A 72,089-nucleotide genomic window follows, 5' to 3' on the forward strand; every position below is an offset into this window, starting at 1 on the left:
TGGACCATGATTCCTTGATATGATTGGGTAGGTACCATGGGAGAACATTGGGATGTACTACTCCCCTCGGGATGGACACTAGGTTTAGCCCCAATGTGGCACTATAGGTTTTGGGACAATTGCGGTGCCCTTGTTGAAGGCTGTTACGATTCTAACGTGCCCGTTGGCAAGGTGTATGCATTGCAAGTTCTAGTCTACATTGCAATGAACTTTTTTTTTTAATGCTTGTCCTAGTAGTGTCTCCTTACTAGTACCTTGCTTGTTGGGTAGCACATAGAAAACGATAGGTAGACTCTTAGTCTTGATAGAAACCATCATCTTGCATTTCCCTAGAGTGGGTAGGATTTTCTCCCCAAAGGGGCTCAATTCTACATTCGTTGGTTAGAATTGGAGTTGAGCCAAGATCCAAGGTGGTCCAATGTTTATGCCTTAAGATATTGGCATTTGCTCCCTCTTCAATTAGTGCATCAAGGGTGTATACCTTTTGGGAGGTTATAGTGATCTGCAAGTAGGCTGGTGCTACTGCTTCCTCATCCACATCCTCAAGTTTTGTGATGGTCACAACCCTCACATTATCAACAGTAGTTCTATCATCAGAGGTTCATGAAGTGGATGTGACAAGGGATAGTACTTTCTAATACAACTTCAATTGAAAAAACCTATACCCTGTCCTTCTAGGGTTTCTAGTTCTATATTCCACGTTCTACTGACATTGCAAACCTAAAGGGTCCCAATCCCATAAACTTCATTTTTTGATTGTGGTCTTTGACAGAGTATATCAATATTAAATATCCTTGCCCAAAGTCTCGCTGCTTGACATATTTGTCAAACCAACTCTTGCGGCATGCATTTCTGCATATTAAAGCATGGTTTGCAATGAAATGGGTCTCAAATAGGCGTTCTAGCTCCACTAAATGATTTGTCTAGGATTTTTGGCCCTCCCACCTCTATTGGCCTGCTATTCTCAAGTTGGGAATAAAAAATTCCATTGGCAAAATAGCTTTGGTTCCATAGGTCAACCTGAATGGGATTTGTCCTGTGGTTGTTTTGTAGACTATTCTATATGCCCATAAATCTACCATAAGTTTGTTGTCCCAATCACTACGCAAGGCAAAGACAACTTTTGTTAGAATACCTACCAAGACCTTATTTGTGGATTTGGCTTGACCATTGGCTTGTGGATAGTATGGACAGGACTTCCTTTGGATTATTAAGAAGGTGGATAACAAGTGAGCGATCACTTCGTTGATAAAGTGTGTGCATTGTCACTAATCACTCTATGGGGCAGTTAAACTATGGGATTACTTCCTCCCAAAGAAACTTGGCTATGGTCCATGTGTCATTTTTGCGAGTTCCTCGAGCTTCTACCCACTCGGTGAGATAGTCTCTAGCAACAATGATGTATTTGGCTTGGGAGTATTGAGTTGCACATGACTGATTGGGCAGCCAATGAAATCAATTCCCTACTTCTCGAAGGGTTGGCACACGATTACTAGGGTCAACTCCATTTTGTCCTTACGAGTAGGGACTTTAGTATGTTGGCACTCATCATAATGTTTTACAAACTTGTTTGCATTGTGGAATGCCACCACGATTGGGACTAGAGCACCTTGTGTGCGATGGTGTCCCCATTGAAGTGCCCCCCAACTATCCCTCCATGTGCTTCTTTGAGCACATCATACATTTCATGTTCGCAATCACATCTCCTTAAAAGGCCATCCTATCCTACCCGATTCAATGAGAGACCGTATTGCCAACACTGTTCAAAGACTATTCGTAGCTTTTCCAAGTTCTTGTCCTAGTTGGTGTGGATGCATAAGTCATTGACAAAGACTTCCAACCATTGCACAATCATGTCCTTGAAGATGGTACACTTGAGGCACTAGAAGGTGGGGGGGCATTAGTTAGTGAAAATGGCATGACTATGTAGGCAAACACCCCCATTCGGTGGCAAATGCCATTTTGTGCTTGTCATCCGGAGGATGGACTTGCACTTGGTTATAGCTTGAGAAGCCATCCAGGAAGCTATAGACTCCCTTTCCTACTACTCTCTCTACCATATGCTCCATGCATGGTAGCACATAGTTGTCTCTCTTGGTGGCCGTGTTAACCTTCTTATAGTTTATGCATACTCATATCTTCCCATTTTTTTCATGACTGTGACTATGGATGACACCCAATCTGTATGCTCAATCTCATAAATGAATACAACCTTCAATAGATTATTAATCTCCTCCTTTACGGCGTGTGCATGCTTAAGATTCATCACGTATCGTCGTTTCTTGACTAGTGTTGCATTAGGGATCGTGGGGATGTTGTGAGTCACGATACTCGAATCTATTCTCTTCATGTCATCTAAGGACCATGTAAACACATCATCAAACTCCCTTAGGAGATTTATGAGATCATGCTCCTCCTCTTCAGCTAGGTCATCTGCTATGTACACGGGTCAAGGTTTGTCCTTCTCCCCTGCCAAGTTGACCTCCTTAACCTTGGCTAGGTTCACTTGCTTGCCCTTTCCATTTGGCCCCTACTAACACCACTATTCTATCACCCCTTTTGTACTTCGTGAAATGCTTAGGCAAGTCCTCGGGTCTCTTTTTCCCTCTAGCTTCTAAAGACTTTGATCGTTTCCTTTTCTCCTCTCTTAACATCCTGCATCTCAAGTGGACTGGGAGGTCCTCCATGGTGCATCAAGTCCCAGATCAGAGCTTGCCTCTGACTCAGAATTATACTTGCCCTCCTCACTAGGAGAAGTTGTCTCCCTTGGTGCTCGCAACATTGAAGCTCCAAATGTGGGGTGTACGGATGAGATAGTCTTACTTGCTCGTGATCTACCACCTCAAGACATTCTAGCCAAGCTCGATCACAATCTACCTTGGCAACTCCTTTGCTCACTCAAAACATGTTTATCTCTCGAGATTTAGTGTTTACTCTAATCTGCTTGATTATTCTTCCTTCCGTATCATATTCTATGGTCTGTACTTTCTCCTTGCTCTACTCACTATGGTGGAACAACAGACCTTATACTCATCATTAGAATTTTCAAACTAGGATAGTAGGTCACTTGCATGGTTTCTACTTTCAAACGCTGCCTCATTTGTCGTGAGAGCCCAATTATACAACAAATCTAGGGCATGCATCTTGGTCCATTGCCACTCTTTGCTTTCCATAAGATCCTTGAGAGGCTTAAGTTGTGGTTGGCTTACCCACAAGCTGACTTGACAAGCGCTCAAGGATTTCTTGAAGTTTAAGTCTGTTTTTTGGGACATGATAGGTTGATGTTGATTGGCCCATGGGGCTTTCGGCCATCATGCACATAGGTACTGTGGGAACGTTAGAAGTGATGGAGCTCTTAAGGTTGCTAGCGGAGTCTATAGCTTTCTTGTATTCATTCTTTTCCTCTAAGAATGGGAGATCAATGGTTTCCAATACGTGCATCCAATCGTGCTCATCCTCAGGGCAAGGAATGTACCTTGTTAGAGGCCCATAATCACTTCTAGATTTAGAGTCACCCTTCAATAGGGTAAAGATGGCGTCCAAGTCCATTGGTGAGGTTTTACAAGTTTCCATCTCTATTTGGATTGCTTTTGATCTATTGCCCAAGAATATTAGGGCATTACCCCAGTCCTCTATTACTCTAGTGTTTCTAATCCATGGCCTATCTCTAGCAGGATATCGTAATCCACTCCCTTCACAACTATGAAGTTCATTGAGAATTGGATTCCCACTATCTTTAGTGGCAAGTCCTTTAGGACTCCAAAGGGTCTAACCTTCATCCCATTTGTTAGAGTGACATTGAACCTTGTGGTCTCCACTGGTGGGTTTTCCCAAGCTTGTAGGAGATTGAGTGACCAAGTACACTAACCCCTGCTTCCGTGTCCACTATCCCCTTCCATGTAGTGTCTCCTAAGGCAATGACAGGTAAGACTATGTGCATCTCGATGCCCTTTCAAAGTGTATTGACTTGTGGGGACTTAAATATGGGATTCAGTATTAGGCTTGGTATGTGTGTCACGGCATCATGGTCTAGAAAGTCTTACTGCTACTTATGGTCATTATTGTGTTCTACTCATTGCTTTAATTCTTGCCAAATTGCGGGGTTTTGTCTAAGCAGTTCTCCCAATGACAATGTCACATTAGTTATTATGAGTGTGATTAGCAAGTTGCCATCCCTCTTTCCCTCCTCATCTTCATGGGCTCCTTGCCATTATCCTTCAATTGTTTGTGTATTCATGGCCCCCTCATTCTGCCCGTGCAATTGTTCACGTGGTGGCATTGTCTCTCATGCACTCAAATATGTGGGTGAGACTGGTGGGCTCATGGTTGAGAGTTCCTCAACCTCTTCCTTAGCTATAGGTTCAGTATCTTGAAGGTGAGCATGTGATTCTTTTATTCACTCATTGACCTTATTTGCAACCTTCAGCTGTTGGTTGGGGTCAAGATATTCTCCGACCTTAACACTTCCCTTCTCTCTCATCTTAGGAGCAAATGTTTTTGCTTTGGCATCCATGACTTTCTTTCCTTTGGTTAATGTGGTCTCACTCTCAGTCTTTCACATCGGTTCTCTTTTTCCTTGTCATGGACTCCTTGTTCCTATGGAGGATGCATCCAGGTTACTAGGCCCAGGTAGTGAGATACTAGCCTGCTTTGCTTGCACTCATGTCATGACATTTAAGGGAATAGGTGTAGCATCATTGTCATGCAACTCATCAACACAAAAGAGTCCAAGTGGCACAAATGATATGAATATTGAGCTAGTGGAGGGCTTCCACCTAGGGCAATCGGCAAACAAATGTGTGACCCTGCATTCGGGGCACCTCAAGTCAACCTTCTCTCTATTTGCTTGCTCCTTTTGAGGGCAGTGAGATGAGATGTGCCCTGGATAACCACATGTCCAACATGTTGTGGGTTCCTAGTTCTGTACTCCTCCTAGGCCTCTACCTCTTCCTCTGCCTAATTCCATGATCGGCACGATCTATGGTCCATCAATATGGGATCGCCTTCATCATCATAAGAGACATAAGGGTTGAAATAGGAATCTTCCTCTAGGGGTTCCTCCAAAAGTGCACTAGAGCTTCACTTGATGGGGTAACAATAGGTGCTAGAGGTCTAGGGATTCCTGTAGGGTTGATATCTATCTTTGGGGTGACTAGTTTTGAATCATTGGGTGCAGGGAGGGCCAAAAGGGCTCCCCTTCTGAAATATGGTTGTTTAACCCCTGGATAGTATGGCTGTATGTAAGGCTGTTGGTAAGGCAATCATCTTGCAAACTGAATGTGCATGGCATCATGCCCAAATCTTCCACAATTGGTACAAGGCCTTGATCTGGGATCGGGGCATTTAGAGGGTAGGTGATTCCCTCCACAGTGTACACACTGCACATTTGTGGGGTTGCACTGGTCTTCGTATTGACTCTTGCAATCTAGCCAACTTTTCTCTTAGGTCGGCTATAGCTTGGGTGCCATCAACATCCTTCCCTTTTTCCTATTCATTGGAGACTGCTCGTTCACTAGTTGCTACAGCTCTCTCAATTGTTCCTAATTTCATCACTACTTTGATGCACTGTCTGAGAGCTTCTCTCCCTAAGCAAGTCGTTTACTTGTATGGCTTCTTCAAAGACTCTCGCAAGCACGTCCTTTTGCATATTCGAGTTTCTTGCAAGTGCCTTATAGAGTTCTTCAGTGCAAATCCTATTAATGAGCACAATAGAGACTGCTCTCTCATTCACTCACTCAGCTATAGGTATCCTCTTATAGAGGCTTCTTATGTGGGTGACGTAGTCTCATATGTCCTCTTTGTCTTAGTAGCTAACATTCATCAGCTTAACAATGAGGTTATCGGAGTATCCTGCCTCTAAGGATCTCTTGATGAGAGAACCTTCAACTGCATGAAGTTATTACAATCAACATTATCTAGACTAGTGAACCAAGTCCATTTCTTGTCTCCCAAGCAAAGACCAAATGCATGTGCTTGCTAAGCAAGGTCCATGAGGTTATTAGCCTCACATACTTACTCAAACTACTCGAAGAGGCTATAAGGATTATTCTTTGCCTGATATTTATCGAGTTGCTTTGCAACTATGAGTATTTTTGTTTGGCTCTTGGCATTTGGGGTAGCTGCCAGCCTGGCTAGCAGTGATGCTACCAAGGTTCCTTCACTCTGTTCAGTGCTAGTAGTATCTAGCAATCTTTTGGTAAGTAGCTCGCTTAGTGTGAGATTAGCTTCTACAACTCTCTCCCTATCCGCAGTGCCTCCCATTCTATTCCTACCCCATATGGCTAGGATCTTGTGAACCTCATTGAACTCTCTCTCATGACACAGCCTTTGAGCCCGTTGCTCCTGACTATAACTTGCCATGCATTGCAATGCCATCCTAGCCAATCTCCTCTCTTCCTTACGGTCAGCTATAATATCTATCATTGATCTTCCATGGTGCAGTATCCTCACCTATTGCTGTATTGTGTGACAAGTTGTCACACACACAAAACAAAAAAAGAGAAATAAATTGAAAATTTTTTGAAAAAGGAAAAAACCTTATCTTAGAGCCTTAGAAGCCTTAAATGGGGTCAATCCCTTGGGGGAGGGGGCTGCCATCGACAGCTTCTTGAGCCCCTCCTAAAGTCAATAGGGAGCCCTACCTATCACACGATGTGCTGGTGATTACCCCTCCCTACTTGCAACCCCCCTCTTGCTCCCCGCCCTTTTTATTGTTAAACCCCCCCCCCCCCCCCCCCTTCAAATTTTCAACTCACAATGATGAGGAGACCACCTTTGAGAGAGAGAGAGAGAGAGACTATGTGTGCGTGTGTGTGAGTCAACAAAGATCATTTTATGAGAGGTGAGAAATTACTATTAAAAAGGCGTTAGCAACGAGGATTCACTCATAAGCATCCTATCCAAATCCCTTCTTTTCTATCACTTTTTGCTATGCATTAGGGCCCCGTGCAAGTGTATAGATGTGGTGGGACCATCAGCTAGGCATGATACTAAGAATGTGGCCATAAATATGGTCAAGATATACTATTTTATTTCCATAGTGAATTTATGTTATTTGAATTTTGTTCATAGAAATTGGCTTAGATAATAAATTAAACCATACTTTGTATTTCAAAAATATAGCCAAAATAATGTTAATTTTTAAAGAAATTAACATATCATAGTTAAAAATATAGTAAATTATCTTACAAATTATGATCAATTTTATATTTACAATCAAATGAGGCTTAGAAAAACTATATTTAGATTAATAATTATGAATTTGCCTATAATTAAGAAATGGTTATAATTCTTAGAGTTATAATATAAATTTATATTTTTATACAAAAGGATTATTAAAATAACTCTTAAAAATTTTATTAAACTTCTAGGTAGTTTAATTCATTTAAGACATTAGATAGTGAATGCAAAAAATATCATATTATTATAGCTTGAAAATTATATCTTGAAAGATGTTATTTTTGTAGATGACGCTATTATTTTTATAATGAGTGAAAAGAAAAAATGCACAAAATTTTATTTTTTATAGTTTTTGTGAAAAGAATTAGCTTAATTTTCTTGTTATCCTATTAAACTGTGTTTTCATTCGTGAAATATTAAAGTATGCTCTTGCATACGAAAACAAAATATCAAGGTGTATTCATACGCATGGTGTGTCAAAGCACCTTCATGTGCATGAAGTTAAACTTCAATTTTGAATTGGAATTTTAGCAATGAATGGAAAGTTTCTAGATAAAATTTTCATTCAAAGGTTTGATTTACTAGAAATTTTAGTTGATCCTTGTTTTGAAAGGAATGATTGTTTGAAATGTAAATATTTCTTGTGATTGCATTGAAGAATGAAAAAATTATACTCATTATATTTATGCCTTCAAGAGTTGATCACAACTTGGATACATTTGGTCTCCCATATAGGAAGATTCTCCCTTAGAGTAGGCAAAAACCAGTGGTGTTTTAGTCTGGGATTGTAGTCTTTATCCCATTTATAAGATAGGGAGGAGGGAAACCTATACAAGCCCAACATGATTGTGTTAGAGAGCCCAAGATGAACAAGGCAAGGGTGGCAATTATGGAAAATCAGAGTTTGCAGCAAGAAGAATGTGCACAAGAGGGAGAAGAGAACTCAAAGTACAAGAACAAAATCTTGCTTACTAAGTTGCTTAGAGTACAACTTGGGTACACTCTCTCACACTTGCTAGTGACCCATAGGCTATTTATATAGCCTCTACCAAGCTAGGATTAGGGTTTTCCCTACCCCTTAAGGTCATTCACATTCATCTACCCTCATAGACCCTTGCTTAGGGTGAATTCCCATGCCTATATTCTAACAACCCCCCCAATGCCAGGGTGCCATTGCATCACAAGACATGTTAAAGTTCCCCCCCTCAATCAAATGGGATGCCTTTATAAATCAAGCTACAAGGATATTCATAGGCAGAGGACTTACAAGACTCAAAAGAGTCGCGGTCATACGTGGATTGGAAGGCAAAGTTGGCCTCCAATTCCTTAGGTACTTGTGGAACACTGGGACACTTACTGGTGATTTGCCTGGTCTTTTTGCATTTATTACACTTCATTTTTTCAGGATATTTCTTCGAGCAATCGCTTACAATATGCCCTTTTTTGTGACAGAAGGAGTACTTAGTGGAAGCAGTATGGACTAACACTTGCTCACGGGAAATAAATGCTGAAGTTCCTTCAGTATAGCTTCTCTTATCTTCATCCATGCAAGACTGGATGGTACTTGCCAAGGTTGGATTCGGGATATTAGTTAGGGCAGTCACAAGGGTTAGAAAAACCTTCTTCACAGACTTCAAAAGGATGGCAATGGCATCTTCATCATGGATGGGTGCTTGAATGGAGGCAAGCTATGCCATAAGCCCCTTCATATGTGAAACAAACTTGCTTAGATCTTCTCCCTATTTGTAATCCAGGATAAAAAACTCAATCTTGAGAAATATCTTAGAGTTCTTCCCTGTAGCCCCATAGAGCCTTTCAAGCTCATCCCACTTCTCCTTGGCAGTGGAGAGTTGGTCAATATGATGAATTAAAGATTCATCTAAATGAAGCATGATGATGGCATGAGCCCTTTCATCATCTTCTACATCAAGGGGATTGGATGGGTCAATAACTTTGGTCCCTTTTATGAAGGGCGAGTAGCCTCTTTCCATCATTTTGTATTTTAGTAGGACTTGCCAAGGATGGAAATCTTTTCCATTGAACTTGTGAATTTGAGGCCTTACATCTACATAGGTCATTGTCATTATAGGAAGGTCTTACCTATTGCCTTAAGCAATGGCAGTGTCTAGTCCTTTACAGGTGGCCAAGTACAACCGAATAGCGCACTAATGGCTACCTCTCACATAGTCGATGTACCATCCATATCTATGGGTGTAGTGAGCTTACCTCCATGCCGATCGAGTTGCCTCCTCTCCCGCGCACTCTGGTAGCTCTACAATCCAAGTGCAAGCTTCAAGCACGCTCCATCCTCAAGCTCCACGCTCCAAGCTCCATTGCTGCGAGCAAGACAAGAGAAGAGAAGAGAAGAGAAGAGAAGAAGAGAGGAGAAAATGGAGAGCTTCTCTTCCCCGGTCCCTCACCCTCACACTCTCACACTCCCTCTCTCAAGCACAAGCTCAAGCAAGCAAGAACAAGAAGAAGAAGAAGAAGAGGAGAGCCACTTTTGGCTACACACAAGAATGAGCTTCTCATTCACTTTTCAACTTTATATACAAAACCCTAAAACCCTTTTGGCCGGTCATCCCCTTTTTTACATGGCCGACTGTAGCCTAGGCCCTTTTTCCCATTGTTCTTCTATCTTCCTAGCTTCCTTTCCACCACCCGTCTACATTTACAAATTGCATGGGTGAGAGTCTGGCACTCCTTGAATTAAACCATGATGCGCTTGCGCTCTTTTAATAGTTTGACTTGCGCTTTTCCTCGTGCGCCTTTGTCTTCCGTTTCTCTTTGCCTTGGCCTTTGTCTTTATCTTTTGTTTTAGCTTTCTGGATTTTCCACCGCCTGGCACTCTTTTACAAGATTTCAGGGTGTGCCTTTGTATTTTAAAATGCACCTTTCCCCTTTTGCATTTGCCTTGGACTTTTAAGGTTGCCCTTGCGCTTTTGGCCTTTTCTCCTCTTCTTTCTTCAATCGGGCTACCTTTTTTCCGCCTTTGCCCTGCATCTTTTTCATTTCCTTTTGATTTCTTCATGTTGGGGTTAACATTACCCCCCTCCTAGACGAGTGCCAGTTGTTGAGATATCGAGCTCCACTCGTGATATGCCAGGGTGACCGTTGTGCATTTATGTCACCAACGTGTTAGTTGCAGATGCGGTTGGTACACCGCCCATGAATAATAGCTACATGACAGCTATCCTTATCTACTCTAGTTCATGGCTCAGTTAGTATACCACCTTAGTTAGTTGAGTTTGGTTTGAGACCCATATATAGGATTCTTCTATTTCTTTGTATGAGAGTTCTTTTGGCTTACACAACTAAGAAGAGGAAAACTGTTTTCAGCCTCCACCTTTGTATGTATTCCCCCATCGTGCAAGCAAGAAAGCTACAAGTGAAACTCCTTCCTTCTCTCCCACAATCTTGACATGGTATCAGAGCCTTGTTTGCGGTAAGGAGCTCAAGAAAGCAAGCCAAGCTCGCGGTGTTCTGGTAAGAGGAGCAGTGTTGCTTTCATTTTCTGTTTTTTGGAGCAAGTCTCTGCAGGCAGCACAGTCGAAGAGTGTAGGAGTTCATTGTCTCAGGTTGAGACGCCCTTCGCCGTAAAGTAAGAGGGTAGTATATGCTCCGGGATTAGGCTTTAGCCCTTGGCGACCCTATTTTTTTGATTTGAGGCCATTTCGGGGCCTGTTTTGGAGGCGGAAGTTTTCTGCACGTACTCAGGAAAAGGCCCTGTTTTATGCTGTGCGACCACTGTTCTACAGGTCAGTGAAAAGTTACCACATAAATTGCATCGTATGCTTGTGTGCAGAGACATTAGGAGTTACAGAATCATCCTTGGTTCCTGTTTATGCAAAATCGTCACTAGGAAGTGACTGTGTAGTCAAATACCACTTTCTCCAGTTTTGCAGATTTGCCCTTGTGAAGCTGAAGCTGTGTTTTTTGCAGTGACAGAATTTTTTGTAGTATTCTGTAATGGCGTTTGATTCTCTTTTACAGATTGTAACTGAAAAGCTTGACAAGAACAACTTCCAAGCATGGAAGTTTAGAATGACGAATTTCCTTATGAAAAAAGGATATTGGGAATTTGCTGCAAGAAATGAAAAAGAACCAATTCTTCCTGATGTTCCCAATCATTGCATATTCAGGATGCAAGTACGCCAAAGGAGGCATGGGATACTTTGTCAAAAATGTATAGCACAAATATGCAAGCCAGGAAAATGCAGCTCAAGCAAGAGTTGCATAATGTGCAAAGAGAAAATATGAGCATCAATGACTACCACATGAAGGTGAAGAAGATTGCAGATGCACTTGCTTCTATTGGGTTGCCAGTAGAAGATGATGATTTAGTTTTTGTGACCTTAAATGGTCTAGGAAAGGATTATGCATAGTTCCGAACATCCATTTCCGTCCGTAAAAGATTTCCTAATTTTAAGGAGTTGATTGCTCTTCTAATTTCTGAGGAGCAGAGAAATGGTGGTGCATCTTCTTCAGGAGGAACTTCAAAAGAAGCTGTCTTCTACTCAAATGCTGGAAGAGGTAGAGGCAGAGGTAGAGGGGGCTGATTTGGAGGCCATGGTAGAAATCAGAATATGCAACAAACTCAAGAAAACCAATCCTATGGAGGAGGACGTGGTAACTCTAGAGGCAGGGGGAGCCAAAGAGATCGTGGTGGATGGCAAAGAGGCCAAAATGCAAACAATAATGTTGAATGCTACTACTATGGTAAAATGGATCATATGGCTAAAGACTGCTATAAAAAGCAAAATGACATCATGAATGGGAAATTGCAACAAGGGAATTATGTATCTTCTAGTAGACAGGGTGATGACAGAAATGAGCATTTGTTTATGATGCAGCACATGAACAATTCTGTGACAAGTACAGAAGAAAGCAATGATGTATGGTATGTTGACTCAGGTGCATCAAACCACATGACAGGTCATGCAGAATGGATGGAGGATGCAAGGAAAATGGAAAAACAAGGATTTGTGGAGACTGGTGATGATACTGCACATCCTATTGTGCAAATTGGAAAAATTCATTTGTCTATGCAGGATGGGAAAAAGAAATACCTGTTCGATGTATTTCATGTCCCGAATATCACCAAGAATCTGGTTTCTGTTGGTCAAATGGTTGAGCAGGGCTTGCAGGTCAGATTTAATCCTCATGGATGCTTTGTTGAGGATATGAAAAATAAAGGTCGCTTGATAGCAAAAGGAAAGAAGAAGAGTAGAATGTTTATGTTGGATGCAGACATGTCTAAATTGAGTGCAGCATTGTTTGCACATGGGACCGATGTAGTTGCAGATATTGATATCTGGCATAAACGCATTGGTCATGTTAATGTACAACGACTTAAATCAATGCAAGCCCAAAATATTGTTGCAGGATTGCCTAAATTCAAGGTTGCAGAAATGCATAAGGTATGTGAAGCCTGCCAATTTGGAAAACAGGCAAGGAAACCATTTCCTAGACATGTTCAAGAGAGTGAGAAGCCATTGGAATTAATCCACTCTGATGTGTGGACTACTAAAGCTACATCTCTTGGAGGCTGTCATTATTTTGTCAGTTTTATTGATGACTATAGCAAAAAAGCTTGGGTGTATTTTATGAAAAAGAAAAGTAAAGTTTTTGGGCATTTCAAAACTCTTAAAGCTATGGTTGAAAAAGAAATAGGCCTACAAATAAAATGCCTAAGGTCAGATGGAGGGGGAAAGTACCTCTAAAATGAGTTTGCAAGGTTCTTGCAGGAGCATGGCATAAAGCAGCAATATTCATGCAGTCATACCCCACAACAAAATAGAATTGCAGAAAGGAAAAACGGGCATATCGGAGAGGTATCTCGTGCCATGCTCAACGAAAAAGACTTGCCAGATTTTTACTGGGCTGAAGCAGTTGCTACAGCAGTCTATATAATGAACAGAACTCCCACTGCAGCAATACATGGGATGACTCTAGAGGAGAGGTATACTGGTAGGAAACCAGATATTTCTCATTTGAAAATTTTTGGTTGCACTACCTATGTACATGTGCTAGATGAGTTGAGATCCAAGTTGGATCCAAAAGCTAAGAAGTGCATCTTTATTGGTTACTCTCTGCAGCAAAAAGGGTATAGATGCTATAACCCTTCTACTCGTAAGTTTACAGTGAGTAGAGATGTTGTTTTTTATGAGATGTGCAGCTAGTATAAACCAATAAATGTGATTGATGATGTAGATGCACAAAATGGTAATGCTGCACAGAATTTATAGCAGCAGTCACAAAATATTAGTGGACCTGGAGCGTCCTCTAGTAGTGGTTCACATTCTTTGCCATGGACAGGCAGATTGAGATCAGGAGAATCTTCTCAAAGCAATGCAGATAGTGGTATGCAGATATCACGAAAAGGAAAAGAGAAGGTTGATCAGTCCATGTTTGATGTGAATGCAGGTCACTCTTATGTGGATGGTAAATCCAGTGGCTCAAAACAGAGCATTGATGATGAGTTGGGTATTCCTTCTATTGTTACACCTGGAGTAAGGAAGACCATGGATGTTTTGAGAGCACCTGGGAGTGAGCCTATTTTGCGCAGGTCTATGAGAGCTAGGTATCCTATGGATAGGCTTAAATATGATGGATTTACAGTCATTCACTATGCATATATGGTCAAAGTGATACAGGAACAAGAACCCACTTCTTTTGAGCAAGCCATGGGAAAAGAAAAATGGGAGAAAGCCATGGATAAAGAAATGGATGCCTTGGAAGCAAATGCTACATGGGAATTGGTACCTTTGCCTAAAGGTAAGAATGCAATTGGCTGTAAGTGGGTTTATAAGGTGAAGCACAATGCAGATGGTTCTGTGAATAGATACAAGGCAAGATTAGTAGTCAAGGGGTATGCACAAACATATGGCATTGACTATGAAGAAACATTTAGTCCGGTTACAAGGATGGCAACCGTAAGAGCAGTCATTACTATGGTTGCATCAAAGGGATGGTCTTTACATCAGATGGATGTAAAGAATGCCTTCTTGCATGGTGATTTGCAAAAAGAGGTCTATATGGAGCAGCCGCCTAGTTATGTACATGATGTTCATCCTCAGTTTGTTTGCAGGTTGAAGAAAGCATTGTATGGCTTGAAGCAAGCACCTAGAGCATGGTCTGACAAGATAGGACAGTATCTTGTCACTATTGGCTTTCAGATTTCCAAGGCAGATTTCTCACTTTATGTGAGAAAAACAGAGAAAGGTATTATGCTACTTGTCATTTATGTTGATGATTTGATTATGACAGGTGACAGTGATGAAGATATCCTTCATGTGAAAATGCTATTGAAGCAGAAGTTTGAGATGAAGGATTTGGGAGAGCTGCGTTATTTCTTGGGCATTGAGGTGATTAGATCACCAAGTGGGATACAGCTCTTGCAGAGGCAGTATGGATTGGACATGCTGTCCAAATATGGGATGATAGGCTATAAGCCTATTTCAGTTCCTTTGGAGCAGAATGTGAAGCTGAGCACAGATGCATGTGAGCTTCTAGAAGACGCTACTATGTACATACTCATAGTAGGAAGTTTGATTTATATGACTATTACCAGGCCAGATTTGAGCTATGCTGTTGGATTGGTAAGCCAGTTTATGCAGGCTCTAAGGAAACCACATTTGGATGTGGCTAGGCGCATACTCAGGTATGTGAAGTCCACATTGCCGTATGGACTATTTTATGAGACTGGGATTCAGATACAGCTGCATGGATACACTGATGCTGATTGGCCTGGTAGTATTTCTAATAGACGATCTAGCAATGGATATGTGTTCTCTTTTGGGAGTGCTGCAATCACTTGGAGCAACAAGAAACAGCCTACAGTTGCCTGGTCGAGCACAGAGGCTGAGTACAGGGGTGCAGCAATGGCTACATGTGAGGTAGCTTGGTTGCATAAGCTACTTTATGATATGCATCAGTCTACAGATGGGCCAGTTGTCATTTATTGTGACAACATGAGCAGTATACACTTGGCAAATAACCTAGTCTATCATGCTAGAACAAAGCACATTGAGGTGCATTATCACTATGTGCGGGAGAGGGTTTTACTAGGTCTTATTAATCTAGTTTATGTCTTCACAGAGGATCAGGTAGCTGACATATTCACAAAGGCATTGGGCGCAGAGAAGCTGCGCAAGTTCAGAGACCTGCTTGGTGTGCAGGAATTGGGATTGAGCTCGAGGGGGAGTGTTGAGATATTGAGCTCCACTCGTGATATGCTAGGGTGACCGTTGTGCATTTATGTCACCGACGTGTTAGTTGCAGATGCGGTTGGTACACCGCCCATGAATAATAGCTACATTACAGCTATCCTTATCTACTCTAGTTCGTGGCTCAGTTAGTATACCACCTTAGTTAGTTGAGTTTGGTTTGAGACCCATATATAGGGTTCTTCTATTTCTTTGTATGAGAGTTCTTTTGGCTTACACAACTAAGAAGAGGAAAACTGTTTTCAGCCTCCACCTTTGTGTGTATTCCCCCATTGTGCAAGCAAGAAAGCTACAAGTGAGACTCCTTCCTTCTCTCCCACAATCTTAACACCAGTCCCATGGCACTCACCGTCATAGGTAGCAAGCGTTTAGCATGCACCGAAGACGTGGGTGGCAAGGACGTCTGTGGTTGCCATGGCAGAGTGTTGGTAGTGGTGGGGAGAAAGGTCGTTGGGGGCACGTTGGTGGGTTAAGTGGTAGGTGGTAGGGCAATGGGAGTTGGTGGTAGGGCTGTTCTTTGAGGGGGTTTCACTGATGGAGTACAAGTGGCGGTTTGTTGGGGATTCTGTACATTATGATTCTTGGCAGGCTTACAGGGTGATAAGGATAGGAATTCAAAGTTGAGTGTTGATGAAGAGCGAACGACACCTACGTTGGAGTCTTCAATACCTACAATTGGAAAACCTCTCATGTGGTCTTTTCTTAAGGGGTAGTGCTAGTCTTCTTATCGTGCACAAGACATATTTTGATAAGTTTGGGAGACAAGTCGAACTCTAAGTAAATCAGAGTATTGTCTTGCACTTGAGGACCCAAACCGTGTATAGGTTGCAGTGTGAATATTAAGTGAGTACACGTGAGTATTTAGGTATTACTTAGTGAGAAGACTATCGGTCTGGTTCCTTGTATAGCAATGGGTTAGTGAAGCAAGGGGCTAAGTTGATGGAAAAATTTGTCAATGAAGACGGGGAGTACACTTAAATATTGCTTGAGACATCATTATGGTCTTGACAAGGCAATGTAGCATAATTGAGTTGTTTGATGTCTTAGCTTTTGGTAGCTGGTGGCTACTTGTAGTGCTTGAAAAGTATGGTGTACTTTTCCATTGTCGTTCATGCCTTGCTTACCACTGTTGATTGTAATGGCATTGAGATGGAGTGCAAAAGAATTGTGCAAGTGGTTCAGGGTGACAGGTCGGCGAGCTCCCTAGGTATGTTCTGCCCTTAATGTGCCCTGAATAATTGTGGGGGATGTACAAAGGGCTAGGGAATTAGGGACGGAGCCAGCCGACCAAGGTCACTGGACGTACCTAATTTGAGGACCCCTAGGTGGGTGCTATGATCATGTGTGCTTTTTTTTCTCTCTTTCTTTCTTTCTTTCTTTCTTTCTTTCTTTCTTTCTTTCTTTCTTTCTTTCTTTTTTCTTTTCTTTTTCTCTTTTTTTTTTCTTTCTTTTTTTTGGTGGGAAAAATGAATACAATCAATGCCATACATTGAGACCGTTAGCCTTTCATTTGGATTGAGAAATGTTGGGATTCAAAGGCTATGAAGAATTGATACTACAGAGATGATTGTGTCACCAGCCTTGATGCTAGAGGAACTGTTGTTGAGATGAAGAGATACACTTGAGATTTTGCCATACATTGAGGCCGCTAGCCTTTCATTTGGATTGAGAAATGTTGGGATTCAAAGGCTATGAAGAATTGATACTACAGAGATGTTTGTGTCACCAGCCTTGATGTAGAGGAACTGTTGTTGAGATGAAGAGGTACACTTGAGATTTTGCAAACCTCTTCGTAACATGTGAGACATCGAACAATTGAGGTAGCACTTGGAGTGAGCTGTGCATGGACAAGGGTAGAGCAGCTTGCGAATTGAATCCTGGATGATGAAGAGATGTTCACCCTTGTTGAGAGCGTGGCTCTTGCCCGAACATAGAGTCTAGCCAAGAAGGAGGAGGTAATCAATGATTATGCTTTGGCCATGCTCAGTTGCCATATGTGTTTTTTCTGCAGAGGTGTCCTTGGGTTCTCATCTAGGGGCATTTCCGTCATGACTTTTGTTTCTTGGTATTCCTGTCACTTCCTCCATAATGGTTCTTTGTGGGGTTGATGGTCTTGTGGTGACTTGGATATTAAACGCTTCTAGACCTTGACCTGTGTCATTATGCATCCACTTGTCACTTCGTGAGAGTATATGCTCACTTGCGTTAAGTATATCAAACCAATGCAATCTTGTTAAGACATAATTTTTCAAAATGCTATGATGCCTATCTCATTACTTGTTAAGATTGCATACATTAACGGTAGGTAAAGGAAGTGTGTACAAGTGGGGATCTTGCCCCTTTACTCATCAAGAACAAAAAGTTATGGCATGATGACTTGTCAAGCTTCTTGTACATCATAGTGGCTTAGTCGATAGGTACTAGGCGGGATGAGTCTGGTTGGCTAGGCGACTGGGTCGGTGCTGGCGCGGGGCTCCCGTGAGGTTGGGCAGGAAACATGTCGGCCAGGACATGAATGGTGTAGTCCCGGGTCGCGACCATTTCCAAAATGTCTTTAAACAGTTCATTAAATTCTTCCCTGTCCCGGGCCGCCTTTTCTGCCCTTCAGCATCTGGTGCCCGAGCGTACGTTGGGGGTTTGTGTCACTCGTGTTGCCACATTGTGTGCGCCTCCTTGAGCGTCTGCTACCTTGGCCTGCAGATTCTTCGGCCTTTGTCCGGGGCGGTGTCGCTTGGGGCCGCGTTTCTTGGCGTACCTTTTAAGAGTGGGCACATAACGTACCGGCGAAGTGGCGTGTGCTGCATATTCTCTTGGCTGCAGAGAGCGTCCTTGCAAGCTAGCTGCCCTTGGTTCTCCATGTTTTCCTCGCGGGGGGCCTGTAAGATGCGGATCAAGGATTAGGATTTGTTACATGATAAGACCATTCATATGTAAGGGATTATAGTGCAGGTTATCAAGCACATAGGACGAGAAGGGGAGGGGTGGGGCATGCAGTGCTTGTTGTAGAGGGATGGCCCCCATGATGTTTATTTAGCCTCCTGCCATTAGTAGATCTTGGCTCATGCCGAGTTACATCGGCTGGTGGTCATGAATTTAGGCAATGCTCAACCTTGGAAGGATAGATTGGAAAGGGAAGAAGGTGTATAGAAAAGGGGCTGCACCCTGTCTACCCCATCAGAGTTGTTGGTCAAGGCTTCCTATGGTGGTAATGTGGGTTGCATGCCCTTCACTTGGAGGTGGGGATGGTGACACAGCTTTTAAATGCGTGATGAGAGGAGGACTTGAGGAGCCTAGCCTGTCAGACCCAACTCTTCTCCCTGCACTTGACTATCATTGCTTGTGTGTGTTGATATTGTTTATACACGGTGACACAAAAATCAGTGTTTATTTATATACATATTTATGAATCCATATCAGTTCACGAGGATAAGAACCAATCGTAGAACTCGGGGTTGTACTGGAGCATGGCACACACATCCAGCACTCGTGGTAGCTTACTTAGTACCAATAGATATTTTGCAACATCGAGTAGCATGGACCCTTGTCCGAGTCTACTGGCAACATGTAACTCCTCCTCAGTGAGAACCTTATCAAATAGAGAGTTTTCTTGGCTAGGTTCAGCCAAGTCCATACCCCGAATGGCAATCAACGCCCGAAGAGAAGTTGATGGTGCCACATAGATTGGGTCTCTTTGAGACCGCCATTTGGCCAATCGCTCCTCAAATATTGTCATGATCTGAGCTCCTAGTTCGGCCATTGCAACATGGTTTTCACACCAACGCTGTTCAAATCGACTATGGCCTGCTGACAATAGCTTTAGTTGCTCAATGTTTATGAGATTCGATTGGTAAAGCATTTCATTAAATGTCACGGTTAAGCGTAGTTTGTCAGCCTCCTCGTTAGAGATGAGTCGCATGTGTTCATGTAAGAGCTTGTTATAGTGCTCGTCAAGATGTTCCTACTCTTCCCAGGATAAAGGGAAGGGCAAGTAATCTCCAAGCTGCTCTTTAGGGATTACGCGTATGTCTACCAGGACATAGACACGAGCCAACACCTTGAGCTTAGCATCCAACTCAGTTAAGCATTCTGTGACACTTCTATGTTCGACGAGGGCTTTCTCGGTTGCTATCTCATGCAAGGTTCTAGGAGTTTGCCTAAGCTTTAGCATAGCTGGGGGTTCAGGCCTATATGAGCAAGATTGGTCAACGCTAGGATTGCTCATGCTCTTGGGGTTTCCATGTTTCTCTTGAGACTTCGTTATTGTATCATGGTTCTCCTTGGGTGCAACTAGTGTGAATTCGTCACCTCATCGTGACAGCGTTGTATCCACTCTTGATTGGTCGATATGAGTTCTATTGTCGATGGATTGAGTATTGAAAGTAACTGTTGATGGCAACAACTGCTTTGATTTTTTAGAGCACACGGATGTATCTGAGGTTTCACCGCTATTAGAAGAGACATCAATGGATTCACTAGTGGATGGACTTGATGCTTTGTTCCCCAGCTCTCCAACGCTCTTGGTGTCAATGTTCTTGGGATCCACAACCACCTGTGATTACTATTGTCTTCGTTGTTTTCTCCTCTTTTTCTTGGTCAGAGAAGGAACATAACTCAACGACTCAGGACCCTGGACTAGGTCAACCGTTGATGTGCTTGGTTGGGCCTCAGCATTCTCTTTCTCTAGTGTGTCCTGATGGGCCATGGCCGTGGCCTGCTGAATAGCCTCGCTAGGTTGTGAGAGCACAACTACCTCCCTCTTCGAAGAGTCTAGCTCTTCAGCCAACTCCCTTGTGTTTAACTCCTCTAGCCTAGGCTTTAGGCACTCTGAAAGTGCTGGAGTTGTCGAGGAAGTTGGTTGCAACACCTCCTCCATAGGTAAACTACTAAGGACATGTTCCACACGAGGCATTGTCACGGCCAAGGGCTGTGACTGTTGTGATCCCTAATTGGAAGTAGTAGCAGCTAGTTTAGTGGGCTGGCTACCCTTGGTGGATTGCGGTGTCAGGTCCCTAGGGCGATCGGAAGTGGTCGCATCCTTTGTTGCCCTTTGAGCATTCATCTATGTAGATCGAGCATGAGTTGATCTGGTCACATTGGGTTGCACAGGCATATCCTTGGGCCGAGAGCTACGGGTAGTGTCATGTCCCCCCTCCTGGATATTTGGAAGCCTCGATGGAGATAGAGATTGGGAGTGAGCAGCCGCCATTGACGACCGCTGTTGTGCTTCCTGCGTCCGTTTGGAAAAAGAGGATGTAGGAGATCTAGGACTCTTGGGTGGACTTGGCACTGGCTGAATGATTTGCTCGTGGCTGTTAGATGATTTTGCTATTTGCTCTGTTGAGCATTTACCCTTGCCATGAGCAATGTTATGCCTATGATGCCTGCTATCCTCTTGGGGAATCAAAGGCTCCTTGGGCACTAGTGACTTTTGCATATCCTCAACGATTGCACCTGATGTCTGCTTGTCAAGCACGCTATGATGAGGATCTACCCTCCAATTGGTCCCATTGGGTTTCTTGATTTCGACCATGAGGGGCTCTGTCACTCCACTATTTTTGACTTGAGCCTTGGTTTTTCATTTAGATCTCCTCCTACACTTCTTTGCTCTTGATACGATCTGGCATTCAATCCTCGACAAAGGAGGTTTAACAGGGGGTTTTGGTACCCAAATCCATCGGTTACCTACATAATACCCTTGAACACATAGCAACGCTTTGGATATCCATTGCAGCATTGCATTGACTCTCCATCGATGCCTACGTCTATAAGGCTTGGGCTTCTTTTGGGGTCTTCTATGATATTTGTAAGTCCAAAGCCCGTCCTTGGCATTGTCTCTTAACCTTCTTTTTTCAGGCCTGGCCTCACTCACTGGTTCTTGTTGTTCGACTTATGCTTGTATCAGTTTTTCCAACAAGTCCCTGCTCTCGTTAGTAGGCTTGACTATTACGTCAGCACCTTCCTTACCTTTTTCTTGAGGTTTGATGAGGTCACCCTTGCTAAAGGTTGTGACTATCCTCACACCCGGTAGTGTTAGGTGTATCCTCTGTGCTACATAGTCGGCCTCACACTTGGTCGCCCTTTTGAAGGGTCTTCCTAGGAGGGTTTCTTTCCCGCAGCTAGCACTATTTGGAGGAACATGAAATAGGATAGGCAAGCTTTCCGTTTCAATTGTCGCAAGGATTTTGCACTTCCTTATGAGTGCTTATGGGTGTCCCCCATAAGGGCTAAGAGTTGCAGTCAGTGTGAGCTCTGGTTAGCCTAGTAGGGTCCATGATTCATAGGTTAAGATGTTAAAATCTGCTCCTTCATCAATCAGAGCATCGATAGTATGCTCTCTTTTCACTGTGAGTTTGACCCTAAGATAAGCATGTGGTACTATGTCTTCATCTTCCGGGTCCTGGCTTGTAAGTTTAAGCCTTCTGACAAATGCCTTTGAGTCCCTAACTGCACAGTCAAATGTGGATTCTCTACTGAGGTCTTGGGTCATTTGTGCAGCGCTGCTCAAGGTACATCTATCGTTAGGACTGTCATGTCTAGTCATCCTAAGGTATTGATTATTACAAGCTATGAGATTCAGTAGGAATGATGCTGGAGTGATGGGGAAGAGATCTATATGCCTGGGAATTGTCAATAAACTCCAAAATGCAAATCGGCAAGCGAATCAAATCCCCATGACCTGTTATGACAGCAGAAACCCTGATGCTTGTTTTTCTTCTCTTTTCGTGTTTTTTTCCCTACCCTAATGCATCCAAATCACAAAGTAAATACCTAAAGTACTCCATCTCACAACATAAATCTCAGAAAATCAAAAACCTACTTACCAAGGAGATCAAATACCATCTTCAACCCCCCTCACTTTCTACCTATCTCAAGCACCGATTCGGGGGAAAACCCTTACTTTGATGCTCAATTCGAAGCGCGCAAGTGCTCAAGGCTTGAATCCGTTGGTCCAGGCAACGGAACCAAAATGTGGGAGCTTTCGCTCAACTACCAAGACCCTCGGACCACTTATTGTTTCAAGCTTTCCAAGCCGAGCACTAATGGCTACCTCTCACATAGCCGACGCGCCATCCATATCTATGGGTGTAGTGAGCTTACCTCCATGGCGATCGAGTTACCTCCTCTCCCGCACACTCTGGTAGCTCCACAATCCAAGTGCAAGCTTCAAGCACGCTCCATCCTCAAGCTCCACGCTCCAAGCTCCATTGCCGCGAGCAAGACAAGAGAAGAGAAGAGAAGAGAAAAAGAGAGGAGAAGATGGAGAGCTTCTCCTCCCCGGTCCCTCACCCTCACACTCTCACACTCCCTCTCTCAAGCACAAGCTCAAGCAAGCAAGAACAAGAAGAAGAAGAAGAAGAGGAGAGCCACTTTTGGCTACACACAAGAATGAGCTTCTCATTCACTTTTCAACTTTATATACAAAACCCTAAATCCCTTTTGGGCGGTCATCCCCTTTTTTACATGGCCGACCGTAGCCTAGGCCCCTTTTCCCATTGTCCTTCTATCTTCCTAGCTTCCTTTCCACCACTCGTCTACATTTACAAATTGCACGGGTGAGAGCTTCCCATTGTCCTTCTATCTTCCTAGCTTCCTTTCCACCACCCGTCTACATTTACAAATTGCATGGGTGAGAGCGGTGCTCCTTGAATTAAACCATGATGCGCTTGCGCTCTTTTAATAGTTTGACTTGCGCTTTTCCTCGTGCGCCTTTGTCTTCCGTTTCTCTTTGCCTTGGCCTTTGTCTTTATCTTCTATTTTAGCTTTCTGGATTTTCCACCGCCTGGCATTCTTTTACAAGATTTTAGGGTGCGCCTTTGTATTTTAAAATGCACCTTTCCCCTTTTGCATTTGCCTTGGACTTTTAAGGTTGCCCTTGCGCTTTTGGCCTTTTCTCCTCTTCTTTCTTTAGTCCGGCTACCTTTTTTCCGCCTTTGCCCTGCGTCTTTTTCATTTTCTTTTGCTTTCTTCATGTTGGGGTTAACAATGGAGTTCGCACAAGTTTATATGCATGAAATGATAGCTTTTATACACATAGAATGATAAGGTTTTCACATTATTTTACATAAAATAATAGCTTTTAAACCAGTTCAGTGCATGAATAGTCATTTAGAATTCATGCTTCGCGATCATGACTAAAAGAAACACATGAAATGATAGTTCTCGTTCGTAAGTTGCAATTGCGTCGATGGATAAAAACCTAGACTTTCATATATGCAAGTCACATGTGATCCGGTGCATTAGGAATAAGTATTCGTTGCCAGAGTTAAAGGTCGTTTAGGATGTACAAACATACTAAACGCACCATGTGCATGATGGCTAAGGATGATTAGAAAACTCTGCATAGTACCACACTAAGAGAAATGGAAGGGACGCATGTATCTAGACTGTATTCTGAAGGCCTAAATGAAGAATCCTACGTTGCCTAGCATGTTAACTGAACTTGTTAGAACCGGAAGAACAAAAGACCCTTGGTTGGGTTGCAAATAAGGCATGTCCGTTGCCTTGGTTGACCATTTAATGCTTTGAGTTAGGGTTAAGATACCATAAGGTAAAACCCAAGGGAAAGAGCAAGTCAAAATAAGTTAACTTACCAAGAACATTTGCTTGCATGATCTTGTTTGAGATTATTGGGATTTTGCCAAGTCGTGAACGGTCCAGGATCGGATGCTGGGAGCATCCGGGAAAAAGGAATCACACCTTAGCAGTTGGTCGTACAAAAGGCCTCCGAAATGTTTGTGATTGAACACTTAGGTACATTATTTGATCTCCTTTGCGCAAGGAACTAATTCAAGGAAAAACATTTAATGCTTTAGGTTAAAATCCTGGAGGGAGAGGCAGGAACAATTACCTCCAGCTGTCTGCCTGGCCCTATCCAAGGGGGTTGTAAGCTATGTCGAGAATATGGACCTAACCCACCATGAGAGGTCTCTCAGTGGGTGCTGCTTGGAGCGGGAGGATGCTTGGATGCCAGGGGAGGCTCTGGCTGTAAATTCCTTGCCTCCGGATCCCGCACAAGAGGCCGACGTGACTCGAGATGGGATCTCAAGGCCCGTGTACTGGTCAACGGGCAGAACTTGGAGCAGCAATCCTGTAGATTGTTGGGATAGCCTTTGGGCATGATTTTGGATGTACTCTAGGATTATGATAAATAAATAATAGATATTTGAGAAAAAGGAACTTGCTTGACATTGTTTTTGTGTCAGTGCTTAAGTTACGTGAAGGAACCAGTGATTAAATTGATTAATTAAGAAAGTTACTTTTGCATGTCAAACGCAATGTGGTCGGTAATTAGATAACTAAAGCAAATTGAGGAAAGTGCGGTGGACGTGACTTAGGTCCATCCTACGGAAGGATGGTCCCGGTTAGCTGGGAACTTTTCTCAAAAGACGAGATGACAAGACTATGAAGAAACAGTATTAGTAGATATAGAATCCCGGTTTATGCTATTTTAGGGGGAATGAATGGGACTATGCCTTATGACAGAGAGGTTGAGCTTCGCATCCCTCTTATTTCCCATTCTCCATGAACCAAGTGCAGCATGAATCCGCTTCGACTCTGTTGTTCCTACGCAAGTGGTTCATCATCAGGAGCTCGACACTAACTACTTCCTAGAGACCTTGCTGATAGGAAAGGAACCCTAACCTCAGGTCGATCCTAAGTGGGAATGGCCGGACACTTCCGCTCAGGAAAAACTCGGGAAGACCTAAATCGCAACCCCTGTGTCATTCCTTGCGAGTGCTAGGTGGAGCTTTCTAGACCCTCCTCCCGATGGGCTGCTAGGACGTGTCCCACAAGCAAACGAATGGACACATTACAGTTGGTATCAGAGCGAACCAGCGAGATCCAAAGATTACAAGGGAAATTAATGGAGGAAAATAAAGGGAATAAGGGGATAGTCAGGGGTAGGTGAGTAGAACGGAGCATTGTTTTCTATTGAAAACATTTCTTTATTCACTTATGGATGCTGGGTTGCAGAGTCACGAAGCATGAAGCAAGTTCTTGGTGTTCCAGGTTATGTTCATGACTGCAATGCGTACTTCGGATTATCGTCAGAGGGTAGGCATGATGAATATTCAGGACCGCATCTATAATCCTTCAACCTTGTATGCGGAATGGAGATGGATGGGAGAATCATGAATATACTACATAGCAGCCCACTGACTCGCGTACCTTCAGACCAACTTGAAGAGAATCAAGTGGATGGAGGATTTAAAGATCATGAAGCTGTTCATCTTTGTCAAAGCTCACGCAAACGCAACTTTGCATGTTAGCGGTCGGCAAGCCAAGCAGAACAAGTATGTCTATGAAGAAGTGACCCGGGTGATCTCTGCCGACATGATCAAAGTGTTAGGGCGCTATGAGAAGAACGGGTATCAAAGGAAGGGATACCCAAGCTCCTATGACTTATCGTTTCCTCAAAATCCATGACCCCACTCCATATTATTATTCCATCCTTGTAGCTGATTGTAACACAATCCTATTTTCCCCAAACTGATGTATCAATCAGTTGTCCTACGTTTCCAAAATAAAATGTACACAAAGGGTTATGCCCTCATGAATAAATAAGACTTTTTGCTATTTTCCATTTTGATCGTAAAATGTTAGCCAAGGTGTTAAGTGATTAAATCACTTGGCTAAAAGCTGTGCTAGTCGTATTAATGTAATATGGGAAACGTTTGATAAGTTGTTAACATAAAGAATCTTATTGTCCAGATGCAACCCCAAGTGCAAGTCCCAAGTCTAACTCCTGCACTAAGTACAGCTGTGGTTCAAGAGAAGAAGTTTCTTCTCAAACAAATTAAGCCACCCGAGTTCGATGGCAAGGGAAGGACTGTTCAAGCCGATGCCAAGATCTGGATTGAGTCCATGGAGGACTATTTTGAGGTAGTAGGAACTGCACCTGCTAATCAAGCCATGCTCGCCAAACTTAAGCTTACAGACGAAGCAAGACTTTGGTGGAAACAGTGGTGCAGAGACCAAGCGATCTCGGAGGGGATAGTCACTTGGGAGAAGCTTAGGGAAGTTGTGCGAGGGAGGTATCTACCACCTGCCTATCGCACACTAAAGATGAATGAAATATATGACTTGAAGCAGATAGGATTATCCCTTGATGCATATTATTCAAAGTTTGTTTCACTTCTAAAGTACGCACCTCCAATGGATATGACACAACAGGTGTCAAAATTATGTGCTGGGTTGAATCCACCCATAAACACCCAATTGGAATCAATGCACCCAACGGATCTACAAGATGCACTCATTCGAGCTGCTCTAATAATACCTGAAGTGTAGACCAAACCAAGGAACAACAAGAATTGGCCTTACAAAGATCAGAATAAGGGTATTTCTAAGGCTCAGACTAAGAGAGCGCAGGGTCAGAATCAGGGCCAATGTTGTTAACAACTTTGTTCCTACACAAAGTAATGACCGCAACCTACGTTGCTTTCATTGCAACGAGCCCGGACACTTCAAGAGGCAGTGTCCCAAGCTTAGCAAAGGACATCGCCAAGGGCAATTCCAAGGTCAAAACGGAGCCGCTCATGGCCAAGGAACCATCATCATGGCCAGAGGGAGAACCTCCAGTGTTTTCAACAAAGAGTTGGATGATGAAGAAGATCCATCCATGGATGCTAACATTGAGAGGGCAACGGTTCACGCCGCTCTTCACAAGAAGGGTCCGAATTGCCAATTCTCGGTGATTCAAACTCCATCAAATTATGAAGGTATCAAATTCCAAAAGCTATTGAACTGAAAGAGCAACTCAAGAAACTGTTAGACCAAGGTTACATCCGTCCTAGCAGTTCACCATGGGGAGATCCAGTGCTGTTTCAAAAGAAGAAAGATGGAACGCTTCATCTATGCATTGACTATAGAGGGTTGAATCAATCAACCATCAAAAATAAATACCCCATTCCAAGAATAGATGAATTACTTGACCATCTTCAAGGAGCAAAGATCTTCTCCAAGATAGATCTCAGATCTGGATATTATCAGATAAGGATCAAGGAAGAAGATATCCCGAAGACTGCATTTAGGTCTAGGTATGGACACTTAGAATTCCTAGTGATGTCATTCAGGCTAACTAATGCTCTTGCTACCTTCAACAGTTTGATGTAGGATATCTTTATGCCCTATCTTGATGACTTCGTACTCATCTTCTTTGACGATACCCTAGTCTACTCTAAACAGAAAAAGATCATGAACCCCAACTTCGCATTGTTCTTGAAACAATGAGAGCACACAAGCTTTATTCCAAGAAGAAGAAGTGCGCATTTTTCAAGCAACAGACTGAATATCTGGGATTCATTGTATCAGCGGAAGGAATTTCAGTAGATCCAGCTAAGGTTAGAGACGTTCTGGAATGGCCAACACCAATCTCTGTCAAAGAAATACGTAGTTTTCTTGGGTTGACAGGATGGTACAGGATTTTCATCAAAGATTATGCTTTGATTGCAGCACCTTTGACTGATCTACTAAAGAAGCAAGTAGCAATTGTATGGTCACTTGTCGAACAGACCAGCTTTGATAAACTCAAGCAAAGCTTAGTATCAGCACCCATCCTGAAACTTCTTGATCTTAGTAAGGAGTTTGAACTGGTAATTGATGCTAGCGCACTTGCTTTAGGATGTGTGCTTATGCAAGAAGGTCATCCCATAGCATATTCTTCAAGGAAATTGAAGAGCCATGAAAAGAATTATGCTACCCACAATCTAGAGCTGTTGGCTATCATCCATGCCCTCAAACTTTGGAGGCATTACTTGCTAAGTAACAAATTTTCCTTAGTGACAGACCACAAGAGTCTTAAATGGATCTTCACCCAAAATGAGCTCAATATGAGGCAACGTCGATGGATCGAAGTGCTGAAATAATATGTTTTTGAAATCAAATATAGACCTGGAAAAGAGAATGTGGTTGCCGATGCACTCAGTTGCAAGGCATTTCTAAATTCTCTTATTTTGCAAGATCCATCAACAGCAAGATCTCTAGCCACAAAGGTATCAATGCCAAACAACCCGATTCTTGAGCTAGCAAAAGATGAGGTATCTCATGACCCAGTCTATTAGAAAATGCTAAGGGAGATCCCCATCAAAGATCAAGACTGGAAGCTAAAGATGAAGTATTAAGAATTCTCTGTCAGTCGTGGTCTTGTCTACTTTAGGATAAGACTATGTATCCCTGCAAGCCAAACTCTCAAGCAAAAGATACTTTGGGAAGCCCATGACTCCCCTTTCTTAGGACATCCTGGTTATGCCAAGACCCTTAATGCGGTCAAAAAGAGCTATTATTGGGAAAGGCTCAAGGGTGACATTCTCAAATATGTCACGTAATGTTTGTCTTGTCACTACATTAAGGCACAACATGTCAAAATGCCTGGGAAATTGCAACCACTTGACATTCCCCAAATGAAATGGGAATTCATTAGTATGGACTTCATTGTTGGCTTACCCCAAGTTCAGGGAGGATACAACTCTATTATGGTTGTAGTAGATATGCTCACCAAGGTCGCACATCTCATCCCTGTCAAGACAAACTGTAAAGCTTCATACATCGCGAGATTATTCATCGAGGAAATATTCAAACTACATGGGCTACCCAGAAGAATCATTAGTGATCGTGACGCTCTCTTTACGTCACACTTCTGGAGGGCTATCTTTGAGGCTATTGGAACTCAACTCTGTTTCAGTATAGCTTATCATCCCCAAACTGATAGTCAAATAGAACGAGTCAATCAAGTCATTGAAGATATGCTTAGGACATACTGTTGTCGCGAACCCAAAAGTGGATGCAATATTTGCCACTGGTTGAGTTTGCCTACAATGCTTCTTACCAACAGAGTATTCAGATGACCCCTTTCAAGCATTGTATGGGCATGATTGTCGTACCCCTTTGAGCTTCTCGGATCCAACTTTGAGGGTAGAAGCTTCCAACATGAGGCAAAAAGACCAATTGGGTACAATCTCTCCCAATGCCTTGTGTAAGCGCATCACAAGGCATGTATTTATAAATTTATTCATATCAAAGCTCAAAAATAGCCCAATTTTATAATAAGTCAGCTTTAGCTTTTGTGTTTGCTTTTGTCCAAATAAAGAATAAAGCGGTTGGGTGGCCCAAGAGTCAAGCTGTCCCCAAATACAATGTCCAATAATGAAATATTTAAACAGTGCACCCATGTACATACAAAATAATAAATATTTGTCAAGCGCGCCTAAATAAATATTAGCACCACGCCTTTAATGATAAGATGCGAGCCCATAAAAAATATTAATTTCTTCTAGGTAATTTGAATACACACTATTGCCCAGTGCTTCCCAACGCCACCACCGCCTGCTCTACACATCAACTGAAGCATTCACAGTTGTTAGAAAATAATAAAATAAAACTAACAAAAGTGAATACCTAGCAGTCTTCAACTACAAAATAAATAAATAGGTTGGAACTATGTTTTAACCTTAATTTAATACAAGTGCACTCTGAACGCATACACGTCCATTAATTTAAATATGTATTTTACAGAATCACCCATTGTGGAGTCATCCATGTGTACATTAAATTAACATGACACCCGAAAAGGATAGGCGTCCCCGTCAACTTCTCGCATAAGAAATCCACCTTGTGTATGAGCCCCGACAAATAAATATAGTTTTACAGAATCCATCGCAAAACCTTATGGAATCCACCATGGTCTCAAGGAATCCACCGTGGAATATGCCTCCTGGTATCAGAGAGAGAGAGAGAGACACGACGGGGGATATATATATATATATATAGAGAGAGAGAGAGAGAGAGAGAGAGAGAGAGAGACACGACGGGGGATATATATATATATATATAGAGAGAGAGAGAGAGAGAGAGAGAGAGAGAGAAAGGAGAACCTACTAATAGCTAACTAACTAACTAATACCATATCTTGCTCTCTTAGTAACCACTAAGAAAAAGAGAGAGAGAGAGAGAGAGAGAGAGAGAGAGAGAGAGAGAGAGAGAGAGAGAGAGAGAAGAGAAGAGAGAACTAACTAACACAAACATAAACTAATATCATAAAACCAACCAACCAACAACTAACTAACCAAACAATCAACATAACTAACCAACCTACTCACCAAACCAGCGATAATAACAAATAAACCAACAAAAACAGTGAAACAAAATTACAACTTGAAAAAGAGAGAGAGACAGAGAGATCACCAACTTGAACAATAGTCGTAAAAAAATGGCCAAATGACCTATCCAAGCAAACAAAACTACACCAAGCAAACCATAACACAAATAAATTAAATCGTACCAAGCAAACCTCTCTCTCTCTCTCTCTCTCTCTCTCTCTCTCTCTCTCTCTCTCTCTCTCTCTCTCTCTCTCTCTCTCTCTCTCTCTCTCTCTCTCTCTCTCTCTCTCTCTCTCTCTCTCTCTCTTCATAACTAACCCATAACCAACCTATCTAACCACTATTTAACCAAGCTACTAACAACCAACCTACTTACAACTAACTCACAATAACCTACCAAACCAACTAACCAATAACTAACATACAACTATTATTATTTTCTCAACAGGAAACTAATCTATCTAATAGATAATAAACTAATCTAATCCAATCTGTAATCTATCTAATAGATAATAAACTAAACTAATCTAATTTATCAATCAATAAACCAAAACAAAAAATTAACTAATTATAAACAAACCTAACTTAATTTAAATAATTTAAAGCAAACTCTCTAACCAAACTAACTAATAGATAAATCTATAAATCTACAAATAAAAGATTAAAATATCTATATCCCTAAACTATATCTATAGTCTATAAAGAAAAGATAAAATATTAAATATTAAATATTAAAAAAACTAATCTAATCTAATCTATCAATAACATAAGAAACTTACTAACCATAAACAAACCTACTAACTCACTAATCAATAATGTAAATAGATAACAATTTGAACAATACAAACACCTCTCTCTCTCTCTCTCTCAAACTTAATCATCGATCAATAATTTAATTAATTTAAAGCAAACTATCTAACTAAGCTAACTAATAGATAAATTTATAAATCTATAAATCTAAACTTACTAATTGTAAACAAACCTACTGACTTACTAATCAATTATTTAAATAAATAAAATTTAAACAATACACACATCTCTCTCTCTCTCTCTCTCTTAATCATTGATCATTAATCTAAACAATTTAAAGCAAAGTATCTAACTAAACTAACTAACTAATAAATAGATAAATCTGTAAATCTATATCCCTAAACTATATCTATAATCTTTTTTTTTTTTGCAAATAAAGTGTGGCTAATTATATTACTTTAGAAAAAACCTTGAATACAAAGAAGTGCTCATGCTCAATAGACCAAGCTGGAGATGGTGAGAGTCACAGATATATCATATATACAACCCTCTCAAGGCATTCTGGGGGGATTGGGGCAAGAAGCCATGGAAGGGGGGGGGGGGGGGGGGGGGGGGGGGAGGGGGGTGTATCGCAATCTGGGGCTGCCTGCTTGCATCACGAAGAACAAGTCCTGGCCGCCCCAAATGCGCATGAAATGACCTCGGAGCTCCTAACGAGCCCTGGACCCGCCTTGCACCTGATCCCATTGGCCTCGAAGGGAGTGGATGATGGAGGTCCAGAGCTCTGCTAAGGTCACCTGTATTGAAAGTCTCTCTCCGCCGAAAGCCACCTAACACCACGCCTTCTAGCTATGCCAATCAGTACGACTCCCTACGATTTTCTATACCTCAGAGCGGTCTCCTGTGGGCTCCAGTACCTAGTGGATGGGTAGAACCTCTAAACCCACCACTGCGCACGACCTTGCCTCGATAATGAATATCGTATCCTGCATCTCGGCCTCATACAAAAGGTGACGGCCCTAGCTGACCGCCTACCAGCAGAAAACACCCTAAGAGATACATCCAAGGCTGGGTGCTATGCGGCACAGGATGCGGCATATTCCTCTCCACACGAGTTGTGCCGCCTCACACGACCAAAGTCAGTGCTTTGGGGTCTCCATAGACTGCTGTGTGCAACACTTACAAACTCCCTCCTTCTGCATTTGGGCAAGCCAACTTCCCACCGCCAAGCCTCCATGTGCAACTAGCCATAAAAAATATGACACCCTCCTCGACCTCCAGTTGTCCCATAGGCGGCGCAAGAAGGTCTGTCAGAACAGCTCCATGATGCTATGCTCCGCCTAGTGCTTGCTGCGTGACGGTGCCCAATCCATGTCCTCTTACATCAATACGTGTTTGCCAATCCTGGCGGTGTACTCCAGGAACCTCGGTGGCTTCTTGGCGACCACTGTGGCCGGCCAAAGCCACTCTCCCGGATCCCACTCCAACTCATTGAGTGGCCTTCCTTCCCAAATCCAGAGGCGCCATTCTTTGAGCTCCTGCCAAAATACCAAAGGGTCCAGTCGCCATGTCTTCCCCTGAAGGCCAACCACCCGAATCCTCTTCCATGAAAGGACAGCTATCCCCTCGTTATGCTGCCCTCTGTCAAGAGCAAAAGGCCCCCCCTCCTACATTGTGAAAAAGGTCCCAGGTGGAGCACCACCCACTCTTCCTGCCACCTGTAGGGGGATGCCTGCTAGTGAGAACCTAGCGGCCCATACCTCCCCGGGCTCTATCAGCTGTCGGAATGGGGGAGCAAGCCTCTCCTGAGGTATCGTTGCGTCTATCTCCCTTCTCCTCAGCTCCACTTCTCTCTGGCAGCTTGATACTTGCTTCAGTACCTCCTCGTTCGCCAGCCTGTACACCTCCCGCCATGTCTTGATGGTATGAGCTGAGCCAGCCTCTCAAGCAGTCCACTGGATGTGGGGGCGCTCGCCAATCTATACCCCTTCCCGGTCCCTAACCTGGGGGTTCCAAATCACCGGCTCTGACGGTGTATCTCCTCCTAGCAGCTTGGGGGGCTTTGGATTAAGGCCTTACGGAGGCCCTGCCAGACGCGGAGCAAGCTACGTAGGAAGGGTGATCTGGGGGGGTGATCTGGGATGACGTGAAGATCCATCTCAAGGAAGGCCTCCACTCATCGCCAAACCTCAGTCTACAGTCCTAAAGACCCTCCTACAATAGGACCTTCCAGCTTTGCTCTCTCGGTGTGAGGCCGCAGACAACTAGCTTGCCCAGGAGGGCCATACTCTGATCCTCTGGGTCGATGATCCCAAGCCCTCCCTCTGACCGATGTCGTATAATGGTCACCCATGGCACCTTGGCCCTAGAATCGATGGAGCTGTTTGACCTGGACCAAAGAAAATTCCACACTAAGAGGCGAAGCTACATTATGCAGGAGGAGGAGAAGCACCAACACGAGGCGATGTACCGGGCCATCGCTAGGAGAACTTAGTTAACTACCAGGGCTTGGTTGGCTAGTGAGAGGCGAGCCGTGCTCCGGTAGGTCAGCTTCCTCCAAATAGAATTGAGGACTGGAAGAAACTATTGGGCGGGAGTGATGTCGAGTCCCACCTGGAACCCTAGGTACCATACGGTTTGTCCTCTGCTCACCCATCTAAATCCCAGGTGGACACCCCAGTCCGTAATTAAAGATTAAAATGACTAATCTAATCTAATCAATTAATAAACCAAAACAAAAAATTAAACTAACCCTAAACTATATCTATAAATCAAAAATTAAAATAACACACATAATCTAAAGTAAACAAACATACTAATGTACTAATCAATAATTTAAATAATAAAAACCTCTCTCTCTCTCTCTCTCTCTTTAAAGTAATATAATAAATAAACTATCTAAGAGGGAGGCCATAACCTAATCCTAAACTAACCCCAAACTAATAACATAAGAAACTTACTAACTGTAAACAAACCTACTAACTTACTAATCAATAATTTAAACAGATAACAATTTAAACAATACAAACCTCTCTCCGTCCCTCTCTCTCTCTCTCACACACACAAACTTAATTCATCGAACAATGATTTTTAATTAATTTAAAGCAAACTATTTAACTAAACTAACTAATAGATAAATCTATAAAACTATAAATAAAAGATTAAAAAATATATAACCTATATCTAGAATTTATAAATAAAAAATTAGAATAACTAATAACATAAGAAACTTACTAACTGTAAATAAACATACTAACTTACCAATCAATTATTTAAATAGATAACAATTTAAACAACACAAGCCTCTCTCTCTCTCTCTCACTAACTTAATCATTGATCAATAATTTAAACAATTTAAAGTAAACTATCTAACTAAACTAACTAACTAACTAATAGATAAATCTATACATCTATAAATCTATAAAACATATATATCCCTAAACTGTATCTATAATCTATAAATCTATAAATAAAATATTAGAATAGCTAATCTAATCAATCAATAAACCAAAACAAAAAATTAAACTAGCCCAACTAACCATTCACAATAATATAGACAAACCAAACTATCTAAAGGGGAGAGAGAGAGAGAGAGAGAGAGAGAGAGAGAGAGAGAGAGAGAGAGAGAGAGAGAGAGAGGTCATCACCACCACCACCTTTAGCACATTCTAAACTATCTAATTCTAATCTAAACTATCTAAGAGGGAGCTAGCCTAATCCTAAAACCTTAAACTAACTTACTAACTTACAAACCTCTTTCTCTCTCTCTCTCTCTCTCTCTCTCTCTCTCTAACTTAGACATAAGAAACTTACTAATTTACTAACTTAGACATAAATTGGAACTTGCTAACTGTAAACAAACCTACTAACTCTCTCTCTCTCTCCCCCCTTGGATCACTTGCATTGGGACCCAAGAGGGATCACCTTCTTGTGAACCTACCTCTCTACTTGCAAACTCCGAATTTCCCTCTCTGCATGCATACCCTGCTTGCCTACCTGAGGTTAAATCCCTAACCAACGATTTAATCATGTAGAACCCATGAAGAGAGAACGTCTCACTGTGCTCAGTTGACATTGCCGCGAGAGAGAGAGAGAGAGAGAGAGAGAGAGAGAGAGAGAGAGAGAGAGAGAGAGAGAGAGAGCACGTACACAACCACAGCTTCCCAATCGATAAGGTCCTTGCTTTGGTTTAGGAGGTAGGTTTTGGAGCTCCTTGGTGCTTCGACACCTCCGAACCTGTAGCTCAAATAATCAAGTAGTATAGACAACTTCCCAATCATGAGCAATTAGAGAGAGAGAGAGAGAGAGAGAGAGAGAGAGAGAGAGAGAGAGAGAGAGAGGACGACTTCCCAATCATACGCAATCAATAAGGTCCTTGCTTTGGTTTAGGAGGTAGGTTTGGGAGCTCCTTGGTGTTTCGACACCTCCCAAACCTGTAGCTCAAATAATCAAGTAGTATAGAAGTATAGATATAGACAAGTAGTATAGATGAGTTGCTGGGCCCTAAACCATAGGTAACCCTAACATGCTTACGGTGAAAATAGCTCCGATCGTATATGAGAGTGAGAGACACACGCGCATACATATGGACGCAAGGTGCCTTTAAGAAATACACGTGTACACGAGGTTCCCTTAGGGTTGTTAATTGTTGAGAGAGTTTGTAAATGTACCCTTAGCTTGTGTGTTGCTGCATAAGATCATTGTAAATTTTAATTCGACTCTTTTCCTTTCTCTCGGACTGTGATGCGCACCCTACTCCGAGACTTCTCAGGGGGCAGAGCGAGCCAGGCAGCCATGGGGGACGCTGCCACACCTGGTGAAGACAACATTTTGGCCTGCTCTTGCGTCGCATGTTCTTCATTCTGTCTTGTTTTTCTGATCGGCGTTTTCGCAAACTTACCTCTTTTTCCGCCTCCGTTTCTGCAGCTCCGATGCTCTCGTTTGCTCAAATCGCTGCAACAGAAGAGACCTCCACACCTCTTCGAGTCGTCCAGATAGATGGGCTGGTAAGGATACATTTCCACGAGCCAATTGTTCAGCTGTCTATCATATCCTTTTTTTTACAAATGATGTTCATTCTCAGACGCGAATAGATATTTTCGGGTAAATATGATATTGGTTCTTGTCTAGCTAGTATGTCGAGAATGCCTACCGTGCATTCTTGGCCATGTCCTCCTGGCATAGGTTGTAAGTTCGCTCAGCTGGGGGAATGTAGGATGCCCTCCCGGTCTCAATCTCAAGTTGGTGAGGGGATACCTTGATTTGTCCAATGGCTACTCGCCTGTTGTGTGGCATGTATACATCTAGGTGTCTGGGTTTCTTAATGAAGCCATCCATTGTAGTCTTCATGAAGTGGTATTTGTTGTACAACGTCTTTGGGGGAAGGGGCTGCCTGGGTGAAATCCATAAATGCTGTATGTACAATTGGTAAAGGTCTTGCCCCATCCCCAAGTTCCTCTCTATGTAGGAGAGGTGTACGAAGGGGGATTCATGGTCATACTAGAAGGGGGGAGATGGTCCATGTCAATTCCATATCCTATATACCCTTGCTTGACCTGTGCATACCATGAAGTCTCCTATCTTGCCTCAGCTAGTTGCCTAGAGGCCTTGAGGGCTCTCCTAGGCAGTCTATCTAGGTGCATGTCACGTACTTTGTGTATGATGTCGATGGCTTGAAAAAGGGCCTCCATCATCATGGGAGGTGCAACACACACACACACACACACACACACACAGAGAGAGAGAGAGAGAGAGAGAGAGAGAGAGAGAGAGAGAGAGAGAGAGAGAGAGAGAGAGAGAGAGAGAGAGAGAGAGAGGCTTGGCCCAATCAAAGCCAAACCTTCTCTCTCTCTCTCTCTCACATATGATAACCCGAAATTTTTTATTTTTTATTCCACATTTTTGGTGCAAACTCACCTCGCCAAGTTGAAAGGTCTTCTACATTGGCAGCTTGATCTTATTTAGCACATTGATTTCCTTTCTAGGGAGGACTTGGTCCCTTGGCATACGGCAATTTGTGTTGCTTCTTTGTGGTGACTTTTGTACTCTTTTAGTTATCTGATCTTTTGTAAAGCAAGTTTATGCATGATGGCCTAGAGCAAGCTTGCATCTTGTAATCATGTAATCTTGTATTTTTTTTTTGTAATCAATACGATTACCTATCATGAAAAAAAAAGAGGCTTGGGGGGGGGGAGAGAGAGAGAGAGAGAGGCTTGAAATTAGGATAATAAATGTAAGACTTCAAAGTTGAGGATATTTTAAGGTCAAGTCTTCATAGGCAAAAAATAGCCTATTTTTTGGTACGAATTGGTATGAATGTGTGCTGTATAGAATGAATCGGTTCATATGTAGTACGAATGCAACTATGTTGCTTGTGACGATCTTAGTCTAAAAAATGCTCACTCAATTTGAAAAGCATGTGCTGAAATTGAAGCCATCAATTGTGCAATAGATTGTGAGTCTCTCTCTCTCTCTCTCTCCTTGATTTCTCTCTTCCTTCCATACGCAACTATAGCCATGATGGAGAAGCTCATGGAACAAACTCATCCAAGATTTTTTGTTTAATTGTTTTATTAAAGTGGTTGTGAAACCATTTAATCCTCATGATTAAGACGCTTTGGAGCATACCCATTGAGCCATGAGTTGCGGCCTCAAGGTGTCTAGAGTTGATGAGCATTGGATATTGGTGAGTGCATGCCAAATGTCTCTTAAGTGTAGTCTTCAAGAATACAAAGTGTTGAATTCAATAATTTAGCATTATAGAAACCATAAAGCAAAAGAACACATGGGAGCTACAATGTTCTTGCTTTGAGGCACCACATTAGGTTGGCCCGAACCTTTGATGCTTCTTGCAATAAATTATTGAAGAAGCTTTGAAGAAGCGTAAATATTCAACATTAAAGTAATCCCGATACCACAAATTGGTCCAAACTTCTTGATCTTAGGTTTAAGAGTGGCTGCCATGTGGGTCTTATTGTTCAAATTCCTCTACACTTTTAAACTTGCCATTTCATTTAGGTGATGGGAAGCTTGGAAAAAGGCTAACTAGAATGGTGTTTAAATCAAAGGGGATGGAGCAAAAATAATAGAGATTGAAGATGTTGCCAAATGATTCCATTTTGAGAGAGACTATGGATTTCCCATAAGAAGATAATTGGCTTAAATTTTGCAGAATTTCCATTGGTGTATCCTTATATAATCAAACTTGTTATTGCATATAAGTCGTGAGAAGCTTAGGAAAAGGCTAATTTGAATGGTGTTTCAAATCAAAGGGAATTGGAATTATAGAAGTCGGAAATGTCTTGAAAAACTTGTTAGAGGTGCTCGAAACTTTGAAACGGCTCAAGAAATCTTGAAATACGTTTCCTTGGAGCAATCATGTCTCATTGTTTGAAATGGTGCCACGAGGGGTTTACTTTTGGATCCCCAAATGTTTCCCTTAGTAATTGAGGTTTGGAATGCCTAATTGCAAATTTATGAAATGAACTTGAGTGTGATGAACCCGCCATGTATCTGTTTGGGGGTAGGGGGGACCCAACCCGTGAAGCCCGTGTCATGGGGTATCACCCTCCAATCGGCGTGCTCACAAGCATGCGGAAGCATATCATGGCATGACACAAGAATACAAGTGACAAGGGGCTAAAAACAAAGGGTCTCTCTTGAGGGCCCGAGAGTATATTGCATGGTGGCATGAAGGCACGTAAGCTTTTACAAGGCGCGAAACGTGCAAGGCACAAGGTTCACGGGTAAGCGATTGGCGCTATCAATGTGCTTTCCAACTCGACAAGACACCATGGGTGAGGGAAGGGCTTGGTGCTATCAACGTGCTTTCTAACTCAACAAGACACCGTGGGTGAGGGAAGGGCTTGAATGGGAGCCCGTGAACCTTGTGCCTTGCACGTTTCGCGCCTTGTAAAAGCTTTCGTGCCTTCGTGCTGGCATGCAATATACTCTCGGGCCCTCAAAAGGGGCCCTTCGTTTTTAGCCCCTTGTCACTTCTTGTATTCTTGTGCTGTGTCGTGATACGCTTCCGCATGCTTGTGAGCACGCCGATTGGAGGGTGATACCCCATGACGCAGGCTTCACGGGATGGGTCTCCCCTACCTCGAGACGGATCCATGGCGGGTTCGTCACACTTGGTATCATAGCAAACTCTGCAGTGGGTGCGTGCTGACCCTTGGGAGGGAGAGCCTAGTTTAAGAAAAAGGGCCCCTGTGAGAAAGTCTAAAGCAGCTAGGCTTAAAGATGAGATCGAACGGATGTATGCCAATAGGAGGTAGCTCCTAGTAGATCATGCGATGCTGGTGATCAAAAGAAGGGAATAATGGCAAACCAAGGTGGACCTACTCAAAGGTAATGAAAAGCCCCTTGGCATGGTGCTGTCGAACCTGGACCGGCGCATCGATGAGGTTACTAGCGATCTCGCTTGGAATTCTGCTGATCTGAAAAATGTGAATGCTAGTATAGAGGAATGGTGTGACCACCTCGTCGAAGTGAGAGATTGGGATATCTTGGAGTATGAAAGCAACCTCAAACGGGGTTTTGCACCGGACTATGGTGCGGATATCGCAGACGGCGCCATACTGAGTCTAGCATTCCAAAAGGCCAACCCACCCCCTCCAACTCAGAAACAGGTGAACACACCGACCCCGATTTCCCCCCACCGCACTCAGCTGGGTTCGAGCTTGAGTGAATATTGTTTAGCGACTACACTAGAGACTTTGCGGAGTTGAGTGATGAAGACAGGCATGGAGCCCCAACCTTTTCCAGAAAGGCTGCAAGGGCCATGATAATGTTGAGATGGGCTGAGGTCCAAAGAGATATGAAGATGAAGACCCTGGTCTGCACGGAGTTGAGTTCGAGCTTGTGTGGAGGTGACCCCCCATATGGCATAGAGCCAGGTTCAAGCTCTCGTGATCACTTTCTAGAAAGGCTGCAAGGGCCATGATAATGCTGAGATGGGCTGAGGCCCACAGAGATATGAAGATGAAGACCCTGGTTCGCATGGAGCTGAGTTTGAGCTCGCGTGGAGGTGACCCCCCATCTGGCATAGAGTTGGGTTCAAGCTCTCGTGACCACTTCTATGATAATATTGCCCTCCCGCCCCAACCTTCTTGACAAGGCCGGGCACGTGGTTATGAGGTCCATGATAAAATAACTCTTACTCATGACGTGGAAGGGGAACAATACTCCTTGAGCCGGGAGGGTAAACTAATGGCTGACCTTGAAGCGATCAACCGAGAAGACTCCTTGAGCCGGGAGGATAATTGAATGGCCAACTCATGTTCCAAGCCCCATAGAGTCTCCTTGAGCTGGGAGAATAAAGAAACGACCAACATCCAAAAACAGACTTGCGAAGACTCGTTGCACTAGGAGAATAAAGAAACAGGCAACCCCTATGCCAATGATGGAAACCAAGCAAGCTCCTTGCATTGGGAGGATAAACAAAAGGCTACCCACCCTAAGCCACATCCGAAGATCAGAAGGATGAAGAACTCCTTGAGCTAGGAGCCTAAATAAATGGCCATCCCCGAGGTTGCAAGATTTCACAGCCGCGTAGCGGAAGACTGTGGAGCCACAAGACTAAAGAACGGCCACCCCCAAGGTAAATGACGGTGATCAAGCCATTTCCTTGTGCCAGGAGAATAAAGCAACGGCCTCTTCAGCAGGAGACAGGATAGAAGAAGCAAAACTGAGCTCCAAGAAGTGAAGGAAGATCAAAGTGTAGGCGAAACCTGTGAACCCAATGCCCTGTCCTGAGGTGAAGGATGAGACCCTTGAGTCGACTCCCACACCTCAATCCAAGTCCGTGATTAGGAGAAAGCCGGTGACATTTTCTTTGCAAGTGACCATCCACTCGTATGAGCGGGATGAGGAGTTAACTATTTGTGTATGAGGGACGTGAGCCACCCAAGCCCTTCCCTCACCCATGGCATCTTGTTGAGTTGGAAAGCATGTTGATAGCGCTAACCGCTTGCCCATGAACCTTGTGCCTTGCGTGTTTCGCACCTTGTAAAAGCTTCCGTGCCTTGGTGCCGGCATGCAATATACTCTTGGGTCCTCAAGAGGGGCCCTTCGTTTTTAGCCCCTTGTCACTTCTTGTATTCTCATGCCGTGTTTGATACGCTTCCGCATGCTTGTGAGGATGCCGATTGGAGGGTGACACCCCATGATGCGAGCTTCAGGGGGTGGGTCTCCCCTGCCTCCAGACGGATCCATGGCGGGTTCATCACATTGAGCTTAGGCCATGATAGGCCTATATCTTTCTATCCCTTTAAGACATCCTACTCATTTGCTTTTTCTCCCTTAGAAGTATCTAGTCCCATTCTCTCTTTACCCTTTTTTCCTTTTTACCTCCTCTCCCTCTCTTGATGATGTGGCAAATCTGTTCATTGCCATTTCCGTTTTTGTTCTCATTTCAATTTCCATTATGGAGTTTTCCTCAACTATAGTTAGAGTGAAGATAATAGGATGAAAGAAGTTGCCATCTAGCTCATGAGAGATGTTTCTTGGGATGTTACAATATGATTTGTCAAACTTGGTTCTTCATTTATGCGATGGGAAGTTTAGGAAAAGGCCAATTAGAATGGTGTTTCAAATTAAAGGAGCCAGTGTGGAGATAATAGGGAAAAAGAGGTTGCTATGTAGCTTGTTAGGGGTGTGATGGGTCTTTCTCATCTCTAGTAAAACCTAGTTGATAGAAGTGTGCTTTACTTTACTAGAAGAGTTGATTAGGAAATTGTTATGCTATCCAATAGATTGTTGATTTTTTTGGATGGTGATCATATTAGCCACCAAGAGTTTGATGTCTATTGGTGCATAAGAGTAGAGTTTACACATCTTGTAGGGACAGGTTTTGATGGCCCTTTCAAGTGCAACTCTAGTAAGGGATTCAAGCAGGAGATGGTTGTGTTGGGCCATATAGAAGTGTCCATGAGTCCATGACGAGTTATGTGACTATAAGGTGTGATTCACCTTTATGGGCAACTTATCTTTATGGAATTTCTTAGTTGGTGGAGCAAAGGCTTCATTTGAGGCATTTGGATGATGGTGTCTATAGATGGAGTTTTTGATTTTTAAAGTTGCTTGGATAGGTAGCCCATTTCAAAAAGTACTCATTCATGTTTATGTCACTTCTAGAGCCACATTTAGTTCTTTTCCGCTACTGTTACTCATTGTTTAGTTTTATCATTTCAAAAAGAAAAATTTCAAAAAATTATTCTACCTTAATGTACCAAGAAACTTTCCCTTGAATAAGCTTGGGAGATAAAGTTAAGGTGATCTTTCTAATCATAAAGGGCTGATTCATGTGGCTAAATTTTAGGATCTTATTTTACAAGCATTTTTGTACAACCATGTCCTTACTCATTCTCTTGTTTTCCCAGATCTTAGGTTTCGTTTTGAATGCATTTGCAATCTCTTGGGTTTTCTTCATAATGTGGTGATTCTTGAATATTATGACGACTTGGTGGATTTTGGTTGCATTGGGAGCGTGTAGTTTTATAGATACTTAATACTTCCAACTGCACTCGCTAACCAAAGAACAATCTCCAGTTAGGTCACTTGCTGAAGTTGCTAGCCATCTTGCCAACAATATGAGCTACAAAAAACAAAGCAAACAAGGGAATCTAATGAAGCAATCCACTATTGGTGCTTTGGCTCTAACCAAGTCGACTTCTCCTGGAAGCTACCTCTAAGATTCTTGAAAATTTTGGAAATGATAGATTTAAGCAATTATTCATCGATCAATCTTGGAAGACTTTTGCATAGAGTTTCCCCTATGTCTACTAGAACAACTTTGTATGGTCAAAACGAAGTAGTTGATCAAGGAATTTGGATGGAGAGACTCTTCATTTGTTTTGATTGCTCCATATGAAGCAAGGGTAAGCCTCTTCAAGTGACAAAGAAGTATTGGCTGCTTTGAATGACAAACCAAATAGGATTGTGGAAATCTTTTGGATGTTGGTGATACCACATATTTAATTTCACAGTGGGGCAGAGTCTTTGATGCCCTCAAACTTTTGAGCTCCTTGATTTGCTATCTAGCTTTTGACTGTAGCTTTCCAACTTTTTGGCATTTTTTCAACTTTGTATTGGAAGGTTTAGCTTTTCAAAGCATTTCTTGTGCATAATAGGACTCTTAAATATGAGGATTAAGTGAACTTTGATTCTAAAAGCTATTGTAATTTTTGGTGGTTGAGTTTGAGTTGCTTGTAGCTTAAGATGTCAAACAATGTGTTTTGTGGAATTGGCAAAAAAATTGACATGAGAAATCTATATAGGAAAAAATTAAAACAAGCTTGAGTAAATACTCAACATCCGGCAAACTAGATAGTGCAAATTGGTTTAAATTAAGGGTTTATGCATCATTGATGATTAATGTTGTTGCTTGGTGGTTGTGATAAACCCTTACTCTGTATACACTAGAAATTTTCAAGCAACTCCAATTTCTCAAAGACAACACATAGCTTGAAGATCAACCATGTCTCACATGAATGCTTAGAGAGCCATTTTGCCATATTGGGTCTTGTTTTTTATTAGATAGTTGATGAAAATAAAATTTTGGTGCTGTCTTGAGAACTAATCAAATTAGCCAATAAAATACATTAAATCCAAGGCTAATTATGTGGCTTAACTTTAGACATGTAGTCGAGGTAACCACGAAATGTTTCACCCCTGAAGTGTTTCACCTTGAAACATTTCACCTTTGGGCAATTGCCAAGTGAAATGATTGAGTATTATATATGAGACGGCTTTCTTTATAAACAATGAGTTGCAACTTACACATTTATACCATGCAAATCCTTTCATGTCAACAAATGATGTCTATTATCTATGCAAAGTGTCTAAAAACTATCAAAAAAGCAATTAAAAGGAATTGTTTTTCATTTAAAAATTGTGTTTCAATCAGTCGTTTCACTTAGGGCATTTTGCGTTTCAATAAGACGTTTTAGGCGATTCAATGTTGGGAATAAAGGGTCACCATGCCTTTTCTACGTTCTCAAGTGTGAACATATCCTTAGCACTTGTACTTTACATATATCTATCTAAAAACCTAAAAGAGGTACACAACTTATTGTACCCACACATCGAGCATCTCACACTCTCTACTCTCTACTTTGCTGACCATTGCATCTTCACCATGTACCCATCACTTCAAACCGGTATCAGAGCTGAAGGTTATCATGAGTGCACTTCTTGGAGCCAGTTTGAGTTGTGCCATTAGCAGGTCGTCCTCAGTTTTGGTCAAAGATAGTCACGCAGGTAGCACACAAGTCAGAGGTCGTAATCTTTGTAGGTTGCAGGTTGCAATTGGTCACAGGTCGCAGGTCAGTGTAGGTGCCTGCAAGCTCAGGCGATAGGTTTCGGTGGTAGCTCCCAAGCCAATGCAGGTGTCATGGTGGTAGTCATGTGACATCTTTCGTGGTAGCTCCCAGGCCAATGCAGGTCACGCAGCAGCCCTTAGCAGTTAACGTTTCTTTTCAAAAGGTTTATCCTTGGTAAATTTTGGCGGGCTGTCTTGTGCATGTAAGCATAGCTTGACAAATTTCAAAGATTGGACATGCATTTACTCTCGAAAATTGGGGATGTCTGGTGAATGTTCAAAGATTTTACTCGGAGATGGCTAGGACAACTACAATGGTAACAAGTCGATTTAAACTTCTCACATTGTACATTGAGATTTGCATTTTGAACATTCACCTTGGATACTTCAGGTTGTTGGTGGATAGTGGATTGTTATTATAAAAATGGTTTTGAGCAGATTGTTGTGTGGAAAGAATGTGTGCAATGGCTTGGAATTCTTTTTAAGCATCATCTGGATGGGATATAGAAGCTTGCAAAGGAGAAGGCTTAAGAGAATAAAGTTTAGCTTGTATACTTGTCTTCATATCTTCATTGGAGTGTATCTTCCAGAACTTCTTCTAGCATTTGCAACAATAGAAGTTATTGCCAAAATCACTCAGTGGTGTAGGTAACCACATTGTCACTTTCTTGCCATAAAAAATCTACCCAATTTCTTTAATCATTGAGATAGAAATGAGAAGGTAGGAAAGAATCCTTGTAATGATTTAACAACGCATCCCATGTAAGAGGATGATTAGCACTTTGACAAAGTAAATTATGCCATAGGGACACCTTATATTGTTGTCTTTCTTACCATCAAATTTTGCAAATTCAAAAGACTTATGGTTGATGTGCGAAAATTTGTGGAATTTGATTATATTCGGGTCTCAAAAATTGGGGCTTTTTATGTATTGGTGGAAATTGCAGTGGGAGAGGTACAAATTCTTGAAATTTTGACACATAGAAGCCCGCATAATTTGGGGCCTTTGCAAACTTTGTGAAATTTGTGTCAAATTTGGTTTTGGTATTTACTTGTAGTGCAATTTCTATGCAAATTGAGCACATTGGACCTTAGACAAATTTAGGGCTTTTGCAAAATTTGTGAAATTTTGGCAAAATTGGATGGTGGAATCTACTTGGAGTTATGTTTGATGCAAATTGAGCAGTTTGAGTAGAGAAATTTTGGGGTTTTTGATTGTGAGTCAAATTTGTGCACGTGGATGCATTCGGAGTAGAAATTGCAGCTAAAGTTTGGGGCTTTCTCATGCAATTGATGTATTAGCCTGTGGCACAGTTGCAATGACTTGTGGTGTGCTATAAGTTGTAGCACACATTTTATGACTCCGAAGATTAATTTGCAGATCTTTGTACCTTGGTCATTTGTGTGACTATTGTGGTCACATTTGTTGAATTTTGTGTCACTTTTGAGCTGTAAATCATGGTTGGCAGCAGTGATAGCAGCAATCTTTTGTACATTAAGAAGCTTGAGGGGTGCACACAATTGTGCTATACGGCAGAAGCAGTGCTATAATGTCTTGGTGCAAAAGAAACAGGTGAAGCCCATAAAGACAAAAGGGATAAAACCAGCAACCATGGATCAAGATGAGTGGGATGAGTTAGATGAGCTTGCATGCTCTACTATAGAGCTTTCAATGCTAGACTCTTTGCTCTTTAACATAGAGAAATTGACATCTTCTTATGATACGTGGCAAAGACTTGAGGAGTTATATGCCTTGAAAAGTGCATCAAGTAAGGTTTATTGGTTGAGAAAATTGAAGACCTTTGTATGAAGGAAGGTACAGCCATGTCTGTACATTTAAATGAGTTTAACTCTATTTTCAGTGAGTTGATTGCTTTGGAATTCCACAAAGGGATCTAGGATTGTTGCTAAAGGCTCTAAAAGCGACACTCTTTATCCATTACATGTAGCTAGTGTGCATGATGATGTTTTACCATAAACGAGCAGCCAAGTGTGTCTTTGTGGCATAGCCGGTTGGGCACACGAGTCAAACTGGAATGAAAGTGCTTTCTTGTTTGGGTTATTTGCCATGTTTTTGGTATGTTGATTTTGATAATTGCATATATGGTAAGCATGCTCAAACGTCACATAAAAGATCTCTTTTTCATTAAAATTTTCACCCTTAAGAGTTGGTACATTCAAATGTATGTGAGATGCCAAGGTTGTCTCTAGGGGGAAAGAAATATTTTATCACATTTGCTGATGATGCCGTACGGAAAGCATGGGTTTATCCAATTTGTTGTAAAGATGAGGCATTAGATAAGTTTAAAAAATTATTAGCACTTGTTGAAAATATGACCAGCAAGACATTAAAGTGTCTTCGCTTTGACAATGGTGGGGAATATGTGTCAAAAGCCGTTTAGGCCTTTTGTGACAGCAAAGGGATAAAGAGGGAGCTCATTGCCCCTTATAATTTGCCCCAAAACAGTGTTGTAGAGCGTATGAATAGGACTATTCAGGAGAAGGTCCATACTATATTGTCTCATGCTGTATTACCTCATGGATTTTGGGCAAATGCTGTTATGACAGCCGTACACTTGACAAATCGGTCATCAAACAGGTCTTTGGGGAGGAGAGTCCCTCAAGAAGTGTGGTCGGGCAAGCCACCTTGTGACCTTTGTATGCACACTTGAGTGTGGTTGGTTGCGAGGCTTTGGTGTATACACACAAAGAAAAATGCAGCAAATTGGAGCCAAAGTCTTGTAAATGTATTTTCCTAGGATATGGTGACGAGGGTGAAATGGGGTTAGATTATGGGATCCCGAGAAAAGGAAAATTGTACGCAGCAATGACGTTATCTTTCGGGAAGATTGCATGTATAAACAATCCAAAAAGATCGAAAGGTTTTCTTTATCTGTCTCAGCAGGAGTATGCATCCAAGATTTTGTAGCGTTTCAATATGGAGGGGGAAAAAAGCAATTGGCGCACCATTGCCTCCATATGTGAAACTCAGTGCAAGGGACAACCTTACATTTGATGATGAAAAGGTTGAAATGGCCAAGATTTTATATGCTTTAGTTGTGGGTAGCTTGATGTATGTTATGGTTGCTACACGTCTTGACATAGCATTTGTGGTGGAAGTGGTTAGCAGGTACAAGATACATCCTAGTAGAAAGCATTGGGAAGCAGTGTAAGGTGTCATGAGATATCTTAAGGGCATAGAGGGTTTGTGCATCTGCTTTGGAAAGTAGAAGACATCTATCGTTGGCTTTATGAATGCAAACTATGTTGGTCATGCTAATTGCAAGAGGTCTATTTCAAGGCATGTATTCACCTTCACAGGGGGAGCAATTTCTTGGATTTCCAGGCTACAGAAATGTGTTGCATTGTCTACTACAGAGTCAAAGTATGTGGCTGCCATTTCCGAGTTCACTCCATGTTCCTCCCCGCAAACCCTACTCCCTCCAGTGATCCTCCACTCCAGTGACGGCAAAGACCGGTGGCAGGTTCGGCATCCACTTCTCTTCTTCTTCCGCTGCATCAAAATCTCGTTTTTGCAGGTTTTAGGTGTTTTCAGCTTGCTGCCCACACCCTTTTCGTGGAGGGCATCACAGTCTTAGCTGTCCCTTGCTGTCATCTACAGTTTGGTGCCTATTTCCAGCCTTCCACCCGCCGTTTGCAGTTGTTTACAGTAGAGTGACTGTTGCTGATCACTCTCCATTTAGAAAACAATCTCGTTTTTGCAAATTTCAAGTATTTCAACTTGCTGCCCACACCTTGGACATGGAGGACATTGCGGTCCAAGCTGGCCATTGATGTCTATAATAGTCTGGCACCTGTTTTCAGCCTATTACACATTGTTCGGAGTTGATTTTAGCATGCTGACTGCTATTGTTGGTTTTTTCTTGCGTTTTTAGTATTTCTCTCCTCACCTTCGTTTTTAGTCTTCCTCTCTCTTCACCTGCGTTTTTCAATTGGTTGCAATATCTTACTGCTGGTAGCATCCTTCTCCCATTGACAGCTCACTTATAACCCTTCCATTGCTCTCCCATCCCTTGCGGCGGGCATTGTGGTTCTCTCACACCCCTTGAGGCGGACATTGCGGTTTGTGGTTCGTGGTTTGTGGCGAGCCTCTTCCTTCGTCAACAAGGCACACTGATACCCATGGCTTCTTTACCAACAGATGACCAGACTACTGGGTGCTTCTATTGTGGTATCATCAGACACACCACCGATGCTTGTTGACTTCAACTTTTTTCTCCCCATGCCCCCGGAGTATATGCGTCTTCCATCAGGCACTCCTTGTGCCACCTCTTCTTTCTGGGCCACAGAGCTCGTTTTGCATGGGCTTTCAAAGTACTATGCTCAAGGCAATAAGATGCATTCGATGCGCACTAAGTTTTTTCGAACACATGGAGGATCGATTGGCGCTATGACCTCTTGGAGATCGTCGCAATGCCAACGATAGTCTTCTCCCATCGATTTTGGGTACAATGGCTATCATGGCCTGTGATTCTGTGGTTCGCTTCATCGAGAGAGAGTAATTTTTTGATACTGTCTCCTTGTCAGTCCACTCCTTCGAGAGATAGTGGTTGCTCGACTCCTTCCTCTTCTTCGGCTTCCCGGTTTGCTCCATTGAGAAGAGGCGACTGTTGCCCACTCATTGCTCAATTTGAGCCCTACTCTTCACCCTCGCCTACTTAGGTTCATGAGGCTACCTTTGGGCGTTTTTTACCAACCCAAGATACCTTCTTTGACAAGACTGACGGCACTTCCTCTATCCTTAGATATTTCAGAGTCCGTGATCCATGAGTTTTTGAATTCCTATCTACCTCAGAGAGGGATTCAGAGGGGGATGATCTTTCTTTGCCCTCCGAGGGGGCATCTACATCTATTGCAACTTCAGAGGGGGCTTGTATTCCTCCAGTTTCAAAGGGGTTCCCCACCCACCGCTCAACCCTTCGCACACCTTGGCGAAGACCTTTTACCTTTTTCTTCTACCCTTGGATGGGGTGGCTTTCTTCCAGTAGTCATCTCACCTATTGATACCGAGGATCTTGAGGATCTACCTAGATCAGGGCCTTAGAGGTTCAGTCGCGACTTGGTGACGAGGCCTTCAGATTCCTTCTTACATGGATGCACGGAGCTAGTGGCTTCTTTCCTGAGGTTGAGTTTCGGGTTCTCCAGTTCACTCTATCTACGATTCTTTATTGTAGGTTACCTTTTAGGTGGAAATCTTGGACCTTAGGGATTCTCTACATCTTCTTTCTCCTCTTCTTTTTGCCTTGGTCACTTGGTCAGCATGGAGCCAACTCCCAAGTTCGAGTATGGGCATATTCTTATGGTTCTCGGCACCACATAAAGTCTGACATTCCTTCTCTGTATTGCATGTTTTCATTATCTTTGTACTAGGGAGCTTGGGCAAGTGAACAATTTTCCCACGAGGAACATTGTCCAAGTGGCACCTATTGCATGAGCATTCTTTAGCATGTAGCATTCCATCTCCACCTCACTCTTCTCTTTTTTTCCTTTTTGGGCTTGAGAAAGGGTGTTGAGAAACCCTTTACTCTTCACCTACATTTGCGTTTTTGCATTTTGCGTTTAGTGTTTGCAGCCCCAAGAAGGGGTGCCATCCTAGACTGATTGTGTCTATTTATAGACCTCTCTCACTCATTCTTTATGGTTGATTCATTCAGTTCGTCACCTCTTCTCTCCAGCCTCTCCACTACCCTCACACCCCTTCACAAGGACATTGCGGTTCGTGGTTTGTGGTTGTCTTCATCATCTTCCTTGTGCTATGGCACCCTTGTTTCCTTGTATCACATTCACTCCATGATTCAAAACTTTATCATTTCATTTATCAGAGTTTCTTTTCTCTTCTCTTCTCTTCTCTATGTTTGCCGAGTTTACTCCATGTTTCTCTCTGCAAACCCTACTGTCTCTCTGGTACGTCATCTTTTGACACATACATGTGAAGTATCACTTTATTAGGGATGTACTTGACAACAAAAGCATTGAGCCTGTTAAGGTACATACTATCATGAGGAGTCAGGACATGTATTTTTGAAACCTTACTTAACATGTGGATTAATTTTTAATCACATGGTTAAGTAAATGTTGCACATGTGAGGTGCAACTGGGTTTAGAGTAACTTTACGAGCGTGAGACTCGAGAAAATCACTGGATATCAAAGGCAAAAGTTGTTATAAGTTATGTTGCATAGGAACTTGGTGGTATCTAGTGCCAGTTGTTGGCCTAGATCATTCATTTGGCCATAAGTGTCGATTGGTGATACTAGAGAAGTGGCATTTAATGGTACCTAATGTCAATCTGATGGTCAAAGATGGTGCAGAGACACTTGGAAATGGAAGTTGCCTAACCAATTTAATTATTAGACAGTCAGATTATTTTTCAAGGCATCGAAATAATGATTAGATAAAATTTTCAGTATTTAAAGATTGAAAATCAATATTTAATTATGGCTAATGTTGGAAAAACCATTTGGGAAGGTTGCCACTTGTAAGAAATGCCCATGCAAGACTGAAAAACGTATTTAGAGGTTGGAGAGGCATTTTTAGTGTATTTAGCCTGCAAGAGAGAGAGAGAGAGAGAGAGAGAGAGAGAGAGAGAGAGAGAGAGAGAAGATGCTGTTGGTTTGATTTGCAGCCACTGGAGTACCTTCTGAGGCAGCTAGGGGTAGGAGAAGACCAATCAATAGCAGGCGACAACATTTGCAGGCTATTGAGACAAGGCAGCAGCATAAAATGACTGATTTTCTTCAGTTCTTTGCATCTACAAGCTGTTGTAGCAGGGTAGCAGCTGCATTTGACTGATTTTCAGTCATTCTTTGTGACAAAACTCTGAAATTTTTCTCTCTACAGCTTTCTCTCTCTTCTCCTAGCCATTTCATAGTCTTGCTCCGAAGATCTCAGCATTTGGACCCTTGGAGGTTGAGAAATTGCAGATTTCTCAGTTGTAAACCCTAATTTGCAGCAAAAATTAGGGTTTAGCAGCAACCTCGGGAAGCGTGTCAAAAAAAAAAGAAAAGAAAGAAAGTTCCAAGACTTCGATTTTTCAGGGATGAAGGTGAATTTCAGCTAAATTCAGGTGGAGGACTAGCCAACCATTGAATTTGGGGATTTCCATCGTCTTTGAAGTGGGTGAAGGCTAATTAATTGCCCGAATCAAGGGGCAAATCAGATTGAAGAGTTGTTAGTCACTTTGGACAGCAAGGGGAGTTTGGATTGCGAAGGGGATCGGGAGAATCCCATTGTAAATCAACTTTTTCTTCAATAAAGCTAAAGAAATATTGAAGGGGGTGCCAAATTTGGGGCCAATTGGGTATGCATTGTCCCAGATGAGTAGGTAAATTTGTATTTTCAGATTTGCATTTATTGTTTGCTGTTGCAATTAAGTTGTAATCAAGGATTTACCGCCCATCCATGGAAGGAAGGCTGGTTTCACATACAGATGATAATCTCGTAGATCTTCTCACGAAGGGTTTTCCAGCAAAGTGTTTTGCTCATTGCTGATAGATGATGGGAATTGGATAGTGAACTTTGTACATACTTAGACTTAGTTGATTCTTTTCTTCAACCTTAAGCACAGTGCCTTTAGGTGGGAGGTTGTTGGGAATAAAAGGCCATTGTGCCTTTTATACGTGCTCGGGTGTGAAAGCACCCTTAGCACTTGTACTTTACATATATCTATCTAGAAACCTAAAAGAGATACACAACTTATTGTACCCACACATCGAGCATCTCACACTCTTTACTCCCTATTGCTGCTCCCCTCTCTCTCTCTCTCTCTCTCTCTCTCTCTCTCTCTTTGTGCAACCATTACCATTGTTGACCATTGCATGTCCATTGCATACCCTTCACTTCATTCAAGTGTTTTGCGTTTTAGTGTCAACAAAACACATATTGTGGCTACTATGCATGTAGTGGACAAATTTTGGGCCATGGGGCACAATGATGGGTTTGTAAGGTTAAATGTGACTCTTTCAAATAGAGTGGTTTTAAAACTGTAATTCGAAAGTTTGGCTAAGTTTTGGTAGTAAGATCTTAAAACTCATGGATGAGAGAGAGAGAGAGAGAGAGAGAGGCTTTGAAGCTATGGGAGGTGAGGATTGCAGACCTCTTGCAGGATTGGTCAAGTGTGACTATCGAGTGAAGGCAATCTTGAGTAGTTTGGTTGTTTGGCCATGATGTTGTTGTCACCTCTTGTTCGTCGAGCTCCATAGTTTGCGCTTGTTTACTAAGAAAGCAAACTATTCACTTGCAAATGGAGTCGTGGCTAGACTTGTGAATGCATTTGCTGGTTGTTAGAGCTATTCAGGACAATTTTGTTCTTTGAAATGTCAAGATTGGGTAGAGCAATTTTTTGAGCTAGACTAATTTGTATGTGATTGCTCCGAGAAATTGGGTCCAAAATTGTGTTGTCATTTTTAGGGTTTAGCCTTTTGAAGTTGTCAAATGGGCCTACGTGGTTTCAAGGTTGGTTCGAGTTTGACTATGATGGTGCTAGGGTCATGAAGCATTGGAAGATTAATAATGTCCCAAGAAATCAGTGGAATTTCAACAAATTGTACTCCCAATTTGAAGAATCTCTTTGTTATCTAAAGAAAGAATGCATTGCAAGGTGCATTGAGATTGGAGCCAACCGGCCTATGTGCCTTTTCATTATCCAAAGAAATATGCAAGGGGTGCCAAGGTTGGGGCCAATGGGTGTATGTGCAGAGTGCCTCTAAGTAAGAGTATTCTAGTTCCCATCTATGTGAGTATTTTGTTTGCTGATTTACTGTCTTATGTTGTTTGTGCTTGCTAGGCAAATATTATACTACCTTTGAGCCATCCATTGTAACCTGAAACGGCATTTTTGACCCTTGTTTCGGGAGCTTTGAAATGTGTTTCAAGAGTGATTGTTGTTGGTTTTTGTTGGGGGGGGGGGTGGTTGGGTTGGGAAAAAGGTTTTTGTTTAGGGGGAGAGGCCTTGAACTTTACCTACATGTGTTTCGGTTTCTGGTCGAGTGGCGATGTGTTTTAGTTCTCAGCTTTCAATTTTAGCCTTAAAATTATGCTATTATTGCATGTGTTCGCATGCCTGTTTCTCTTCAGTAGATCCTTCGATAGTGAGAGGATTTGTTTCACCATTCATTCAATAAGAAAGTAGTGAATCGAAGATTTGCATAACTAAGAAAGTAGTAAAAACTTTGAACTCTTGCCAGCAACCTGTAGCTCCCAAATAGTGATATGAAGGCTTGAAACCCTCAACTTGTCACAATTCTTTTGATATAAGAGATGGAGACAAGTTCATGTGACATGAAGGCTTCGAGTTAGTGTAAAATTTGATAAAGTGGTGTTGTGTGTATTGATAAAAGTACTTATGTTTGGATTTAATACTGAAATCCAAAACTCCTTCCCCCGTTTCCAAAACTGGCCGAAACTTTGAACTTCTGTTTTTTGCCGTTTTTGTTTCCCCTGTTTCCAAAACTCCTTTATGCCATGGAGCCATCAGAGCTCGGTTTCAGTGGTCCACATAGATTTCTGAATTGAGGTTGGTGGTTTTTTGTGCCGGTGATCCTTCATAAAATGCAACTCTCTCCAGCACTCCCCCTCACTCCTCCTAAGCTTGCTTCTACGAGAGAGTAGTGTATCCTCAAACTTGTTGGGTTGCTGCAGCCTATTCTTTGGACATGTTGACAAACATCTCTTTATGGGTTTCTTTTGAGCTTTGCTGCTCTCTTTTAGCTTTGTTTCTTTTTCATCAAAACCTTCTATCTGGTAACTGCTTTTGCCAGTGAAAGGTGCTACATTGAAAGGCAAAAGATATGAACCAAGGTGCTTGCATGTAGATAAGTTGTTGAAGTTGCAGTGTTGAAATAGAAACTCTGAATTTATTTACAGCAGATCAATTTGATTCTGTGAGAGCTAAAATAAAAATGAAGTATAAAACTAAGACTTGATAAGGTTGGATTCTTTCCACTGCTATAGTTAGTCCCTATTCCCATACAATTAGCTATGACTTTCAATGGTCCAGCTTTGAAGTGGAATATTGGACCTATTGTCAACTGGCATATGGGGTGAGAATATGAATATTATGGAGGAGTGAAGACAGTAGGAAACATTGTTGGGGAGGTCAAAGGAGGTTGAGGCTGATGGGGACAAGGTGAAGGTGCCAGTGTTTTGACACCTGAATTCCACTTTGTGATATAAAAAAATTTGAGGTTGCAAAGTTTGGTACATGAGGCTTACAGTCGGCATGTAATGAATGAAGTAACTTGGGCCCTTGTAGTTGTGATGTTTGGTCTTCATACGATGGATCTTTATTGTTTAACTAGTGTGTCGTATGGGCATCTGTAGCCTCGACTTTTCCCTCCAGAAAGATTTTAGGCCTTTGTATTGTTAGAGAGTAAGCATGATGGATCATGTGAATATGGCACAGGAGGCTTACAGTTGGCATGTAGTGAATAAAGTAACTTGGGCCTACATGAGGCTTACAGTTGGCATGTAATGAAGCAAGTAACTTGGGCCTTTCTAGTTGTGATGTTTGGTCTTCATAGGATGGATCTTTACTGTTTGGCTAGTATGCCAAATGGGCATCTGTAGCCTCAACACTTGTTTTCCTTACTAGAAAGGTTTTAAGCCTTTATATTGTTAGAGTAAGCATGATGGATCATGTGATTATGGCACAGGAGGCTTACAGTTGGCATGTAGTCAATGAAGTAACTTGGGCCTTTCTTGGTGTGATGTTTGATTGTCTTTTTATGATGGATCTTGACTGCTTAACTAGTGAGTCATATAGGCATCTGTAGCCTCAACTCTTGTTTTCCCTCCCGAAAGATTTCAGGTCTTATTGTTAGAATATAAGCATGATGGAACATGATTGTTGTTTTATAATTATAATAAATTTTGATATCTGTTAAAAAGTGGTGTATGCTTTATTTTGTGTTTTTGTGCAGGTGGTTTTGAAAATCATCAAGCATTGCAAAGATTTCATGCCGGCACTTGTGACAGGCCAACTTCTTGGTCTTGATATTGGCAGTGTTTTGGAGGTTACAAACTGTTTCCCTTTCCCGGTAAGACCTTTGATACCCAGTGAGTTGAAAGTGCTTAATGTCCACATGGGATAAGGATGAACTGAATTTCAGAGTCGGGGAGGAGAGGAGGATGAAGAGGTTGAAGCAGATGGGGCAAATTATCAGCTTGAGATGATGCGCTGCTTAAGAGAAGTGAATGTTGATAACAATACAGTTGGATGGTATTATGTGCTTGCTCACAGCCTCTTTTTTTTAACCCCCTAATTTCTAGGTCATCTCCCAATAAATGTGCTGAAATGCAAAATTTTGAATTATCCATATAACAAGTTGATTACATACTTCATCAGAAAAAATGACCAGTTGACAGAGAATCAGCAGAGCCAGAGGTGTTAATCTGGAAGTCTGCTTATCTTCTTTTGATTTTGCAGGTACCAATCGACATTTATGGGCTCCTATCAAACAGTTGAGCTGATTGAGACTTTCCTTAATTACCAGGTAGTTGTCAAGCTGTTTCTGTTACTGTAGAATTGAAGTCAAAAACAGCCTAGGGTCTAACATTAGGGTCTTCCACAATTCTTGTTGTGTCCTTCAGATAAAGTAAAGCATTAGGAACTTGCCCTTCAACTTGAACCCACCAATTTTACTTTTCACAGTGACAGCTGTTGTCACATCTCTATTTTAGCGGCACAGTCAATCCATTCAACAGGGTATACAAGTTATTGTATATTGGTGTCAGTTAGGGCACTCTCTCTCTTCTTTTTGTTATTGAGTTGCCCGATTCTGATAGTCAGTTTAACATTTGATGACATTGCTGGGATGTTGGGGTTGTGTGGTCTATAGAGTAATTTGGATGGGCAACTTGAAACAAATGCTGTGCCTATTTAGCTTGCTGCATTGATTATGATGTCTCAGTGCAGATGTTCTAGGTGTATTGACTTGAACTTGGTCTGTAACTCTTTTACATGCAGGAAAATATCAAACGTTGTGTTTGCATTATTTATGATCCACAGCGATCTGGGCAGGGTGTTCTGGCACTGAAAGCACTCAAGCTTACAGATCCCTTTATGGATCTTTATCGCAATCAAAGTTTCACAGGGGAAAAGTGTGCTATCTTCACATTCTCAAGCATTTGCATTTTGATCGGCCACATATGAAGTGGTCACACTAATATTGTTGCTTGGCAGGTTGAGAGAAAAGAACCTGACATGGCAGGATATATTTCAAGAAATTCCTGTGAGTGTTTACTTGGAGTTGCATTTAATGTCTATAAACCGTTTTAGTGAACTTGCCTTCTTTTGTTTTGAAGATTTGTGGAGTAAGTTAATGTAATTAGACAGGTTAAGATTGTTATGATGAACTCAAGGGAATTTCAACTTGGCCAGATCAAAGAGCACTGAGATTATTATACTTGAGTACACTAAAGGTTGTAGAACTACATTAGGATTTCGCTACAACATTCCCAAAAACTACAAACAAGTCGTACTATAAACAAAGATGACCACTGGTTTTCTAAACTGTATATGTCATCTTTATTAATGAGGTTTTTTCATCTGCTGGGGTGCTGAAGCATGCAGAGATTGTTCATTCTCTGCAGGTAAAAATCTCAAATTCTGCTTTGGTTAGCGCTTTCATGTCAGAGCTAGAGACAGAGTCACCTGCTACTCAGGTACCATGAACAGGGCATTCAGTATAAATGGACTACTGTGAATGCAAAGCTTAACTTGCTTGACCTGCTTTTGTTTGAAAGTTTGCTCAGGTTCAAACCTTTAACTCTGTTCTTTCTTGGGCTCAGTCTGACTTTGATAGGCTGGTCCTGTCAACCAACCCATTTATGGAAAAGAATATGGAATTCCTGATTGAGTGCATGGATGATCTTTCCATGGAACAGCAGAGGGTATAATATTGTTCTTGAAGTTAAAAATTATTGTGATTGTAGCTCTTAGCTTTCAACTAGACAGCTGCCGTGACATTGCTTGAATTTTTTTTTTCTTTTTTTTGTAGTTTCAATATTACTATCGAAACCTGTCCAGGCAGCAAGCACAGCAACAAGCTTGGTTGCAGAGGAGGAAGTATGAGCTAGAATCATCACTCAGCCTGCATGTCATGTTTTTGTACAGTACAGATTTTGGCTGTGTATTCTACGGATGCTTGTAACAAGCTTTTCTTTTGTCTCTGTAGGGCTGAGAATATGGCAAGGAGAGCAGCTGGGGAAGAGCCATTACCAGAGGAAGATCCAAATAATCCAATTTTCAAGCCCCTCATCGAACCTTCTCGCTTGGATGGCTATCTGATAACAAACCAGATCTCGAACTACTGCAGTCAGATAAATGGGTACACCTCATTTGCTTTCCCCCCGGGCCCCCTTTTACCCTTTCAATTCTTTACTTGTGTAGATGTAAGGTTTATTAGAAGTGGTATGTAATTCGGGGAATGCCCACTCACTTTTGCAATGATAAGCTGAAGCATTTGTCTTGCTTGTCAGGTTTGCTGGTCAGAGCTTTATCAAGATTTATACAATGGATGCAGTTCATGAGAGCTAGCAGTTGTAATCTTTCTCCACACTGTGGCTGGTAATTTGGGGACAAGGATGTGTTTACATCTTGTTTTGTTCTTTTTGTAAAACTTCTACCCAGAGAGTGGTGTATGTTTCAGGAGTAATTAAATTTAAATGTAAAAGACACTTCCAAATCATAGTAGAATTGTACTAGTTCGGGCTTTTTTTTTCTCATTGTTTCAAGTTTTCACTGCTACGATGAAAAGATCATAACTTGCTCCTACCAAAGCTCTAAATACTTGAGCATCCCCACACACCCCCTTGCCCACCTCCCTTCTAAGGGCTTTGTAGCTATACCATGGCGTTGCTACCAGAAACACCTATGTAGGGACTAGTAGTGACTTTGAGCCCTACTTGGTTTCTACTCTACTTGTGATTCCCTATACCCAATGGTGAACCCTTATATGTGCGGCGTTATGAGGGTGTTGTCTTGGGGTGTGCCTATGTTGTACCTTTTCTTTCTTTGAATAATATAAGAGTATACCTTGTGCTCATATATCGTGTTACCTTTCTGTGCCATGTTGAGTAAGTGAATGAGTGTAGTATATCGCACTTGGTATTAGAGCAACTCCTGCTCTAAGCGAAGAAGTGCTCATGGAAGTAGGAGAGGAGATCCAGTGTCCCGAAATCGTGTGGAGACGATCCACTTCGTGTCACCCCTCGTTACGTTGGCCCCTGTCATGTCGACTCTTGGCATGACGACCCTCGACATGGCGACCCCGACACAAGCCAACATTTGAAGATGTGACACGGCTTTCCCGTAGCACAACCACCATCCGAGGGCGAAATGCAGCTTCCTACGACAACATGGAGGATGATAGAGAAAATGCACCCATCCTTGTGGTTGAACAGAGGAAGAAGAGCCGAGGTCATGAATGGATAGAAGCTGAAGAGGAGAAAGTAGTCGGCCTAGAGAGGCTATTGGAGGGCATGTTAGGCTTGTTGGGCTCAATCTAGAGGAACATCCAAATGAAGGAGCAAGAAGAGGAAAAGAGAAGAAAACTAAAAGTGGAGTAGGGTTATAGAGAGTGGGTGATACAACAACAAGAAGAGGAGAAAATACACAAGCTGCAAGACGAGATGGATAGATTGACAAATAGGCTAGCTAGAGAGGGTACATCTAGAAGAGCTCAAGATACAATGAAAGAGAAAAAGAAGATAGTTGAAGCTGGAAGCAAGGACAAAAAGAAAGACAATAGTCAGAATCATAAGGAAGATGAGGAGAGTGAAAGTTCAAAAGACGACTATGGCGTTCAAAATGCCCCAACCCACCAAGTACAAAGGAGAGAGAGACGGGTTGATTCTAAAGAAGTGGATTGCAGAGGTAGACAGATACTTGAAGTATGTTAGGATCACTGAAGACAGGAAGGGAGAAGTGGTAGCTATCTACTTAGAGGAGGACATTGCTAGCTAGTACCTGTTGGAATAGGAGCACACCATCTTTTCATGGAAAGAACTCTAAGAGAAACTCAAAGATTACATCATTCCAAAGATGAAGAAATTCAAAGTTAGACTTCAGTGGAGAAATCTCAAGCAAATATAAGGGAAGGTGAAAGAGTATGTTATCAAGTATAGGTAGTTGATGCTGTAGCTACCTCACATGGACATTGAAACTAAGTTACACGGTTTTCTATTTGGCATGCAAAAATGGGCTAGAAGAGACGTGGAAAGGTAGGAGCCAACCGGTTTAGTTGAAGCCATGAGAATGGCTAAAAGACTAGTCAACCTTGAAGAGAGGAGGATAGCCCCAGGGAGCCAAACTAGATTCAACACCAATCTCACCACCAACTCTTGGACCTCGAGATCCAAAATCCCTAGAGGTCCCTTCCCAGAGATTCGGGGTGAAGTCTTAGGAATAACCTCAGCTGCATCACAATCAACCTTGGTGCCAAGAGAAGCAGTTGGGTGATGAGGAAACAATCACTATAAACCAAATCCTAGTATATTATATGGGTTTGTGGGATCAAATACATCATGGTGGAGAAGCCTCAATCACAAGAGTTAGATGTTTCAAGTGTGGGGGACTCCATTATTAGAATAGATGCCCCATGGACGATACTACCTCAATAAGCGGGTCTAGGGTAGCAGTCACTAGTGCTTATGGAGGACAGGAGCCACAATCCCCGTGTATCCAAGAAATCCCAAGTGGAAGTGAAGAGAGTCTAGACCACCCAAGGGTGGAAACAATTAGTGCTCGCCCCAATGAATGGCGGCCCGCGTAGTAGCAATTCAACACTTATACCTCAAAGGTAGAGTGAGTGAAGGGGATCAAGCCATCATGGAGACATAGGAGCCACCCATAACTTCATCACTCCAGATTGTGGAGCCAATCATGGACTCAAATTGTCGAAGGCCCAAGCAGGGTTAATAGTAACCTTTACACAAGGAGAAGTCAAGGAAGTTAAACAGGTCTTTGTAGTGCAAGTAGAAGCAAGAAAATGGAAGGCCAAACTCAACTTCTTAGTCGTTCCCATGGATGATTTTGAAGTCATTTAAGCCTTGAGTTCTATTATAAGTATGTCATTGCAATGTTTGGAAAAGGAGTTAATGAAATGATGCTAGATATGCCAGGAGAGGGCGTTAGAGTACCCTGTGAGAGAATGTAGCTCCCAAGTTGGACAACAATCAAAGTGCAGATGAAGGAGAACAAGTCTGGAGTCTCATGCCAAAGGGCGAAACCAATACCTAACAAACCAAGAGCACCAACCGAAGCGCCGCCTTAAGAAGTCACCCATATTAGACCTCACATCATGACTTGCAGTGCCAAACAAGTGGAGAAATCAGCAAAGCAAGGGAACATGGTGTATCTATGCATGATTTGGCCCATTGAGCAGGAGGTCACCAAGAAGTCCAAATCACAAGTTGGCAATAGAGAAGTGGAAGCAATACTTGAGGAATATGCGGATGTGATGCTAGCTGAGCTTCCTAAAGGCCTACCACCCAAAAGAGAGGTAGACCACAATATCGAGCTAATCGCAAGGGTAGTTCCACCAGCTAGAGCCCCCTACCTTATGAATCACATTGAACTCATGGAGTTGAAGAAACAGTTACATGAATTGAAAGAGCAAGGAAAGTAGAAGCAATGAAGAATTGACTTGTGTTAAAGACCGTGAGGAAAGTTTGTGAATTTCTAGCGTTCACGATGTTTTGTAGAAGATTCATCAAGGATTATAGCTTGGGAACCACGCCACTATCCCACCTCACCTAAGGAGATGGAAATTTCACATGGGGAAGTGAACAACATGCCGCTTTTGAGCTGATGAAAAAATGTATGGGCCAAACCCTTGTACTTTGTCAAACTTTACCAAGCCCTTTCAAATCTCCACGGATGCATCGGATCATGCCATTGGGGGGGTGTTGGTGTAAGATGGCCACCCCATAGCTTATGAATCCAACAAGTTCCTAGATGCAGAGACTAGATGGAGCACACACAAGAAGGAGATACTAGGAGTGTTTCACTGCCTTAGAAAATGGAAGCATTATGTTCAAGACAAACACACAGTGGTCTTCACAAACAACATTTTACTCAAATACTTCTAGTCCCAACCAAAATTGTCTACCAAACAAGCTTGATGGCTCGACTTCCTTGTGGAGTTTGACTTTGAGATCAAACACAGGCGAGGCTCCACCAACAAAATAGCAGATGCTCTAAGTTGCAAGGCCGATTTGAAAGCCGTCAACGTGGTTAGTAGCAACTTCCTTGAGTTAGTGAAAGAGGCTTTGGAACATGACTAAGAAATGCACAAGATTATAGAAGTGAGGGCTGACAGAATGCCTCATGGCATGTATATCCTTGAGGAGGGCATTTTGTTTGTAGGCAAGAGATTGTACATCCCCAATAGTGTGGAGCTGAAGTGGGTATTGTTACATAAAATGCATGATAGAAAATTAGGTGGGCATAAGGAACAAAGCAAGACACTTACTCAGGAAGCAGTTTTTTTGGCCGAACATGAAGAAAGAAGTCATAGACTATATCAAGACTTGTTCTACTTGTCAACTAGTGAAGGCACCACGCTCTAAGCCCGCAGGATTACTTCAACCAATGCCAGTATCTAGCCAGCCATGGGATGTCATTAGCATGGATTTCATTGTGGAGCTCACAAAATCCCATGGTTACACCATCATCTTTGTAGTGGTGGACTATTTCTCTAAGCAAGCCCACTTCATACTTGTTAAGCCACCATTGAATGCCAAGGAGGTAGCCTGCCTTTTCTTCACGCATGTGTTCAAGCTGCATGGCTTACCCTTAGTCATTTTCTCAGATAAAGATGGTTGATTTGTGAGTGACATGTGGAAGGAACTCTTTAGGACTTTGGAAACACAGTGAACTAAGGCATTGAAGATTATCTCAAGAGCTATGCCCTGGTGGACCAAAAGGATTGGGCCTTGTACCTTGATGTACTTGAGTTTCACTATAATAGCTCAATCCACTCAGCAACAGGCTATACACCCTTTGAGTTAGCCATAGGCAAAGAAGTCATCACACTCCTCGCCTTAGCCTTCGGAGCTGCCAAAGCTGAAGATCAGGATGCGTAAGAATTCTTGAAGAAATGGAGAGACTGCACTAAAGCAACTAAGCAGAGTTTGGAAAAGAGCAAAATCACCATGATTGAATAGGCCAACAAGAAGCATAAGGTAGTACTCTTTACCAAAGGAGACATGGTTCTCGTCAGCTCCCAAGCATATGTCTCTCCCAAAGAATATGAGTCCCAAATTCAATAATTGTTACTATGTTCCCTACCGCATCACTCAAGTCTTGAATGAAGTGACATACAAGCTCGACTTGCCAGAAAGCATTTGCGTCCATAATACTTTCCATGCCTGCCTTTTGCGCAGGTTCTATCCCGACTACCAATGGGGGTGGCATGTTCCATTGCTTCACTCCAATGGCCCCTTCGAAGTAGCATTCCTTCAGTGCCGAGAACACAAAGGGTACCCCGAGTACCTCACGGAGTGGAAAGGGCGTCCTCTCAAAGAAGCCACTTGGATTTCAAAAGCAGAGGCTCGCGAATGTGGCAATGAGGCCTTCGCCACCTGGCTGAAGGAGAATTTGAACAATTCTTCGAATGCACCTTGAGTCATCACTTGACTTATCATAGGCCTAGTAACGCCTCCACTCCTCAAAGGTAATTGAGTCGAGGGTGGATCAACATGGTAGCAAGAATAAATCAAGCAAACCAAAGCGGTCTAGATGGGTAGACATTGACCAGCTTGATAGGAAAAGTTGTGTTAAGACCCCCAAGTCGTAGTGTAGGAGACATTGACCAATTTGATAGTAAAGGTTGCGTTAAGACCCTGCTAATGTGTCAAAGTCCTAGACCGGCAGACATTGGCCAGCTCAGCTTCATAGGAAAAGTTGTGTTAAGACCCCCAAGTCGTAGTGTAGGAGACACTGGCCAGTTTGATAGTAAAGGCTGCGTTAAGACCCTGCTAATGTGTAGAGTCCTAGACCGGCAGACATTGGCCAGCTTATTAGAAGCAGCTGTGCTAAGATCCCAGAATGAGTTAATAAGCTCTACCCTTAGATTGCTGAGGACAACAATCTAGTAAGTGGGGGTGAGTGTAAGGGCTTTGTCGCTATACCATGGCGTTGCTCCTAGAAACACCTACATAGAGAGTAGTAGTGGCTTTGAGCTTTGCTTGGTTTCGACACACACAAACACACACACAGGGAAAAAAAAAACCACCATCACCAACAAAACAAGTACGTCCATCTTTTGACTCCAGCAAAATAGTGCGAACAGTAATTTTTGGTTGTCATGCTCTGTTGCGAACAGGAAAAGTTCCTTCACAGGAGAACATGTGGCTCCTGTTTATGTCCTTGTGACTAACATGAATGACCCCAACTGTATTGGCTGATGCAATTTTTCTAATGCCCTTGTGGCTAACATAAGTCTACCCTAATTGTATTGGCCAGTATAGTTGTCCTTATGCAAAGGTGTAAAAAAACGTGTAACTGATAAAACAAGGGTTAATCTGGACCTGAGGGCTCTTGATGGCAATGTTTGTGGTGCCATTGATGAGTTTATTGTTGATTTGAAGGCAGCCCATTTATTGGCTTTTCTTTCCAATGGATTTTCCATGTTTCTGTATGGATAATTATGTGCAAAACAGGAGATGCTATCCATGTGAAATTTATGGAGAAATTACTAGGAGTTTGTTTCCAGCTATTCTTTCTTGCAGCTCAATGGTCTCTCTTGTTCTTTTGGTAAATGTACCATTCAATTTCTTGACTAATCTTAGCCTTTATTTGAAAAGAAAAACAATGCTATGGTAGTGTGGGGCTAGATGCACAACAGAATTATAAACAACAATGGCATGATTGTGCTGTTCAATATGCACTTGGCTGATTGCTTAGACTGCACAAAACAAAGACTGTTCTAGATGTTCTTAGAAAGAGCTTTCATATTTCACTGATTGCTGGGGGTTTCTAAATTGAAAAGTACCTTTATAAGAGAATATACCTAAAAATAGGTAGCCAACTGTTAAATAAATAAGGGCCTGCAAATTTGTTTAAACCTTAACAAATTTTGTGAAGTTGGATTGTGTTTTTGAATTATCTATTTGTGCTGGGTATCTATTTGCTATAGATGTGGAAAACAGATGGACATCCCTACATTTCTCATGAGATTCCTCTCAGTTAACCTTTTTCTCTGCTCAAGAAGCTTAATTTTTCTATGAATACAATGCTCCCTCTTTAATTTTTGTGCAGCTCAGCTCTACATCAGTCTCTTGTGCCTTGGTTTGGGCTCAACCTAGAAATCATTACCCCTTCCATGTGCTGTATTAGCCTAGTCTTTTTTGTTCGTTTTTACTGGTATAGACTTGTAGATGAAATTTCAGTTATAAAGGCCTTTTTCTCCCAATCTTTGGTCTGTATATGAAGTAATTGCTCTTAAACAATTCCATTTTTCAAGGAGGGCTAATTCAGTCTCTTGGCTTTCAACTGTTATTGTTTATGCATGTACACTTGATTATCCTTTATAATCCTTTATAAGGAATTAATGCTGCCAAATCCTTTTAAACTAAATCACCACCACTTTTCACTTCCAAAGTTTTCAAATTATTTGATCTTGTGAATTTATGAAATATGTAAATAATCTTTATCTACAAACTAATAAGAGGTGGAAGCCCATAGCCAATTTATGTCTTGTAGGGAGTCCAACTAAAGAGCTTTAAAAGAAAATTATTCAATATTTTATTCAACATTGTAGGAATTGATTAGGCACAAAGATCAAGGTAGACTATCGTATGTGTAGTGAGAGACAGAGAGTGAAAGCAAGCTGTGTAGAGTGTGAGCACGTTTTTTTGGTACAATGACGAGTGTACCTTTAGGTTTTTATATATATGTAAGTGCAATGTGCCAAGGGTGTGTTTACACTCGTGCGTATATAAAAGGCACGATGGTTTTTTATTCCCAATAACCTCCCACCTAAAGGCAATGTGTCTTAAGAGTAAAAAAAAATCAGCTAAGTTTAGGTATGTACAAAGCTGAAATAAATATATTTCAACTCTCATCATCTGTCGACAATGAGAAAACCGCTTTGCTAGAAGATCCTTTGTTGTAAGATTATTATTTGTATTCACTTTGACAAGCTCAATGCTCTTGTTGTTAAGTACATCTCTATTGAAGTGATACTTCATTTGTATGTGCTTTGTCTTTGCATGAAAGACATGATTTCGTGTTAGCATGATAGGACTCTTACTATCACAATGGAGAACATGTAACTCTATGATGCTAAGCTCTTCCATTAGCCGTGAAAGCCATAAGGTCTCCTTGCATGTCAGTGGTAGCTACATGCTCCATCTCTGTAATAGACAATGCAACACACTTTTGTAACCTTGAGATCCAAGAGACTGCTCCTCCTGTGAAAGTAAACACATATCTAGAAGTTGACTTTCTATAGTCTCCATGACCAGCATAGTGTATCCGTAAGACCAACAACAGATGCCTTCTGCTTTTCAAAGCAGATGCACAACTCCTTTGTACCTTTGAGGTATCTCATGATACCTTTCATTGCATCCCAATGCTTCTTGCTAGGGGTTGCTATGTATTTGCTAACTACTCCCATTGCAAAGGCAATGTCAGGACGTATAGCAATCATAGCATATATCAAACTGCCATCAGTTAAAGTATATAGTATCTTGGCCATTTCAACCTTCTCATCATCAAATGTAGGGTTGTTCTCTGCATTGAGTTTCATATATGGAGACAATGGAAACCTAATTATTTTCCTCTTTATATTGAAACACTGTAAAACTTTAGAGATATATTCAGGCTGAGATAGATAGAGTAAGTCTTTCGATCTATCTTTGAATATTCGCATGCCAAGAATGTGATTTGCATCACCAAGATCCTTCATATCAAAGTTGCCATGAAGACTTTGCTTCAGTGAATCCAAGATATGAGTATTCTTGCTAGCAACTATCATGTCATCTACATACAAAACCAAGATAATCAGGTTGCCATCTGCTGCTTCCTTGGTGTACAAGCAGTGATCCACTTGACTTCTATGAAAGCCTTGGGATTGCATGAATGTATCAAACTTATGATACCATTCTCTTGGTGCTTGTTTCAGCCCATACAAACTCCTTTTGAGTTTACATACAATTTTTTCTTCTCTTGTTCAACAAACCCTTTAGGTTGTTGTATATATATATCTTTATACGAATCCATGTAAAAATGTAGTCTTTACATCCATTTGTATGAGCTTAATATTTGCAATTGCTACTAAGCTCAAAATGGCTCTCAATGTGGTCATCTTGACTACATGAGAGAAAATCTCATTAAAGTCAATTTCATGCTTCTGCTTGTATCCTTTAACAATTAATCTTGCTTTGTACTTTGGTGAGGAACTAGAAGTGACCATCTTGTAAACCCTTTTGCATGGAAGGGTTTTCTGCCCTTTAGGCAACTATACCAAGTCCCAAGTGTCTTTTTTTTTCAAGAGATTTCATCTCTGATAACATGGCTTTATACAATTTCTTGCTGTCCTATCTGTCTATCGCTTCCTTCAAGCAAGATAGTTTATCACAGTCTCTCAACATGACAATCGACCACATTAATTGCACGAGGAATAAACCTGTCAGGTTGTCTAGTAGCCCTAGACGATCTCCTAACCCAATGGTCATTGTTTGTTGGTTTTTGTAAATTTTCATTTTCAGTATGCTGTGCTAGCATTTCAGCTTGCAAATCAGCATTAACAGCTTGTTGTTATGGCTGTTCGTGCACATGTAATGGCTCATTTTTATAGGCAATAGCTGGTTGATCATTTTCAACATCATTTCTTGCATTTACAGGTTCATTTACAGTAGATATTTGCTGTTGTACAACGAGCACATTTTGCTGTCCAAAAGGTATTTCTTAACGAAATACAACCCTGCGGACCTCAGTCTTTTCGGGCTATTTATGCATGCCATCTTCCTGGAAGATAATGTCATTGCTATGAACTACTTTCCTTTTCTTGGGATCCCACAATTTATACCCCATTTCACCCTTGTCACCATATCTTAGGAAAATGCATTTACAAGACTTTGGCTCAAGTTTGTTGCGTTTTTCTTTACGAATGTGCACAAAAGCCTTGCAGCCAAACACTTTCAGATGAGCATATGAAGATGGCTTGCATGACCACGCTTCTTGGGGAATTCCCCCCCCCCCCCAACAAAGGCCTGTTTGGTGACTGATTAATCGAGTGAACGACTGTCATAACAGCCTCTGTAAAAAAACCATGGGGTAATGCAGCATGAGATAGCATCGTACAGACCTTATCTTGTATGGTCCGATTCATATGCTTTGCAACTCCATTTTGGGGTGGATTATGAGGGGCAGTGAGCTTCCTCTTTATCCCTTTGCTCTCACAAAATGCCTGAAAGGCCTTCGACACATATTTTCCACCATTGTTAGAGCGAAGACACTTAAGTGTCTTATTTGTTTGATTTTCAGTCAATGCTAAGAATTTTTTAAACTTATCAAGCACTTCATCCTTGCTATGAATAGGGCAAACCTATACTCTCCGTGTAGCATCATTGACAAAGGTAACAAAATATTTTTTTTTCCTAAAGATAATCGTGGCATTTGATATACATCCGAATGTACTAACCTAGAGGAGAAGATTTCAAAGAAAGATATTTTTTATGTGACACCTGTGTATGCTTGCCATGAATGCAATGATCACAATGCTCAAAATCAACATTTCGAAGATAAGGCAAGTAACCCAAACGAGAAAGCACTTTCATTCCTGTTTGACTCATGTGTCCCAACCGACCATGCCACAAAGAAACGCTTGGCTGCTCGGTCACGGCAACAACATGGTCACGCACACTAGATACATGAAGTGGATACAAAGTATTACTATTGCAGCCTTTGGCAATAACCCTAGATCCCTTACAGATTTTTCATTTTCCATCACTAAAGGTAGTATGAAAACCATTATCATCTAGCTGCCCTGTGCTAATCAAGCTCTTCTTGAGCTAAGGTACATGCCGTATACGCTGAAGTGTAAAGACAGAGCCATGTTGAAACTGTAACTGCACACTGCCAATACCTGAAATCTCACATGCATAGTTGTCTCCAAGATGGACAACACCATGTCGACCCCTTGTATAGGCGAAAAACCACTCACAATGAGCGGTGATATGAAAGGAAGCACCTGAATCAAGAATCCAGGTATGCATGTCATCATCTGTATTTGCAAGTAAAGCATGTGCACCAAAATGTGAAGAGAAAGAGTACATCACTCCCACTGTTATTGTCATGAGTGACTACATTCACCTCTTCAATTTTTACACTGCTCTTCTTAAGCTGATTGTCCTGCTCTTCCTTGCAATCATCTGTCTTCTTGCCTTTTCCTTTCTCTTTCTTCCATTTTTAGCAATCACGTTTAAAGTGACCCTTCTTGCCACAATGATGGCATTCAACATCTTTGCCACATGATTTACTGGATCCCTTGCCATCATATTTGCCCTTTTGCTGTGATCTACACCTAGTATGCGAAGCGCTGGAAGACTTACTGGATGCATTGTTTTGTTGATTCATCTCTTCCATAAGTAGAGTACTCTTTACATCAGCATATAAAAGGATCACATTAGAATTGCTCATAGCAGTCCTGAATGTATCCCAACTCTCTGGTAGAGTGCAAAGTAAAAAAGTAGCCTTAAATTCCTAATCAATCATGAACTTCAAGGCAACCAGTTGGCTGAAAATGGAGTTAAACTCAAGTGAGTAGAGATTGTTGTACCTTCTTTCATACTCAAATCCATAAGTTTTTTCAGCCAATACACTTTGCTTGCGGCACTCTTCTGTGCATACAGTTCTTCCAGTCTAGTCCATATAGCATATGAATAATCCAAACCTTCAATGTTGAAGAGCAAGGCATTAGAAATCAATAGCTCTATGTTTGAGCATACAAGCTCATTCAACTCATCCCAATCGTCATGAATGGTCAAAAGCCTCAAAATTTTGTGCTCAAAAGCGTCAAACACACATCTGCATTTTCTTTGTCATGCATAGGACTGTCCAATTTTGCATAAAGCAATTTCAACAAAACCCCCAAATTTTACGAAGTGTTGACGTCCAAATCACGCGGAATTTAACGTACATGTACATAAAATGAGCAAATGCTACACAAATTTTGCCCAAATTGCACAAGGTCCAATGTGCCTCAATATCAAGAAATTTGGTTAATTGAAGTCCAATTTGTGTATGTACATTAAAAGCCCTAAATGTCGAGGACAAAATGTCACAAATTTTTGCAATTTCTGAAACAAATATCATTGTTGTATCTTGCTCGCACCAAATCTGGACAAATCCCCAAATATTCCAAGTCTTCCGTGCACTAATTTTAGTGAAATTGAAAGAATTTCACTAAAATGTGAAAAGCCCTAAAATTCTCGGGCAAATGTGCACCGATCTCGCAATTTCTGAGTCAGATTGCCCAATTTTGTGTTGAGATCCCCAGATTCGAGAAAAGCCCCAAATTTTTGAGCCGATTTTGCACAAATATGAGATTTTGTGCTTACCACACGAAACCCCGTCAGTGGGTAAAATAAATTTCAAAAAAGATTGATTTTTTTTTGAAAATTCTAAATGGTCCGTTGGCCCGTTAGTGGGGCGTCGTGAGCCCCGCTGTTGGATCTGTCCTCGTTGGTTGCGATCATCGCTCGTGCAGCTCGGCACCATGTCCCCGTCACATGCGAGCCTGTCGTCTGTGCTTCACGCTTGTTGTCCCGTCACGTGCTGCAGTCGACTATCACTGTGTGTAGCTCACACCTGTGACTCTCCTACTCCCCTTTGAGCTCTCGTCACCATGAGGGTCTTCTGCCTCAGCTTGGCGATTGTCTCTAGCACCTTGCGCTTTGATACTAGTTTGTAGTAATCGATTAGGCATGAAGATCGAGGTAGACTGTCGTATGCGCAGTGAGAGACAGAGAGAGGGAGCGAAAGCAAGCTGTGTAGAGTGTGAGCACGTTTTTTGGTACAATGACGAGTGTGCCTTTAGGTTTTTAGATAGATATATATATGCAAGTACAATGTGCTAAGGGTGTGTTCACACTCGTGCACATATAAAAGGTAGGATGACCCTTTATTCCCAACAAACATTTGATGGGGGCACACCCACAAATCCTCTACTATTTTGATGTATTTTCATTTAAATATTTGATTGTGGTCCTTTACAAAGTAGTGGTTCTTTTGATCAGAAAATACCCAAATTTTTTAAAATTTGATTTATGTTAAGATATACAAAACCATCTATTGTGTAGGGAAAATGGATTGTTTTGAGTTATCAAGGTTGGGGAAAGACAAATAATATTGCATTGATCCTTATAGGTGGAAAGACAAGTAATATCGTTTTTGATTCTTTTGGGTATCGTTACCATTATCATTGTGATTATCTATATATCAAAGAATGTGCCATATGGGATTGTTGTTAACCAAATTATCAAAGTTTTCTTAGTAAGGGCAAGGGGATGATGGCAAAAAGAAGAGCCAAAGGGTAAGCATCCTTGCCACCATGTAAATACTATTAAAAATTATCAATCAAAGCAATTTTACAGAGGACATTCACCATTCTACATAAGACAAATCCAAAATCCATTTTAGCAAGGGTAGCTACGGTGAAATCCCTTCTTATCTTGTCATAAGCTTTATCAAGAGTGAAGATATCTATGCCAAAGCATGATCCAAAGCCAACATCAAATTCAATATAGTACTATGACTTTTTGTGTTGTCTAAATTCATACTATGTATTGACTTTAGAGAGAACAAACTTCATTCTCATAGCTAGAGCCTTGGTAAGGATAATAGAAAACACATTCACAATAATAAGAGGTCTTTAGTATTTGCAAGCTTGCCTCTTTGGGGACTTAAGATAAGTCTAATAATGCCCTTGTTGACCTATTTAATTGGAGGAATCAAGTATAGGTTGTTGGAAGAAATCATTGCATTGGATTATATCCCTAATTTAGTTTCATTTATAATGATTCTGCTTGGGCAAAATTGTAAAGTTCCATTGCCCTTTCGCTTGCATGTGTCTATTTTGGATGATGGGTACTTTGTAGCCAAATTGCATAATGCATGATCTTGAAACAATAATGAATGTTGCTCTCCAATCGATAGGTGGAGGAAAGGGTTGCCAGCTATCATTGAGGCGGCCAAGGAGTATGGGAGGTACATAGCTTTTTCCTTGGGAGACAATTGTACACAAAGCAAGATTAGCAATGAGTGCACTATTGAGGGAGGACTCGTAGGATGATGTGATGCATACATGTCTTAGTGAAATACCTTTCTCAAGATGCAAGAAGAAGAGGTAGTTAAGGTAGCCAAAATCTAGTTGAAAGGATGTTGGGATGTTCTCGGAGATGGGTCAAATGAATTTTGCTTTGCATAGTTGAAGGAGCATAAGTAGCAAATATTGTTGAAGACCATAGTGGTGTATTGGTT

General features: G+C 41.8%; 1 protein-coding gene across 1 annotated transcript; it reads left to right on the forward strand.

Moving 5' to 3' along the window:
* Positions 1-35,913: 35,913 nt before the first annotated feature.
* On the forward strand, positions 35,914-58,313 carry TIF3H1 (translation initiation factor 3 subunit H1). The gene is made up of 12 exons (XM_087676191.1): positions 35,914-36,071; positions 36,182-36,261; positions 55,519-55,635; positions 55,708-55,817; positions 56,025-56,091; positions 56,565-56,698; positions 56,781-56,829; positions 57,191-57,262; positions 57,389-57,490; positions 57,598-57,665; positions 57,775-57,927; positions 58,079-58,313. The coding sequence occupies exons 1-12, from the start codon at positions 35,999-36,001 to the stop codon at positions 58,134-58,136; spliced, it is 1,083 nt and encodes a 360-aa protein (XP_087532317.1). The 5' UTR covers positions 35,914-35,998; the 3' UTR covers positions 58,137-58,313.
* Positions 58,314-72,089: the final 13,776 nt, after the last annotated feature.

The sequence above is a fragment of the Lygodium microphyllum genome, chromosome 4 (genome assembly GCF_053477565.2).
Source record: "Lygodium microphyllum isolate KBCC chromosome 4, Lygodium_microphyllum_v1.1.10, whole genome shotgun sequence".
NCBI classification, from domain to species: domain Eukaryota; kingdom Viridiplantae; phylum Streptophyta; class Polypodiopsida; order Schizaeales; family Lygodiaceae; genus Lygodium; species Lygodium microphyllum.

What these genes read in the sequence shown, in the direction of transcription:
- TIF3H1 (XM_087676191.1), top strand. Translation starts at nt 35,999, where the DNA reads ATGCGCACCCTACTCCGAGACTTCTCAGGGGGCAGAGCGAGCCAGGCA. An exon ending in GGGGGACGCTGCCACACCTG is followed by an intron (nt 36,072 to 36,181) that starts GTGAAGACAACA and finishes CCGTTTCTGCAG; the next exon opens with CTCCGATGCTCTCGTTTGCT. An exon ending in AGACTTTCCTTAATTACCAG is followed by an intron (nt 56,092 to 56,564) that starts GTAGTTGTCAAG and finishes TTTTACATGCAG; the next exon opens with GAAAATATCAAACGTTGTGT.